Source organism: Hippocampus bargibanti, linkage group LG02, assembly GCF_051943395.1.
Source record: "Hippocampus bargibanti isolate YZ-2025 linkage group LG02, ASM5194339v1, whole genome shotgun sequence".
Classification (NCBI taxonomy): domain Eukaryota; kingdom Metazoa; phylum Chordata; class Actinopteri; order Syngnathiformes; family Syngnathidae; genus Hippocampus; species Hippocampus bargibanti.
In genome coordinates this window covers 36,250,558-36,322,646 of record NC_142735.1, presented here as the reverse complement: position 1 = coordinate 36,322,646, position 72,089 = coordinate 36,250,558, and the positions used below count along the sequence as shown (strand labels likewise).

Genomic DNA, 72,089 nt, shown 5'->3' with positions numbered 1-72,089 from the left:
GCTCTGTTGTACTCCCATGTGTTGCTCCTTTAACTTGGTCTGATAGTTGATTTGGCTTGAGAAGTAAAAGCCATGGGTTTTTAACAAAGCTCACAAACAGTGTGTGGAAAAGGAAGCATACTTTACGCAAGTGCATGTTTTATTTCCATATTTTGACGAAACTGCCATGTGAACGCAACTGGAGTTGCACTTTGGTTAACACTCTTCTGGTTAGTAGTCTAGTAAGCAGCTTTATACGTGTGAACGCTTCACAAAATTTGCACCGCTGTAAGATATAATGCAACAAAAATAAATGGGTGCATCACCAATGCAAATGTGTATCATGTGAACCATCTTCACTACTACCAGGTAAATTTCCGATGGCACGGGGATACCCATGACGATCTTCTTCAGGCAGGAGTTGCAGGGGGCTGCCGGTCGTCCGGTCTGTTGCACTCCGCCAATGCCTACCCCCTTCGACCTGTTTGACCCTGCCAAGAGTACGAGATTAGATATAGGTATAGATTAAGGTGAGAGTGCAGAGTCCTCACTCCCACCATCTTCACTCCGACCAGGTACGTTTCCAGTGGCACGAGAATAGCCCTGACGACCTTCTTCCGGCTGGAGTTCCAGGGGGCTGCCGGTCGTTCGGTCTGTTGCACTCCGCCCATGCCTCTACCCTTTGACCTGTTCGGTTTGGGTGACCCGGCCAGGGATACGAGACTCCGGTCGACATCGCTCTCGGTCGGGGTCATGGAGACGCGCAAAGTGCCTCAGCACCATAAATTGCTGATCCCAGTCGAGGGACAATTGGGAAGCAGAAGCATACAAGACACCAACCCTGTTTTGGGAAGTCATTCAGAGGACAAACAAATTGTCCTCTTAACTACTACCCTTCATGAGGGCCGTGGGCATTCTGGAATTTATGCTACTCGTCATTGGCTGAGAGACAGGGCCCACCCTGAACCAGTCTCCAGCTAATAGGAGCAAACAAATAAACAACCAACTATTTACCGAAGGACAATTTACAGGGTGTTCATAACGTCTGAGTGCATCGGGGATTTTCATGTTTTATTTATTTGTCTTATTTTTGCTGTACAGAATGAAGATGGCTCTGTCGGAAGAACAAATCAATTTCGGACTACCAAGTGGATGGTCTTATCGCAAAATTGCCGAAGCATTTAACCTTTGATGTCCTTATTGGCAACCTATTTGTTTTACTGCTGTTGCTAAATTGGTTAAGAACTTAAGCAAAACAGGAAACTGCTCTTCCATCGAGTTCATCTGATTTTTACAAAGTGAAAATGGTGGAATTCATGTTAAAATTATTATCATTGAACATTCGGCCACTTGGTCACTTTTGCTCGATAATAGAGCAAGAGTTTGTTTGGTTTTTGGCTCAAATCGTTTGGTAGGTTTTTTTTGAGCGATATCCTTCTCCAATTGTATTTTTTATTTTTTGTTGAGCAAGGTTTTTAGGTTATTTTTGGCTTTAATCTTATTTGCCGAGTGAGGCATGAGAGTTGTGACCTTGAGAGTCAGAGCGTTGATTGTTAATCCGATTCTTATCGTTGAGTCGGGTTGACTTTCCTTTGACCTTGAATTTCATCGATTGAATTTCATTTTTGGATAGAGAAGACTTAAAGGACAACCGACACCTGCGGAAGTAACATAAAGTAAAAAAAAAAAAACAAGTACCAACTGTCTTAAAATGTGATTAATCCCCTTTTTTCCACCCAATTGATTACTCAGATTTTTTTTTAATTATTCAAAAACATGACTGTAAATGCTGCTGATACTTTTGTTTATAACTGCTATCCCATAGTTGATCAGCAGATGGCTGTGCTTCATTTTTTCTTGACGTTAAGTTGGGTTTGTTGTCACTTCCGGTACAGTTACTTTCCGCGCTATTTTAAGTTTTATTTTCACTAAGAAGACGGCGAGAATGGACATGCTTTATCGCTGTAGCAAGGAAAAGATAAAAAGGACAAAGATCAAAATTTCCATTTCGGACGGAAAGCAGGCAAAGTGGTTTGTACGATTTTATTGCATTGATGTAAAGTCCAAATGTTTATGTGTAAATAATAGCTATATTTTTAGACTTGTTTGTAGTTCGACGGTGGTGTCTGTGCTGTGAAATCACATGAAAGAATTAACCATCAGTACAAAGAAGCGGAGTGCTCTGTTTGGGAGCACAATGACATTGGCAGTTCACTGAATGATGAAAAGGCATAAAAGGTACACCCTTCTTGTCCAATTTCAGAATCAGAATCAGAATCCGAATCCGAATCAGAATCAGAATCAGAATCATCTTTATTGCCAAGTATGTAGAACACACAAGGAATTTGTTTCCGGTAGGACACGCTGCACTCGTATCGTCGTCAACACAATTTGTCTAAATTGTGTTTATTTCAATAACAGTATCCAACGTAACTTTTTCTAAATGCTGCTAAAACTACGGGGATAGTGTCTCAAACAAAATAAACAGACAAAATGTTTTATAGCACGTCTATGGTTGCAGTACAAAGTAACTACCTACCAGTACACAAATGTACCATATAGTCCGCACTGCAAGATCTACAAATTTCCCAAAAGCCAACAGTGCACCTTATAATTACATGCACCTAACGTATGGTCTCAGTCGACTTATATTCCCCATTCAGTTGTTTCCATGTTTGTGTTATTATGCCATTTTACACATCTTCCATCTGAAAATTGGTTACAGTACAAAAGGGTCACGTCACGACATCATTGGACAGTCCCAAAAACACAACGGCTATACAGGCTAAGCTTTCACAGTAATTACAAAGTTGCAGCGAATTCCCAAGCGAGCAGCGGTGTGTAACAAATCAATTGGCGAATGCTTAGCTTGTAAAGCTTTATTTTTATGTGCGCCTTCTTCCTGATACTTCTCTGAGCTTATCCAGTAGGGCATTTATCACGAGATGTTCTTGGCCTCACTGTTGGAAATGTGTAATTGCAAGGATTGCTACAGGCTGACCCACAAATACACCTTATTGATCCACGGTATCTTCAATAAAGTGCCTCAAGATAAAACCCGCACATCAGCAGGGAGTTGTATTGACTTTATTCACGCTGTTGTTATCTGTATATGTTTATTGAGCGATCAATAATCTCAGAATTTCCCATTTCTTTAAACGGCCAAATATCCTGCATATTCGTCATCTATGATGTGTAAAACGAGTGGGTAGTGGAGGGTTGGCTGATTATCTATCTACCTATTGGTCTGTCTGTCTGTCGGTCACTCTGTCGGTCAGTCTGTCCATCCGTCCGTCAGTCAGTTTGTCTGTCGGTCGGTCTGTCTTTCGGTGTGTCTGTCGGTGTGTCTATCAGTCAGTCTGTCTGTCAGTGTTTCGGTCGGTCTGTCTGTCGGTCTGTCTGTCGGACTGTCTGTCTGTTCGTCCGTCCGTCCGTCTATCTAAGGAAGATGGAGGTGTGAGTCAAATAAAAGTGACTAAAAAGGGTAAAAAGTGTGATGAAGGGGTCATCAGTAAAGAGAAGAGTTAAATGTTGGTAAGCAATCAAGCGGGAAGGCCGTTAGTTTACCTGAACATTATTTGCATGTTAAGTGGTGTCAATCTGCATTGATTCCCAGCTAAATGGAATGCCGTTCTTCAATCGAGCCTCCGCTTTGCAAAGCCCTCCTAGCCGCGACAACCGTTTTATTGGATTCAGATTAACATGTGCAGTATAACCTTCTGAACCACTTATCTTTAATTAAAATCATTTCCTCCACTGGATTGTTGGAACAGATTTTGCCCAAGTGAACCTCCACTGCAGAGGCCATATTGATACTTTCAGGTGTGGTGTGGATACTTCAGTCTCAATTCAAAATAGACCACGTGAAGAGTATAATGAGCGCACGCAGTATTGCGGGCATTTAAAAAAAAATGTTTTACAAGTACAATGACACATTATTGTGATTTAGAGTGAGATGTGTGGTCTGGATCTCCTGCAATGTCTTCATATGAGGAGGTTATCGAAAACTTTCATATCCTTTCTGACTCATGTGCTTTATTTGCTCTTTGACGGCGATGGTATCATCAAGTAGTTGTCACTTTGGCACACAGTGCAGAGGTGCAGGGTTTGATTCCGGCTCCTGCCTTCCTGTATGGAGTCTGAAGGTTTTCCTCATGCCTGTAGAAGCTTATTCTGGGTACTCCGTGTTCTACCAAAGACAAATTCCTTGTGTGTTCTACACACTTGGCCAATAAAGATCATTCTGATTCTGATTTCTTTACGGAGGTTCTCCCGAGTATGTGCACATTGGTCTTAGCCATTATCAACTTCTGGTATTAGTTGGACAACAGTTAAAACTATGCTCACGGTCACCATCCAAAGTGGTCGTTTGAGTGGTCAACTGGTTCTACAATTCCAGAAACTTCACAAGGGTTGGATGTGAAAGAGTATTTCGATTGACCATGTTGCCACCATCAAATACTAAATTAGTCACTGACAGTGAAAATCATGCCTGTGTTTCACACACTGAATCCAAAACGGGAGCATGAAACCATGAAGCATGAACAAATTATACTTTCAGCATTGTAATTACAGTGATACCTCGGTTTACGAACTCCCTGGCTGACGAACTTTTAAGTTTACGAAAGTTAAATTGATGAAAATGTTACCTTGGCATACGAACTATTTTTCAGGATACACACGGAGCGCCACAATGAGTGATGTGTCGTGTCGCGAACGAGCCCGTTCTCCTAACAAGAAAATGGCAGCCGACTGTATTTGTCCTCTATTCCCCGCCCCTCATCGTCGGTTAAAGCCATGTGATTGGACAAGAACGCAGCAGTGAGGGGAGGTGGTTTAAACATTAAAAGGACAGGCAGACGACAGAGAGTGACAAAATGGATAGAAAACTGAAATTTGGACAAATAACCCACACAAGCCATCTGTACAGTTGATGCAAAAAGATATCAACTCAGCTAAACAGAACAAAATTGATGAGGAATAAGGTAAAATTATCGCCGAGAAAAGCACCTCCAAGGGAACATTCCTCCGGATTGGTGATAGAAGGATACGTTCCTCATCAAGTGTTTAATGCACCATCACAAAGGTAAATAAAACGACTTTATTATACAGTACAGTTTATTTCTTTAATTATAATACCATAGAACATTTATTATACATAAAATAATGTATATTTTGTGTAGTTTTAAGGTTTACTTAGTAGACAATTATGTTTTATGTGGACCTGGGAACGGATTATTCTCATTTTAATGGTTTCCTATGGGAAATTAATTTTTGGGAGACACACTCTGTCTGGGAACCAATTAAGTTCACAAGCCAATGTATCACTGTACACTAGTTTGCTGAGCATGCGTGGGGTTCATTCATTGTATTTAATGAAAATACACAGTCAGCCACTTCTCCAAAGATAAAGTTGTCCTGATCTTTATCATAAGTCGGAAGTGACTCCAGCTTGCCTTTTGGAGCCCCTTACTTGAGCTTGGACTTCTCCAACAACAGGATAACTGTTGAAGAAACTGGATAAAGGTACATATATATGAAAATACCTTATCGCGTGGAATCATTTATAAAGAGGATGACTGTATTGCCATGAAATCCAGTTACATACGATGATGCACGAGCACGTCTAATCAAAGTCATCGTGACAATACTATCGGCCGCATCCTCTCGCAGTTCATTTTGGACAGACAAATCCACTTTATCTGCCTGGTAATAGAAGGCTTAAGCCTGATATCTCAAATCACACACACAGGGGTCCCAGTATAGAACTAATTAGCGACTGCTTTAGCTTGAAGAGATGAGGGGGAGGATCCACAAAGGCACAGTGAATTTTAATGTCAACGAAAAATGAAATCAATAAAGGTATAGGGGCAACGAGAAACTGCCCCCCTTTTAACATTAACAATTACAGTGATTAACAGTGACACCCAGAGCTCATTTTTCACGTGCAACGGCAGGAAAGAGGTGAGATAAGCTTGTTTATTGGAGAGGGCCCTTTTCTCAAGGTGCACTCGTTTATCATTTTGCTCCAGGCTCGTGGTGGTAGCGTGTATGTGTCTGTGTGTGTGTGTATATGTGTGTGTATGTGTTTGTGTGTGCGTGCATTTCTGTGTACATATATGTTTTTGTGTGACGGTAACGGGGTGGGGGGCAGTGTGTCTATCACGAAGAGACAATGACCTTGTGGCTGGAAGGGTCCTCAATGAGTCAAGTGGTTGTGTCGACTTAAAACACATTTAGATTTGAGATATATTTAAAAATGCTACACGAAAACAATAAAAAGAACGGAAAATGTTCTCACAAGATTAGGAAAACAAGTATGTGTGTGTTTGTGTGTGTCTTTGCGTGTTTATATACAGTGATACATCGGCTTACAAACTTAATTGGTTCCCACACAGGGTGTGTAAGGCGAAAAGTGTGTCTCCCAAAAATTAATTTCCCATAGGAAACCATTAAAATGAAAATAATCCGTTCCCAGGTCCCCATAAAACATAATTTTCTACTAAATAAGCCTTAAAACTAATTTAACCTTCGTAAGGTGTGTGTGTGCATTTCTGTGTACATGTATGTTTTTGTGTGATGGTAACGGGGTGGGGGGCAGTGTGTCTATCACGTAGAGACAATGACCTTGTGGCTGGAAGGGTCCTCAATGAGTCAAGTGGTTGTGTCGACTTAAAACACATTTATATTTAAGATATATTTAAAAATGTTACATGAAAACAATCAAATGAATGCAAAATGTCTCACAAGATTAGGAAGAAAGTATGTGTGTGTGTGTGTGTGTGTGTGTGTGTGTGTGTGTGTGTGTTTGTGTGTGCGTGTGTCTGTTTTTATATATACAGTGATTGCCACGTGATTGGTCAAGAACGCAGGAGTGGGGGGAGGTGGTTTAAACATTAAAGAGACAGGCAGACGATAGAGAGAAGACATCTATCCCATCAATCATGCTTCACAAATAACCCGCACAAGCCATCTGTACCTTGTTGCAAAAAGCTATCAAGCCAGCTAAACAGAACACAATTGATGAGGAACAAGGTAAAATGATCGCAGAGAAAGCACCTATAAGGGATCATTCCTCAAGATGGTGAAAGAAGTCTACGTTCCTCATCAAGTGTGTTTAATGCTGATGAAACCGCCCACTCCATTCCATCAAGATATCAACGACCATGAGAAAGGTCAATAAAACCACTTTATTATATAGTACAGTTTATTTCTTTAATTATAATACAATAGTACATGTATTATACATAAAATAAGGTATATTTTTGTGTAGTTTTAAGGCTTAGAAAATAGAACATTATGTTTTATGGAGACCTGGGAACGGATTATTCTCATTTTAATGGTTTCCTATGGGAAATGAATTTTTGGGATACACACTTTTTGCCTTACACACTTTTTGCCTTACACACTCTGTCTGGGAACTAATGAAGTTCGTAAGTTGTATTTGCACAACCGTCCATTTCCTTTTTGGGGATTGTGTATTTTGCTACGCTAGCAGCGCATTTTCTTGAAAACGGGAACAATTCTCGGATGTTGATCAGCGCCTACTCGAAATGGGACTGGCGTCGCCGTTTATCTGCTATTTCCTAATTCCTTTTCATTGACTACGACCAAATCAATTGACTAAATGATGCAATTACACTTCACCCTCACATTTTAAATGGAGTGCTTATTTTGGATCAATCAGAGCACTTTGTGTGCAAATGACACGTTTGGATTCTGTGCAGAGACCCGAGGCATCAAAGTGGAATAGATGATGAGTGCGGGTCTTCGTCAAATACGCACTCAAACACATAAAACTTGACAAAATGATGGGCTAAAAAAACAGCCCTTATTTGCTCACTTTCTATTCATAATAATAACATTAGTACATTTCACTTATAAGCGCCTTTCAAAACTCACTTTACAGTGAGAAAAGGTCACTCTACAGTCACAGGATCAGTTTCTCTGCGGGTGAGCAGCGGCAGCCACATGCGCTAGCATTCACTCAACCCAGAAGTAACTCAAATAGATAGAAAGTTAGCTAGCTAGCTAACAGACAGCTAATAGCCAGCTAGACAGCTAGCTAAATAGCTATATAGCCATATAGCTAATAAATAGCCAGCCACATAGCTAATAGATAGCAAATAGCTAGCCAGCTAGGTAGCTAGCTCGTTATCGAATAGATAGCATTTATATATATATATATATATATATATATATATATATATATATATATATATATATATATATATATATATATCGGATATATAGATATCGGATATATCGATAGTCCCGGTTATATCGATACTATTTCTGTGCACGCACGGAGAAAATTGCACGCACGGAGAAAATTACATGCAAACAGGGTCGGATATATCGATAGTCCCGGTTATATCGATATTTTTTCGGACTCCCTTGAATATCGATATAACGAGACTTTACTGTGTATGTATATATATATATATATATATATATATATATATATATATATATATATATATATATATATAAAATACATATATAGTGATACCTCAGCTTACGAACTTAATTGGTTCCCAGAAACTGTGTGTAAGGCGAAAAGTGTGTCTTCCAAACATTAATTTCCCATAGGAAGCCATTAAAATGAGAATAATCCGTTTCCAATCCGCATAAACCATAATTTTCTACTAAATAAGACTTAAAACTACACAAAATAGACCTTATTTTATGTATAATAAATGTGCTATTGTATTGTAATTAAAGAAATAAACTGTACTATATAATCAAGTGGTTTTATTGACCTTTGTGATGGTCGTTGATGTAGATGCCTCTTGATGATATCCGAGTGAAGTTACCGTGCTTTCTCAGCGATAATACCCTCAGTCACACTGTCCCCTGCTAGCTGCTTTTCATTAATCCAAATCAACAGAAGTTTTTCAACCTCTTCTATTGCCTGAGACCGTTGCTTAGACAACACAGAAACACCCTTAGCCACACGTAGCAATGGTCGACTTAGCATACCGGTACTGGGGCGCTAAGTCACACAAAGGCACACTTTGTTGGTGTTTTTCAATGATCTCCTTCTTCTGCTCCACCGTCATTTTCTTTTGTGTCGTCTTTGGCTGAACACTAGCCTGTGGTGGGGTCTTTTTCTGTCCCAAAATAGCAAAAGTATCCACATTCCAAAACTTAATTCATTTTTAACTACAAGTCATACTGAATGAAAACTAAATGTGTTTATTTATGATAGGAGCATTTTTCACAGTTTTTTTTCTCCGTTTTATTCTAAGTCATACATTTCTTTTTTTCGATGGCCTTTTCATTTGCGTCGTACTCAGTCGGGCCTGCCTTATTTTTTCTGTTGGTGTTCGCCGTTGTCCATTTCTCATGCTCTCCCTCCCTCCCTCCCTCCTTCTTTTGCTCTCCATTGCTTGAGCTGTTGGCAGCCTATTTAAATGCTCCATTGGAGAAGGATTAAGGTTTATGCAAGGTCAGTGTGGGATGTGATAATTATAATCACAGCTTTTTTTTTTGCCTGGCCAGTGACTGCCATTTGTTATTCTCAGCTCAGTGGCTTCAGAGGGCCCTGGGGAATGTGTTGACATGTCGCTGGCTGATTTAGTGGTCCTCCTCCTCCCCCCTCCCCCTCCCCCCTTTTGCGCTCAGCATCACGCTGCCTTTGAGTTTGTCATGTATTGTTCCTGCTTAGTTTTCTTCTGAAGTTTTTACACACAGAAGCAGCCATATTTACTTTTTTCAACACCAGCCTTTTGACTCTATTTAATTTCTGATTTCAATGGATCTTTTTATGTTTCACCATTAACATACTTCACTATAAACTAGTGATTGCGTGGTGTTTGCGTGTGTCGAAAAAAAACACACACTTCCCCCCAAAAAAATCAGATGAGGATTTATGAAAATTTTACCTTGGCATACAAACTATTTTCCGGGATACACACGGAGCCGCCACAATCAGTGATGTGTCGTTCGAGAACGAGCCCGTTCTCCTCACAAGAACATGGCAGCCTGCTTGTTTTGGTCCTCTATTCCCCGCCCCCAGTGGTCGGTTAAAACCATGTGATTGGTCAAGAACGCAGCAGTGTGGGGAGGTGGTTTAAACATTAAAGAGACAGGCAGAAGACATCTATTGGATGGGTCCCTTTTTAGTTGCTCATAAGTGTAAGAATTAACCTATTTATTTTGTCTTCATAATCCAATGTGTTGAGAAGCGCTGTGCAAAATAGTAATATTTTTATCTTTTTGTAGAGTAGTTAATGACTTTCTCTCTTCTAATGTTATGTTGGACGGAGGTGGTTTGGCACGTCGAAGAAGGGCTGATATTTTAATGCGAAGATCATCTGCCTCTGCATGCGAACATTTGTTATTTTTAATATCCGATTCAGTAGCTGTGATGTAGTCTATTGTAGGTATTGTTTTAGGAGTTACTGAGAAATTTAAACCTTTGGTTAGTACCGCCTTTTCTGTCTCTGAGAGAGCTCTGTCTGACAAATTCTCAATGAGGTTAAAATCTTAGCGAAAGAACATAGATGGTTTGAAAGGGGAGTAAAAGAAGCGATTTTCATAAAACAACTAAATCCTTCATTAAACCGATATGGTGGGGTGAGGTTCAATTTGGATCGTTCATACAATAGCCTCCTTAGGAAACATAGGATTAGTATAACTGATGAGGTGATACCGGTCGAAGTGGGGCAATCAGGCCAGTCGTTAGTAAAATGATAGGAACTATCAGTGGAGCAGGTGCAGGGAGTACTCATCTGCTCCCCCCAACTTGAGAGCAGGGACCTATCATAGCAGAGTCCGGCACCGCCATGTCTGGACAGTAGGGATATATACATAGGGCCTAAACTACCAGTAAAACTTTAGTTTGCTGACGAAGTTTCTTGGATAAGAAGCGAAACGTCCGACACCTTCAAAGAAGTACAGATGACGGCTGAAGAAACCTTTTCATCAATACAATAGTACATTTATTATACATAAAATAAATATTATAATAAATAATAATTAATTAAATAAATAAACTGTACTGTATACTAAAGTAGTTTTATTGACCTTTGTGATGGTCGTTGATGGCTTTCATCAGCATGAAACACTTGATGAGGAACGTAGGCTTCTTCTTTCACCATCTTGAGGAATGATACCTTGTAGGTGCTTTCTCTGCCATCATTTTACCTAGTTCCTCATCAAGTAGTAGTAGTAGTTTTAAGGCTTATTTAGTAGAACATTATGTTTTATGGGCACCTGGGAACGGATTGTTATAATTTTTAATGGTTTACTATGGGAAATAAATGTTTGGAAGACACACTTTTTTTGCCTTACACACACTTTCTGGGAACCAATTAAGTTTGCGAGCTGAGCTATCACTGTATTCTAGAAACGGCTTGTTTGTCAATCCAATTCATTTGTTGTTTGTTTGTTTTAGCTTAGCCTATGACATTGTCACCATGTCGTCTCTTCTTGTGGATGTTGGACATAAATGATTCAATAATAATCCCAACTATTGGTGGGACTTCAGACTGAAATATGTCCCCCAAAGAAGCAGCTGTGCACTGGCAACAGAGCTATGAAAGAGCCAGCCACCCATATCCTTGTCTGACCCTGGTCATTTGCTCTCTCCTTTATCTTGGTTACATAGCGTTCAGGTTGGAGCACCAGTCATGTAGAAAACACGGTGACTGCATGACTATTCCCTTGGGTTGGCTTATGTGTGGGTGAACTGGACAAATCCTGCAAATTACCCAGTGCCGGTACTATTTTTTTTTTTTTTTAAACATTGCTGGCTGAGTCAGGTGAATGAAAGAATGACAGATCTCAGTTTGCTTCCTCAATGGCTTTAACATCACGAATGTGAATTGCAGGGCTAAACAAATAGAAATGAAAAGTTAAAATACGTTGACGTGATTGAAGGACTTCTACAATGTGTCTTTTTTCGGTCAGGGGGCAGTCCTTTCGTGACGTCACGTAAGGACTCGTCACCAACTCAAAAACAAGACTTCCTGAATATTCAGCGCGAGTCTTAAAAGGTAAAATATAGCTACATGCGGTGGAATCTTACTAAAGTACGCCCAGTAGAAGTCATTTGAAGCCATTTTGGGGCGTTGGTTGTCCTTTAAAGAAAAGAACGATGACTGACAGTGCAGAGAGGTATTCTGAGTCTGTCCAAGCAGAGAAAAATAGAAATAGAGTCATACCTCAGCTTACGAACTTACTTGGTTCCCAGAAAGTGTGTGTTAAGTGGAAAGTTCGTCTTCCAAACATTTATTACCCATAACAAACCATTAAAATGAGAATAATCCATTCCTAAGTCCCCATAAAACATCATTTTCTACTAGGTAAGCCTTAAAACTACACAAATATTCCTTATTTTATGTATAATAAATGTGCTATTGTATTGCCATTAAAAAAATAAACAGTACTATATAATAAAGTCGTTTTATTTACCTTTGTGATGGTTGTTGATGTAGTTGCCTCTTGATGATATCCGAGTGAAGTTGCCGTGCTTTCTCAGCGATAATACCCTCACTCACACAGTCCCCTGCTAGCTGCTTTTCGTTAATCCAAATCAACAGACGTTTTTGAACCTCTTCTATTTTCTGAGACCGTTGCTTAGACAACACAGAAACACCCTTAGCCACTCGTAGCAATGGTCGACTTAGCATACTGGTACTGGGACGCTAAGTCACACAAACATACACCTTGTTCGTGTTTTTCGTTGATCTCCTTCTTCTGCTCAACCGTAATTCTCTTTCGTTTCCTCTTCGGCTTAACGCTAGCCTGTGGTGGGGCCTTTTCCCGTCCGAAACAAGCAAAAGTATCCACTCTATAACAAACCACGTCTGCACTGAGTGCACTCAAAGAAAGTGGGTATGGAAAAGTAATCCGGAAGCTACGGTGGCGCTGTTCGGCCCTGTGGTTTGGTGTTTTTCCGCCGAAAAGTTCGTTAGCTAACGCGTTCGTAAAATGAGGTATCACTGTACATGAAACACACACTTGATTAGCAAAAGAGCTTGTAGTCATCAGAATGTTGACAAAGTAAAGCAGTCGTACTACACGGTCCTATTCGTGAAACGAGTACTTGTTGGCGAGGTTCTCATGTTACATTGTGACAGGGACGAATGTCTAAATCAGCAGACTCCATCGGACTGTCGTCCTGCTCCGCCGCAAATGTCAACTGTTCCCGGCCAGTGATTTGCATAATGCAAAGCCTCTGAGTTGTAACGCTGCGATGAACGTAAGTAAGGGAGTGACATCACCAATTTCGAGGCACCAAGCCATTAACACTTGCTTTTGCTGCTAACAACTGCGGTTTACGAAAATCTGTTCATTTTCGTCATTTGGAGTGGCGGACCATTCCACATAGTATGGTGGGGGTTGATTTTTAAAGAAAATCTCTTTATATAGTAGGATGAAATACATTTTCTTTTGTACGTCTGTGTAAGCTTTCAGTCATACAGGAATGGTCCATCGATGAAAAGGTTTCTTCAGCCGTCATCTTCTTTGAAGGTGTCGGACGTTTCGCTTCCCATCCAAGAAGCTTCGTCAGCAAACTAAAGTCTTACTGGTAGTTTCGGCCCTATATATATATCCCTACTGTCCAGACTCTACTATGATTGGTCCCTGGTCTCAGGTGGGGAGGAGCAGAGGACTAATCCCTGCGGCTCCACTGATAGCTTCTATTGTCCTGTCTGACGACTGGCCTGATTGCCCAATTTGCACTGGTATCACCACATCAACATGACTAATCCTATGTTGCCTAAGCAGTCTATTGTACGAACGTTCCAAATTGAACATCACCCCACCATTACGGAAGGATTTTGCTGTTTTATGAAAATAGCTTCTTTTACTCCCCTTTCAAACCATCTATTTTCTTTTGCTTTTGTACTTGTCCCGCTAAGACTTGCTAAGCAAAAAAGACATACAGTGATACCTTGGCTTACGAACTTAATTGGTTCCCAGACAGAGTGTGTAAGGCGAAAAGTGTGTATCCCAAAAATTAATTTCTCATAGGAAACCATTAAAATGAGAATAATCCGTTCCCAGGTCCCCATAAAACATCATTTTCTACTTTCTAAGCCTTAAGACTACACACAATATACCTTATTTTATGTATAATAAATGCGCTGTGGTATTATAATTAAATAAATACACTTTACTGTATAATAAAGTCATTTTATTGACCTTTGTGATGATCGTTGATGGCTTGATGGAATGGAGAGGCCGAATTCATCAGCATGAAACACTTGATGAGGAACGTAGCCTTCTTCTTTCACCATCTTGAGGAATGATGGTGCTTTCGCTGCAATAATCTTACCTAGTTCCTCATCAATTGTGTTTTCTTTAGCTGGGTTGATAGCTTTTTGCATCAAGTGTACAGATGGCTTGTGCGGGTTACTTGTGGAGCCTGATTGATGGGATATTTGAACCTTATGTATGTATTCTCATTTTTAATGGTTTCTTATGGGAAATAAATGTTTGGCAGACGAACTTTTTGCCTTACACACACTTTCTGGGAACCAATTAAGTTCGAAAGTCGATGTATTATTGTACTTGGTTGTCTCGTTATTTTAAATGCAATTTTGCATGTTAAACCTGATTTTGAAGTCTCCACACCGACAAGCTGCAGTCGGTTTTCATTTCAGAGTTGGACTGGGCTTGTTTTTCCAATCATCATTTTTGTTTTAGAATGAAAGACTTTCTGGATTTTTTTTTTATACAGAGCGATTCTTTTTTTCTGAGATGTATTGCTAGCAAAATAACCTTAGCCCTGAGGCTTGTTTGAAAATTTACTCTTGACACGCGTGTACTACCCAGAGAGTGCACGTGTTCGTAGGAGTCAAGTGTGCTCTGCTCCCCATTCATTTGTGAAGCCACGCTATTAACGGAAAGACTCGCCTCGCCGCTTCCCGTCTTCACAAAGAGAAACCCGACAACCGAAGCACAGACATCAGAACATGAATTGTATTGGAACAAAATGGCTACTTGCTTCTGAACTTTTTGGAAAATGTTTTTAAATTGACATGAATAAATCAGGTGTGGGCAATGTTTTTTTAGCAATTTCTGACAGGGCTATAGCGCCCCCTAGACCTAGTGTAGTGCTGTGCATGGTGGTGGGAACTGCCCAAATTGTTTGTGTGTGCGAGTGTGTGTTTGTATGACTAGTCTTGTGAGTACCATTAACATTTTATACCATACGTAGTGAGGACAATTTTGACAAGTGAGGACCTTTTGGCCGGTCCTTACAAGTTTTTCGTTGTAAAGGCTTCTAGGGGGACTACCAATGCACCTGTTGAAGCAGGGGTGTCCAAAGTGGGTCCTCGAAGGCCGCCGTCCTGCCTGTTTTCCAGCTCTCCCAGGAGCAACGCTCCTGATTCAAATCATCAGGACCATTTTGATGCTGCTTCAGAGCTGGCCGATGAGCTGATCATTTGAATCGGGTGTGTTGCTCCTGGGAGAGCTAGAAAACAGGTAGGACGGCGGCCTTCGAGGACCCACTTTGGACACCCCTGTGTTAAAGTTTCAAAGAGGTCCTCTCAAATTCACCCTAAAGGATTTTTTGGTATGTATTTTAATTTCACTTGGATACACACACATTTTACTCACAGTGTGTGTGGTTAATGAGAGGAAAAAGTTCATACCACAAAAAGTAAAACAATATTTTAACCAAATTCACTACAGGGGTGAGGACTTTGAATGTACCCATTCAGAACCCCCACTCCTGCTGTTATTTCAGTTTCAAGTCCACTTTTTTTTTTTTGTTTTTAAAGAAGTCGAAGTGGGGAAATGGGCTGACATTTAGTCTTCAAATGGAACACTAGTTCTTCACTAAACTTATTAGCAACGGTGGTCCTCACTCCTTATCTGGAGTTATCCGGACCTCACAAAACCATTGGAACAGGAATGTGTGTGTGGGTGTGCGTTTGCGCGCGTGTGTGTGTGTGTGTTAGTGTGTGTGTGTCCACACCGAGACATTATCAGACCATCTGGTAAATCGTTGGGTTTGTGAGGTGCCGTCATGGTAGCAAGTTATCCTGTGGATAAATAATGTCATCCCTCACCGCTACAACATTTAAAGAGATAAGTTCCGGAAAGAGCAAGCCATTTATCAGCAGCTACCAATTTAACACACCAAATCACACACACACTGTGCAAAAACATACAGTACACCCACGTAAAATATGGTTCAACCATTTGATTCCTGGAACATGTGCCAAGGTATTATTTCCAAGGGTTAATTTTGTATACTGTTAAACAAAGAGTCAATGACTTCATCCAGAAGAAAGACTCAGTGACAGATTTTTAATCCGTAAAAGAATCCCATTTTGTCAAGTCAATGATATTTCTTGTTTCAAGTCTCCGCTGATGACTACATACTGCTATATATCGGTAACATACGACTTACGACCGCCGTGACTTACGAACGCAACTGTCAGACGTATTTTTTTAATTCTACGGTATATATTACAAGTACAGGTATACAGTAATAAAAATGACACTAAATTATAACATTTATAAATGAATTAAGTTCGGTATATATAGTATAGTATGTAATAATATTAATCATTTTAATAATAGAAAACGTTAAAAACAACAGATTGACATCGTATACTATCCCAGCAGACAAATCAGCCCATTTCCAACGGAGCTTTGGCGCCATCTTGTGCATTTTCTGGGACGCTACATTGGAGTTCTGATGGCTCGAATTGATACGGAAGGACTCCTTTAATCGATTGCAAATATTTATGCTTTCCTCTTCAGAACTATTTGAATCATATTCATAACTGGATGAGTAACAAGAAAGCATCTTTTAATCTGAAGCAATTGTTTTTGATTCTAGAGCAAGGCAAGACATCCTCCCGTGACGTCACAAACAAGGGGGCGGGGCCTTCTGAAACTGCATCTCCGAGGTCATTTTGAAGTAGTTTTGGGACACTTTCACTCATTTTTATCGGTGTTTTGCATTTGACTAAAAATATCAGCCTTCGTGTTTTGGCTATTTTAGATGCTATAAAACGTTTTTCTGATGTCAGTTAGGAAACAAAAAAATGGTGTCAGTTGTCCTTTAAGGGCATTAATCTGATTGTGATCTCAGTAAATTGAATTGATAATATTGAAAAGTCTTGTGTGTCTGTGTAAACGACAATTAGAAGTTGCCGAAATATTTTGTGTACTGGAATATAAATGCAAGGTCTCATAATCCCCCAAGGCTGTATAATATAAGCCCAATACATTTTCTTCAGACACCCACAGCAAATCCTGAGCTGAATGCCATCCTCCCTCCTTGTCATGTTTGCTTGAGCTAATCAGCCAGCCAGCCGCCGCCTCATCTCACATTAACTTAGTTACAAAAGAGACACCTTGTTAATGATGCTGCTAATTGAATGAAATGACCATCGTAACAAGCATAAAAACCTCCCACTCACACGATGCTAATTTGCAACACATTGGCTTAATTACAAAAGGTAGAAAAACGTGGAAGGTCTCGTCGTTACTGATAATTGCCGGAGCCAAGAGGAATTTATGGTAATTAGCTGTTGAAGCACTGTCGGGAAATGGTTGACACAGATGGGAGGTGAACTGAGCTGTACCAGGGGCTAATTAAAAAGGGAAAGGCTTGAGATCACAATGTCCAGCACCCAATATCATATTTTTACGGGGTGGTAAAAAGTATTGTTTTATAACAACAGCCGTGTCAGGAATGGAATATCACAAATGCAATATTTTGAAGTTCATCAATATCAACAAAAGCAAATGGTTGCATCATCATTGAGTCAAATACGGACATTTTTTTTTCGCCGTCAAGGGGAAAGTGGAGCATATTTACAGTAACTGGAGAACCAGCCCTAAACACGGTACAGTGATACCTCAGCTTACAAACTTAATTGGTTCCCAGAAAGTGTGTGTAAGGCGAAAAGTGTGTCTTCCAAACATTAATTTCCCATAGGGAACCATCAAAAATGAGAATAATCAGTTTCTACTAAATAAGTCTTAACACTACACACAATAGACCTTATTTTATGTATAATAAATGTGCTATTGTATTGTAATTAAAGAAATAAACTGTACTGTGTGATAAAGTGGTTTTATTGACCTTTGTGATGGTCGTTGATGGCTTGATGGGATGGATCGCTTTTTGTCTCAATGAGCTCTGGGTTGTACATCTTGGAAATTGTGATATTGCAACAGCAACAAATGGCAGCAGACACACAAGAAACTTCATAAATAGCTTGTATGTTTTCTTCAAATTGTACAGATGGATTGTGCGGGTTATTTGCGGAGCCTGATTGACGGGATATTTTCACCTTGCAGTCTACACTCTGCCTTTGAACTATCAATAAAGTTGAAACAAATCCAAATGTCACTGTATTCGCTGGGAATTAGTGTCAACTTACACCTTCTTTATGCGTGTTACCGCAATTGGCTGCCACACATAACGATTGACCATCGCGTTAAGCAGTTTTCCTTCTAATTCCGCGATCAGCATGGTGTTTTCAGACGAAAAAAAGGACCCAAAATGCATTGTGTGTTGCTTTCTCGGTCAGGGGCGTTCCCTCCGTGACGTCACGTCCGGCATCGTCATCAGCTCGAAAACAAGACTTCCTGAATATTCAGCGCAAGTCTTAAAATGTAAAATATAGCAGCGATGCGGTGGAATCTTTGTAAAATGCACTCAGTAGAAGTCATTTCACAAATTATGGACGCAACTTGTCCGGAGATGTCGGTTGTCCTTGAAGAGTGTTATTTGGGCAAATCATTAGAAATAAATACATACCGTTAAGTGAAGAAATGCTGAAGCTACAAAACGAGTCCTTAACACCCCGACGACCCCCCCGACCCCTCTCACGCTATATATGCAAGGGGGGGAAAGTTATTAGGTTATTATCTTTCCACCCCATAAAACGGGAATAACTTCAAGCATTTCCGCAATTAATAATCCCCTCATAAATCTAAATATTCCCCATTAATAGGTTTCTATATGCACACACATAAGCGGTGATTGTCAAAGGGGGGTGAAAATGATCAAGCCATCAGAGAATGTTCTGGATGAAGTGATCCAAATGCGAATGTGTCTTTCCAAAACGTGCGTGAGCGGGTGTGTCGGCCCCATCCGACTGTGTTCTGCATGCTAGTTTTATGCATCGGCACACTGATTCTTTCTGCATTTTAATGTCGGCGGACCATATCCAGTTATGCGGCCGCTAAATCAATGCTGTACGCGCTCACCTCTAACAGTCCAAGACACACGAAGGGACGGTCATCTTTTTTTATGCCCTTGCAGCCTGGCACAAAACAAACTCGTAGTCATCCTTCATCTTTCTGTCTTGAGTCGCTTCGGATTTGGCCACATTCACAAACGACTCGGCAGCAATTTGGTGCTGAAATGTTTGCGGATCGGTGATCCACGTTCATACTTGAAACAGCACATCGTCTGCGAACAAACACAAGCCCATCAACGGACGCAATAATGGATCACGTTTTGAAGAAAAAAAAAACCATCAAACCCATACATCGATGAGAAGGTTTCTTCTGTGAAGGTGTCGGACCTTTCGCTTCTTATCCAAGAGGATTCGTCAGCGAACTAAAAGCTTTTGCTGGTAGTTTCGACCCTCTATATATCCCTACTGTCCAGACGTGGCGGGGCCAAACTCTGCTATGATTGTTCCCTGCTCTCAGTTGGGGGGAGCAGAGGACTACTCCCTGCGGCGACACTGATTACTTCTATTGTCCTGACTGCTTACTTCTACTGTCCTGCCTGAGTATGCAGTCGACGACTGGCCTGATTGCCCCATTTGCTCTGGTATCACCTCAGCAGCATAACTAAGCCTACATTGCCTAAAAAGTGAGTTTTAGGAAGGATCCAATTTGAACTTTACCCCACCATGGCGATTTAGTGAAGGGTTTTGCTGTTTTATGAAAATAGCTTCTTTTACTCTCCTTTCAAACCATCTATGTTCTTTCGCTAAGATTTTAACCTCATTGTCGCCAAATGAGTGGTTGCTAGCTTTTAGGTGCAAATGTAGTGCCGATTGAGGCCCACTAGTATTATCCTTGCGATGTTGATCAAGTCTTTTTTTGGGAATTTGTTGAGTCTCCCCAATGTATTGCTCTTTACAATTTTAATTTTTACAATGTATTGAATAAACAACATTACTTTGTTTTTCATTTGGCAGCCTATCTTTTGGATGCACTAATTTTTGGCTTAAAGTGTTTATCGGTTTGAAATAAGAAGGAATTTTGCGTTGCCAAATGACTTGTAGTTTTTCAGAAAGCCTTGCAATGTAAGGTACTGCTACTCCTCTCCTTTTTGTATCTTGAGAATTTTTGGTTTCAGTCCCATACTAAGTTTCAGAAATCACAAATGGGGAGATTTTCATACTCACGACTCTCTATGGTGCGTGTTAAAATAATGTGAGCCTTTACAAAAGTGTAAATTAGAAGTAAATCAAAACCCAAAAAGGCTTTAATTGCTTATTTATACATTCAATTCGTATAAAATTGTTTTTGACATTTTCTTTTGTTTCACCTTACAAATCAACTGTAACTATTGACTGTATTGTGTCAATAGTTGCTTTATAAAGTGAGTATCGTGGTCAAAATTGGCAGTCTCCCGGCCAAATTGTCAGACTTAACATGTATGCAAACCGGATATACAGTAAAGTCTCGTTATATCGATATTCAAGGGAGTCCGAAAAAATATCGATATAACCGGGACTATCGATATATCCGACCCTGTTTGCATGTAATTTTCTCCGTGCGTGCATAGAAATAGTATCGATATAACCGGGACTATCGATATATCCGATATCGATATAACTAGACTTTACTGTAATAATATAATAATAATACATTTAATTTCTAAGCGCCTTTCAAAACTCTCAAGGACACTTTACAGTCACTGGATTTTTCATTCTTTCAATTTCTCACCCTACGCATGCATATACGCGCACACGCTTATTTTTTTGTAAATTGTTGGACAAAATAGGCATGCATCAATCAATAAATAACATGTTTGCTAAGGGTCAAAGAACACTATTCTATAGTCAAAGAACACACCGCCCTAGCCGCTTTCGAGGACTTGCACACTGAAAGAATCAAGACGAAAGAGCGGAAAATCCTATTGGACCCTCCGCACCCTGCCCACCACATTTTCCAGTGACTCCCCTTAGGCAAGCCAGGTGCTACCGATCCATGCACACCAAATCCAGAAGACATTTAAAGGACAAGCGACACCATTTTTTTGGTTCCTAACTGACATCAGAAAAACGTTTTCAAGCATCTAAAATAGCCAAAACACGCAGGCTGATATTTGTAGTCAAATGCAAAACACCAATAAAAATGAGTGAAAGTGACCCAAAACTTCCACAAAATGAGCTCGAAACTGGGGATTCAGAAAGTCCCGCCAGGATACTTCTTCACAAACTGCCTCGCTCCAGAATCAAAACAATGGCTTCAGAGTTCGTGACTCTCGGTGATCTGATTTTTCTAAATATGTTTTTTTTAAATTGAGAAAATACACATTTGCAGTGTATCATATCCGAGTGCTACAGAGCATCCACCTTTGCTCCTTTAATCCTCTCAGACTATCTCCTGCTTTGTCTTTCTCGATTTATCAGCTCACTCATCAGTTCATCTCTCAGTAGGTCACAAGCTCCGTGTTTCAAAACGATCACTATTGATCAGCTGATAACCGACGTCCTTCACAAAGATACGTTCCGAGTTTGAAGGACCCCAAATGCAATCTTTTAATTAAAGCTTCCAATCACGTTGAGTCATCCTCAATTGTTTCATTGAAGACAACGAATCGGACATTCAATGAGAAATGAGGCTACAAGGATGATGGCTAGAATATTATCTAAGAAGCAAAAGTGTTGGTCATCCTTCAGTATTTTTTTTGCGTCTTTATCGTTGTTGTTGTCAATTTGGTCCTGATAAGATCAGGTGATCTCCTCCCCAAATGAACACCATGTTTGTGACCTTCAATGACACGCAGTGGCGACCGGATATGACTGAGCTGTTGTTTCATGGAGGTCTGATAGAGATGAGACAGAATAGAAGTTATCATATTTTAACGTTTCGTGTTATATGCTTAGTTAACATGTGTGACTCGAGTACACAATGAAAGCACAGAAACCATGGGTCAATCTGAATTGAACAGGCGCAGGCTGTTAACCTGTCATTTTCATCTCGGAGATCTGGCCTTGGACAGAATTTAGGACTTGGGAAACTCCTTTATCACCGAAGCAATTTACGACTTGAAACACCCTCACAGGAAGAGCTCATAGCCAGGTTACAAATCTATCAGTTCATGGAAAAGACAACCAATTAAAATATCCATGTTTTATTGCTTACAGCTGTTGGTGCTTAGAACGTGCAGGGGCGTGGTATTCTAATAAAGAAAACTATGTTTTACTAATGTTTCACTTAAATTTGCATATACTCTCAATCTTGGCAGAGGGCTGCGGAATTTGGGCGTCTGTCTTGAATGGCTACGTCCCCTGCCGGCAGTAAAAGACAATCTTCCTGTGTTCAAGCCTTCGTCCACAGTGTCAGTGGTCAAGCTCAAGCAACTTTTCGAATGTATTCCGATCCTAATCCATTCAAAGCATTCGCCACAGTTTTAACTCATTCACCGTCATTCCCCAATGGATTCGGGAATTGAAAATATAACGTGGAGCGCCATTCCCGAATTTGTTCGGGTTTTGGTTGGACCTGGCAATGTTTTTTCCCTTCCACAAGGGGTCAGCATTTGCCTTTTGTACAGCCACCCCCATTTCAAGGTAATATAACTCCAGACCCAAGAGGTTGAAAAACTTTTTTTGTTGATTTGGATTAACGAAAAGTAGCGAGCAGGGGACAGTGCGAGAGAGGGTATTATCGCCAAGAAAGCACGGCAACTTCACTCGTGTATCATCAAGAGGCAACTACATCAACGACCATCACAAAGGTAAATAAAACGACTTTATTATACAATACAGCTTATTTCTTTAATTGCAATACAATTGCACATTTATTATACAGTGATACCTTGGCTTATGAACTTAAATGGGTCCCAGAGAGAGTGTGTAATGCGAAAAGTGTGTATGCCAAAAATTAAAATCCCATAGGAAACCATTAAAATGAGAATAATCCATTCTCAGGTCCCCATAAAACATACTTTTCTATTTTCTAATTTTCTAAGCCTTAAAACTACACACAATACAGTAAAGTCTCGTTATATCGATAGTCCCGCTTATTACGATACTATTTCTATGCACGCACGGAGAAAATTACATGCGTGCAGGGTCGGATATATCGATAGTCCCGGTTATATCGATATTTTTCGGACTCCCTAGAATATCGATATAACGAGACTTTACTGTATATCTTATTTAATGTATTGGATATTGGATATGCCTCTATTAGTCTCACAGTGGAGAAATTTACATTAATACATTAGTTAATGTAATTAATTTACATTAGTATAATAAATGTGCTATGGTATTATAATTAAATAAATAAACTGTACTATATAATAAAGTGGTTTTATTTACCTTTGTGATGGTCGTTGATGGCTTGATGGAATGGAGTAGCCGCTTTCATCAGCATTAAACACTTGCTGAGGAACGTAGCCTTCTTTCACCATCTTGAGGAATGATACCTTGTAGGTGCTTTCTCTGTGATAATTTTACCTAGTTCTTCATCAAATAGTAGTAGTAGTTTTAAGGCTTATTTAGTAGAAAATTATGTATTATGGGGACCTGGGAACGGATTATTCTCATTTTTAATGGTTTACTATGGGAAATTAATTTTTGGGATACACACTTTTCGCCTTACACACACACGAACCAATTAAGTTCGTAAGCTGAGGCATCACTGTCCTGTAAAGTAGTCAGTGGTGTCATTTATGAGTATCCCACTTTTATTTGAATTTCTGAATACCTTGGTCAATGTTATAAACAAACATGGCACTATGTTTTTCTTTATTAGTTTATTCATTGGAGGAATAAAAGTTAAGCTATACAATGAGTTGTTCAATATCACTATACAAGAATGCTTTGAATGTTGGGGTTAAATAAAATGAAATGCTAATTTTAAACATGTCGAAAACATGGCCTCCACCATTCCCTAAAGATGTCAGCATTTGAGGCATTCAATACATGTCGCTAGCAAAATCATTTGTCTTGACCAAAGGGAGATTTCCAAGCTTCATAGCTTCCACCACCTTAACTTCCAAAAGTTAGTGTGCCTTAAAAGCTACTCCTCCACCAAATTTGTTTATTCTGTTTTAGATGCCATTCAGTTTGGAGCCGGCGTACGATCAAATCATTGATCCTGCAAAGGCGCGTGGTCAAATTCTCCAGCCTGCCTACCTTCCAGGTCCCTCATATGCTGGTCTTTCTCAACGTTTTTGCACAAGGATGGTTCTATGCTGCATTTTGACAATAGACTGTCATCAGAAGGGACAAAACGCAAAATGTCTCCCTATTTGGCTCTACCCTGTTTGGCTTGACTCGCTTGAAATGTACAATGTATGCTGAAATGTTCTATAAACAGCCAAAGCATAACAAACATTGCATATTTGACTGATAATGTTCGAGATGTAATCATTTAAAAGTAAAGTCATTATTTGCAGTTGCTATACTGCTTCACATCGAGCGACTATTACTTTTATTTCACTATCTTTGCAATAAAAGCCAACAAACGAATAATATATTTGTGCTGATCATGTGTCCATGTATTGTAAAAGGGCTACTACTGTTGCGTACACTGGGATTCCATACTGTTTTCAGAGCAGACGTGCAGCATTTCCACATTTTGCCTTTTGCCATTTTCTTCGGGCTTGTGCTGGTCCCCCTCTTTACTTGCCTCGGTTTCACCCTGATTTTGGTGGTCCGTCAAAACACTGCGGCGGCTGTGAACAATAAATAAATCAATCAATCAATACAATCCAATGAACGGTTGATTTCTTTGAGGAAAACCCGGAATCCCTAAACCTTGCTCGTGGCACTCAATGAGCAAGTACGGTGATACCTCGGTTTACGAAGCCCTTGGCATACGAACTATTTTTAAAGAGTTAATAAATAAATAAATAATAATAATAAATAATAGCGGCCCGGTAGTCAAGTGGTTAGCACACCGGCTTCACAGTGCAGAGGTCGCCGGTTCGCGTCCCGGTCCGGCCTCCCTGTGTGGAGTTTGCATGTTCTCCCCGGACCTGCGTGGGTTTTCTCCGGGTACTCCGGTTTCCTCCCACACTCCAAAAACATGCATGGCAGGCAGATTGACTACTCCAAATTGTCCCTAGGTGTGAGTGTGAGAGTGACTGTTGTACGTCTTTGTGTGCCCTGCGATTGGCTGGCAACCAATTCAGGGTGTCCCCCGCCTCGTGCCCGAAGACAGCTGAGATAGGCTCCAGCAACCCCCGCGACCCTAATGAGGAATAAGCGGTACGGAAAATGAGATGAGAGATGAGATAAATAAATAAAAAAGTCATAAGTCAAAAAAGTAAAATAATGCATTCCTTTAAACACAATGTGACATCATTGAGTTAACTAAAACATACTATAAATAGTAACAGTCTATAAAAAGTAAAATACAATATTTGAACAGAATAATAATAATAATAATAATAATAATAATAACAATAATAATAATAATAATATATTTCATTTATAAGCGCCTTTCAATACTCTCAAGGACACTCGACAGTCACAGGATCAGTTTTTTTTCTGTGGGTGAGAAGCGGCAGCCACAAGCGCCAGTGTTCTCTCAAACCCGAATTAACTCAAATAGATTGAAAGCTAATAGATAGCTAGCCAGATAGCCAGCTAGCCAGTCACAGGATATTTTTTCTGCGGTGAGCAGCGAGAGCCACGCGCACCAGAATGACAGCAAATAATGATGTGAAGTGGATAGATTGGTGCGTCTGTACAAGAAAGTTCCTTTTCCTACTGTTCACACTACTAACCTGGGATTGGGGATCAATACAGGTTCACCGCTATCGATCTTGACACGCTTGGCTGATTTCGGCTCCATGTCAAATCCTAAAAAAATAAAATAAATAATAATAATAATCAACAATAATGTACTGCAATACAGCTACATATATCAATACAGTAAAGTCTCGTTATATCGATATCGGATATATCGATAGTCCCGGTTATATCGATACTATTTCTATGCACGCACGGAGAAAATTACATGCAAACAGGGTTGGATATATCGATAGTCCCGGTTATATCGATGTTTTTTCGGACTCCCTTGAATATCGATATAACGAGACTTTACTGTATATCTTTTCTTGATACTTGCACTATGTAATTTTTTATTAAATGGTTGTGCACATTTACAGTATACATCTCAGTGTGCTGACATGTTTTACTATGCTTAGAATATCTTGTTTTTCTATCCTTTCACCACCTCCACCCCATCCCCTTTCCAATTGCTGCTGTGGACTGCAAATTTCCCCATTGTGGGACGAATAAAGGTTTTCTGATTCTGGTTTGTTGGATTGGATAGTTTTATTCGTCTCGCAGTGGAGAAACATACATTTCACAGTGGCAAAGTTGAAAGGAAAGAAAGAAGTAGAAACTACTTGAAAATACTTGAGTACAAAAAGACAATATAACAACACAAAGACAGCGAGTCATTCATTTTTAAGCATTTCCTGTAGCCTCTTTGTTACATGAAGCAGTTCTAGATGGAAGAGGAGACGATCAAAGCATCCTTTTCACCAGTACATCGTGGACGTGATGTTGCAATGACAGTACAGAAATACACACCTGGTCTTTGGAATGTCTCGCCAGGGGGGAGCGTCTTAGTAGTGCTGTCTGTTTCCTTTGAAATCGGCTTCACCTTATTAGTTGGACTTCTTCCATCTGTTGCTTCACTATCGACAGGTAATTTCTCTTTCTTGGTCGTCTGGGGAAAATTAGCTTCCTCTGCAGAAATTACAGAAAGCAGCAATGTTTAAGACAATCATATAATCAAGGATCACATTTGAAATACAGATGGCGAATACAGGTAACATCCGAGTTACGACCGGGTTGCGTTCCGACAAAACGGTCCTAAGTCAAAATCCATTCCAAATGGCTGACGTGACGTTGACACGACAGGATAGTGTACAATGTCAATCTGTTGTTTTTAAATAATCATCCATTTCATTTCTCAGCGCCTGTCAAAACTCTCAAGGCCACTTTACAGTCACAAAATCGTTTTTTTTTCTGTGGGTGAGCAGCGGCAGCCACATGCGCCAGTGTTCACTCAAGCCGGAAGTAACTTAAATAGATAGAACGCTAGCTAGCTAGCTAACAGAGAGCTAATAGATAGCCAGATAGACATTTAGCTAACTAGCTAGATAGCCATATAGCTAATAAATAGCCAGCTACATAGCTAGCTAGCTAGCTAGACGTAAGCAACGTTTTCTATTGAATACTATTATATACCAAACTGTTTACACTTCATAGATACATTTTATAACTTTTAGTGTCATTTTTATCATTTTATATTTCGTATTATCGATTTTTGTGACTGTATAACTGTACCTGTAATGTATACAAAACTGTTTACTGCTCTCCCTGCTAATGGCCAGAAGAGGTCGACGACGCACACACTCTGACTCAGGCGGACGCCAAAGGAAAAAAGCTGTGCACAGTATTACAGGAGATGTTGCTGAGATGGTATCTGCACTGTATAACTACGGTATTGAGTGTAGTCACGCAGTAGATTGCTGTGCGAGTGTGTGACATGCTAGCTGGCCAAAATTGTAATACGCGTTGCCGGCTGCTTGCGCATTACGGTGCCATTCAGGTGTAGAATTTTTTAAAAAGGGTCTGGCGGTCGTGGTCGTAAGTACGGGTGGTCGCAACTAGCACCGGTTGTAACTTGGATGTTAGCTGTATGCTTTTTTCATCTCCCCACTTACCTTTATGTTCATATTTGTCTTGTAGATCTTCCACTTGCAGCTGTAGTCTGATTTTATCACACTGGCTCTAGAAGATGCAAACGGAAATGTTGAATCAGGCAAAAACAGAAATAATTTGTTAGCATTTTCAGTGTGTGTGCGTGTAAGTTGAATGCCAGAAATCGAGTTATAAATGTAGCATCAACGTACACCATATTTGTCTCTATAGACCGGGAAGAAAGAAAATTCAGTGTCGTCCAACCTTTAGTGGTGTCTGAGAAACCAAACGGTAATTTATCCCCTAAGAGCTCAGGTGTCAAAGTCAAGGCCCGGGGGGCCAAATCCGGACCGTAACATCTTTTATTCGGCCCGCGAAAGCAAATCTAACTTGTGAAATTCCATGATGCTTGTTAAAGTCCAAACCAAAATTTCAAATTGTCCCAAGAAACCACAAAAACAGTCATTATTTTTTACAAAATTGAAAACTAGTTATTCATTATTTTGTTGTGTGCTGTGTATATAATACAGTGATACCTCGCTTTACGAACCCCTGGGCTTACAAACTTTTCGGTTTACGAACGTTACATTTATGAACATTTTACCTTGGCATACGAACTATTTTTCGGGATACACACGGAGCTTCCACAACGAGTGATGTCTCATTCGCGAACGAGCACGTTCCCCTAACAAGAAAATGGCAGCCGGCTTGTTTTGGTCCTCTATTCCCTGCCCCCAGTCTTCGGTTAAAGCCACGTGATTGGTCAAGAATGCAGCACTGAGGGGAGGTGGTTAAAATATTGAAGAGACAGGCAGACGACAGAGAGAGAGTGATAATATGGATAGAAGACAGTGAAATTTGGACTCGTTTCACCTTTGATAGTTCAAAGGCAGGGTGTAGACTGCAAGGTTAAAATATCCCATCAATCAGGCTTCACAAATAACCCGCACAAGCCATCTGTACACGTGATGCAAAAGGCTATCAACCCAGCTAAACAGAACACAATTGATGAGGAACTAAGTAAAATTATCGCAGAGAAAGCACCTACAAAGGATTATTCCTCAAGATGGTGAAAGAAGAAGGTTACGTTCCTCATCAAGTGTTTCATGCTGATGAAACCAGTCACTCCATTCCATCAAGCCATCAACGACCTGGGAACGGATTATTCTCATTTTAATGGTTTCCTATGGGAAATTAATTTTTGGCATACACACTTTTGGATGATGAAACATGCGTATGGTTTCCCAAAATTCATGACGGCCCTCCAAGCGAATTGCGGTGTGGCCCGTGACAAATATGAGTTTAACACTACAGCCTAAGAGTGAAGCCTTGTACCTGTTTGAGAAGACGTTCGCCCGTGAAGAGTTTTCTCTCGAGGTCCAAAGCTTTCTGGCTTTCTAATAAACACTTCATCCTTTGCTGGGAAAGTTCATCTCCTAAACGTCCCAAATCTTTCCTGTACGTGGAAAAAGAATGTTTGATGCACTTACAGATACACTCGAAGCATTAAAGGACAACCGACGTCTCCGGACAAGTTGTGTCCATAATTTGAAAAATGGCTCCAAATGACATCTACTGAGCGTATTTTACAAAGATTCCACCGCATATAGCTATATTTTACGTTTTAAGACTCGCGCTGAATATTCCGGAATTCTTGTTTTTGAGTTGGTGACAAGTCCTACGTCACTGAAGGAACGCCCCTGACCGAAAAAAGGACACATTGTAGCAGTCCTTCCATCACGTCAATGCATTTTGCTGTACGTGTTTGGCCTGAAAACTTGTTGCACCAACGTGATGCACCAAAAAGAGGCAGAAGAGGGCGACAAAGCTCTGTGTAAGGAATTAATCAGCCCGTATTAATTTCTTACACGGAGCTTTGTTGCCATTTTCTGCCTCTTTTTTAGTGCTAGATTCCCCCCGTTGCCTCAAAATGGCACGGAATAAATTATTTAATCGATTGCAAACATGTATGCTTTCCTCTTCAGAACTATTTGAATCATATTCATAATTGGATGAGTAACAAGAAAGCATCTTCTCTGAATCTGAACTCCGTGAGCCCATTGTTTTGATTCTAGAGCAAGGCAAGACGTCTTGGGGTGACGCCACGAACAAGGGGGCTGGACCTTCTGAAACTCGCCATTTCCGGGGTCATTTTGAAGTAGTTTTGGGACACGAGATGTCATTTTTATTGGTGTTTTGCATTTGACTAAAAATATCATCCTGCGTGTTTTGGGTATTTTAGATGTTATAAAACGTTTTTCTGATGTCAGTCAGGAAACTAAAAAATGGTCTCGGTTGTCCTTTAAACAGCCTTCTTTAGCGAACTGTTTTCAATGTGACATTGTACGACAAACGTGCCATTGTGAATGAACTGCACATGCGAGATGAAATGACATTTGAGATCCATCGCCAACTGTTGGCACGAGTTGGCTTCATACATGTCTCGTTTACATCCCTCCAAAAAAGAAAACATCAACTCACATTGCATTGTCAAGCTTCATTTTGAGCAGGTCAGTATAAAACGTTTCATCGTGGCCATCGGCAATTTCTGATGAAGCGATATTGCTCTCCTTGGTCTTAAACAACACCTGCATACAAACATACAGTACCTGTTTGATTTTCCATCTGAACACTATACAAGCAGTTTTGCATTTCACTGATAATAAGGAATAAAGAAGCCGTCTCTGGACTTTGAATAATAATCATACATTTCATTTCTAAGCGCCTTTCAAAACTCTCTAGGTCATTTTACAGTCACAGGATCAGTTTTTCTGTGGGTGAGCAGTGGCAGCCACAAGCGCCAGCGTTCACTCAACCCCGAATAACTCAAATAGATTGAAAGCTTGCTAGCTAGATAGATAGCTAATAGACAGCTAGCCAGATAGCACATCACCAAATAAAGATACTTTTTTCCTCTGCGTTCATGTTTTTGTTTTTTTTTTTTTTTTTGTGCAATTCCCACGACGATGAAACAATGCCATGGCAGCATATGCACAATTTCTACGTTGATCGAACCTCACCTCAATCTTCTCGAGTCTCTCGACTTTTGCATTCAAATGCTCGATCTCGTGATTCTTCTCTAATAAAATAGAATGCAGTCTGTCCATTTGAGAGAGGTCAGACCTCGAGCATTGGAGCTGCGTAAGAGTCGCAATGTGGACCTGAAAAACATACGGAGAATTAAATTATGCTTCGTCCTAGTTGTGATATTTAGTCACCAATATTTTTCAGAAAAAGAGTTTTTCCACCCATTACTTAACTGTAACACACAAATGTGCAAATTGAGTGTTAATCCACTGTGAGACTAATAAAGGCAAATCCAATCCACTTCTGAGTACACAGGTAACATCCGAGTTACGACACCCGTACTTACGACCACAAGACCCTTTTTTTATTCTACGCCTGGCACCGCAACGCGCAAGCAGCCGGCAACGCGTACTACAATTTTGGCCCGCCAGCATGTCACACACTCGCACAACAATCTACTGCGTGACTACACTCAATGCAGTAGTTATACAGTGCAGGTACCGTCTGGGCAACATTTCCTGTAGTACTCTACACTGCTTTTTTTCCTTCGGCGTCCGCCTGAGTCCGAGCGTGTGTGTCGGGCGACCTCTTCTGGCCGTTACACTGTACTGTACAGTAAACAGTTTTGTATACATTACAGATACAGTTATACAGTAATAAAAATCGATAATATGAAATATAAAATGATTAAAAACGACACAAAAAGGTAAGTCTAACATTTATAAATGAACTGTACAGTGAACAGTTTTGTATACATTACAGGTACAGTTATACAGTAATAAAAAATGTATAATATGAAATATAAAATGATAAAAATGACACTAAAAGTGATACAATTTATAAATGAACTGTAAACAGTTTGGGATATAATAGTATTCAATAAAAAAAACATTGCTTAAAAACAACAGATTGAAGTCGTATAACTATCCTGCCGTGCAAACGTCACGTCGGCCAATTTTGACTTACAACCGTTTGACTTACGACCGTTTTGTCGGAACGGAACCCAGTCGCAACTCGGATGTTACCTGTAGTTTCACGGGTCTTGGTGTATTTTTTAGTATGACTGCCCAACGCTTTTAGTGCATCAAATGACACAACCATTCACTCATTTAACCACTCCATTGTGTATATTTTCTCACATTTGCAAAAATTACGTTTGTTTCATTTGTTCACTTCATTTGTACGTTGTTTATTTGTTTGTGGTCTAAACGTTCGGTTGTCAAGAAATAAATACATGAATCCACAGAGCTTATCGGATATAATAGCATCGGTGTCAATGGGTGACATTAAAGATGGTACAATACCTTCATACGCTGAGATTGGTGTTTGTTAAAGACATATTGCGCTTGAAGTGACTCGTACTGGACCTTCATGCTGATAAGCTTTTTCTCCATTTCAGCACGCTTATCCTCCAACTGAAACAACAAGCCAAAAGATGAGAAGGTTTCGTCAGCCGTCATCTGTACAAAAGTGAAGGTTTCGGACGTTTCGCCTCCTATCCAAGAGGCTTCGTCAGCGAACTAAAGTCTGACTGGTCGTATCGGCCCCAGGTCAGGGTCAGGGTCCCCTGACCCCCCCAACCTGAGAGTAGGGACCTATCATAGCTGTGTCCGGCGCCACCATGTCTGGACATTAGGGATATATAAATGGGGCCGATACGACCAGTCAGACTTTAGTTCGCTGACGAAGCCTCTTGGATAGGAGGCGAAACGTCCGAAACCTTCACTTTTGTACAGATGACGGCTGAAGAAACCTTCTCATCGATGGACCACTCCTGTACGACTGAGAGCTTACACAGACGAACAAGCCAAAAGATATCAAGACACTTAGACATATGATACATTGTAAGATTTATTAGAACATCAAATATTTGATGACATTATTTCCTGGCACAACACTGAAGTCCTGACGGCTTGAATTGATCCAGAAGGACTTCTTTAATCGATTGCAAACATGTATGCTTTCCTCTTCAGAACTATTTGAATCATATTCATAACTGGAGAAGTAACAAGAAAGCATCTTCTCCGAATCTGAAGCCATTGTTTTGATTCTCGGGCAAAGCAAGACTGTCGCAGCTTGGAATTGAAGTGGATTGACGTGGAACAGGAGATGTGAGACAGTCTCTTTTCGGCAATAGGTGCTACAGCTTTGTGTTTTCTTTCCCATTTAGCCGAACTGTGCAGTTTAGTGTCAATGATCATCTCCAGCACCCCTCCCCCCGCCAATCTCCGCGACAATATGCGGATCAGAAAATGGACGGATGTCCAAATGATACATACAGTAAAGTCTCGTTATATCGATATCGGATATATCGATAGTCCCGGTTATATCGATACTATTTCTATGCACGCACGGAGAAAATTACATGCAAACAGGGTCGGATATATCGATAGTCCCGGTTATATCGATATTTTTTCGGACTCCCTTGAATATCGATATAACGAGACTTTACTGTACTTTGAAAAGTCAGTCATGATAGAATATCTGCAAAATCAAAAACAGTTTTTTTTTACCTCAGCAAAAAGAGAATTGCCTTTGCTTTTTGGATCATGGGCTTGTTGTAGAACCGTTTCCAAGTGAGCCTGGAGTTCGCGGTTCACCTCACGAGATTTCTGTTTCACGGAAGAGAGGCAAACGAATGAGATACTCTGTTTAGACATTAACTTGCGGATGAGAGAACATTTCAATGTTACCAACATATCTGCAGGAGTCTGTTTGAAATGCGCATTTGGCCATCAATGACCACTGATCGTCATTGCACGTCTTAAGAGTTTGGCCCGATGTGACATGAACGGAATTCAACATCGTGGCTCAAAATAAGTGAATTTGAATTGTACCTTGTAAGTCAAAATTGACATTTTGGACCTTGATCTAACACATTGAAAACCTCAACAGAGCGGGAGTTGCTGTAACTAGCATGCAAAAAGTAACTCCAATAGATAGAAAGCTAGCTAGCTAGCTAATAAATAGCTAATAGATAGCTACTTAGATAACAGACCAATAAATAGCTAGCTAGATAGTTACCCAGCTAGCCATATAGCTAATATATAGCTAAAAGATAACTACCATGATAGCTAGCCAATAGATAGCGAGCTAGATTGCTATCCAGCCAGTCAGCCAGATAGCTAATATATCATCAGTGTTTGACACAGCGTCTGCCCGGTGGCCCGGGGCGCACAACTTTTACGTCGGGCGTACAACTTTCAAAACGTCTCGGCCGGGCTGGCCGACAACTTCTTCAAGAAAAAAAACTAATGTACAAACAGATGCACTACAATCGTCACAGCAGTTGGCAACTCAATTATTATAATGACTTCTTATTCACCTCTAATGCCGCGTACCACGTAGCAGCTTCTTGATTTCTCTCTTCGGTGGTTTGCTTGAGATTGTTGTGAAGGGTGCTATTTGCCAGTTGGAGCTGCTGCTCTCTGTCCTGCGTTTCCTTCTGTGCCAGTTCCAACTCCACCTGCAAGACAACGATCTCTGAAATAGCGTCGTTATACGATTTTACATTCACTGCCAGACATGTGGAAAGATGTGTCCACTCCAGTGCCAGGGTGTTTGTCATTGTCACTTGAATTCCAAGACCGACAGAATTTAGAGTTTTAGGACGACATCAACATTCACTGCAGCGTGACAAACCTTAGACTCTCTTCTTTCATCAGAAAAAAGAGTTAATTCCTAAATGATATGGGTCAGGAGTTATATGAGCTTGAAATGAGGGCGGCCCTCCAAAATATAATGCGATACATACATATTGGTGTATACAGTGATAGCTCAGCTTACGAACGCTTTAGCTTACAAACTTTTCGCCTTACGGACATTAAATTCGCGAGAATATAATCTTGGCATACGAACTAGTTTTCGGGAAACACACGGAGCGCCACAATGGCGCCACAGACTAGTTTTCGGAGGAAGAACACCAATCCACACGGTCGAACAGCGCCATGTTTGCTGGCGGACTAGTTTTCCACACTACCTTTCTTTGAGTGCAGATGTGGTTTGTCGAGTGGAGTACTTTAGCTTTTTTTTAACTTCACTCGGATCAAAAGGCAACTACATTAATGACCATCACAAAGGTAAATAAAACGACTTTATTATACAGTACAGTTTATTTCTTTCGTTACAATACAATAGCACATTTATTATACATAAAACAAGATCTATTTTGTGTAGTTTTAAGGCTTATTTAGTAGAAAAGTATGTTGGAAACGGATTATTCTCATTTTTAATGGTTTCTTATGGGAAATAAATGTTTGGCAGACGAACTTTTCGCCGTACGCACACTTTCTGGGAACCAATTAAGTTTGTAAGCTGAGGTATCACTGTAAAGCGCTTGAACAACAACTGAAGCTGGAACAAAGCGCTAACATCAAAAAAACGGAAATGGAAGGCACAAAAAAAAAAACACATTGCCAGAGGTCTGATCAGTGCTTTATCGGAAGTCCCAGCAATAAAAATAAAAACCAGAATAAATTCTGGAAAGGTGTTCCATGTCATATTTTCAATTCTTGAAAAAAATTGCGAATGGCTGTGAATGATTGAATGGGTATCCGTATTTAGGACATTAGATTCAAAGAAAAATAAAAGGGACAAAAACGGGACAAACAACCCCTTCATACACACAAGACAATGACCGTATAAGAAAGGCAGTAGATTCCCCCCAAAAAATGTATGAATGTCTCCTTTACCTTGATGTTTTCCAACTCCCGAACTTTTTTCTGTAGATCCAATACCTCGGAGGTTGAGGAACTTTGCGTGTCTTCGTTCAGAATTCGGAGCTCATCCATCTTATTTTTCAGGACCCCGCTCTGTAAGTCAAGTTTTTCTCTCAGCTGTTTCTCAATCAGCTGTGACTCGTCCAAAGAAGACTGCAAATGCATGATCTAAAAGAAACACAAAGTCATTTGTGAGAATCAAAAACGATTACATTAAGCAAAATACATTCGTTGGAGCATTATATTTCTAAATTGCAAATGAAAAAAACAACAACAATTTTTCTAATATACTGTACAGTGATACCTTGGCTTACAAACTTAATCGGTTCCCAGAAAGTGTGTGTAAGGCAAAAAGTTTGTCTGCCAAACATTTATTTACCATAGGAAACCATTAAAAAAGAGAATAATCCGTTCCCAGGTCCCCATAAAACATAATTTTCTACTAAATAAGCCTTAAAACTACACAAAATGTACCATATTTTTTGTATAATAAATGTGCTATTTTATTGTAATTAAGGAAATAAACTGTACCGTATAATAAAGTCGTTTCATTGACCTTTGTGATGGTCATTGATGTAGTTGCCTCTTGATGATAGCTTGTCTGTGACTGTCAAGTGTCCTTGAGAGCACTTTATTTGCTATCTATTAGCTATGTAGCTCGCTATCTATCTATTAGATATCTGGCTGGCTAGCAAGCTATCTATTAGCTATCTATTAGCAGGCTAGTTAGCTTTCTATGAGTGGGTTGAGTGAATGCTGGCGCGTGTGGCTGCCGCTGCTCACCCGCAGAAAAACTGATCTTGTGACTGTAAAGTGACCTTGAGAGTTTTGAAAGGTGCTTTTATATATATATATATATATATATATATATATATATAAAGTAAGTGGTTTTATTGACCTTTGTGATGGTCCTTGATGTAGTTGCCTCTTGATGATATCCGAGTGAAGTTGCCGTGCTTTCTCGGCGATAATATCCTCGCTCACACTGTCCCCTGCTCGCTGCTAATCCAAATCAACAGAAGTTTTTCAACCTCTTCGGTTGCCTGAGACCGTTTCTTAGACAACACAGAAATACCTATTAGCCACACGTAGCAATGGCACACCTCCTTGGTGTTTTTCCAACCTTCTTCTGCTCGACCGTAATTTTCTTTTGTGTCCTCTCCGGCTTGACACTAGCCTGTGGTGGGGTCTTTTTTGCTCCCATAATAGCAAAAGTACTCCACTCGATAACAAACCATGTCTGCACTCAAAGAAAGGAGTGTGGCAAACTAGGCCACTGTGGCGCTGTTCGACCATGTGGTTTGCCGAAAACTAGTTTGTATGCCAAGATTATATTCGCACAAATTTCATGTTCGTGAGCGAAAGCGTTCGTAAGGTGAGGTATCACTGTACAACGATTTCAAATGACGAGTTTACCTTGTTGTTGAGTTGATGAAGAGTCGTGCGGTGGCTTCTGTCCAGATTTTCCTTTTCATCGTCAATGCTCTGTCGATGCTCTTTCTTCAAACTGTCGACATCTGACTGCAATGACTCAATGAGCCGGGTCTTTAGTGCCGCTTCGTTTTGGAGCCTATACTTGTCTTGCTTAAGCTCCTTGGACGTACATCGGAGAGACAGAAGAACATCACGTTTCAGGAAAAACAAAAGTTGAGATTTCTTATTTAGTTTTTCTTTTCGGTTCTTTTGACTTCGAGATGGCACCGCAAGAGTAGCTGTCTTTCCAGCAGCTCCAATATTTTGTTTTTCTACGTCTCCGGACAAGTTGTGTCCATAATTTGCAAAATGATTTCAAATGACGTCTACTGAGCGTATTTTAATAAGATTCCACCGCATATAGCTACATTTTACCTTTTAAGACTCGCGCTGAATATTCCGGAAGTCTTGTTTTCGAGTTGGTGACGATGCCTGACGTGATGTCACAGAGGGAACACCCGTGACCGACAAAGCGACACACAATGCATTTTGGGTACTTTGTTTGGTCTGAAAACTGCGTGTTGATGGCAAAATTAGAAGGAAAATACACAAATAACGCGATGGTGAATTGTTGTGTTGCACCAATACTACTATTTGATACTAGTTGACACAAATTCCCAGCAGACAAATCAGCCCATTTCCAAAGGAGCTTGTGCGCCATCTTGTGCATTATCTCGAATGCTCAATTGGAGTCCTGACGGCTCGAATTGATACGGAAGGACTCCTTGAATCGATTGCAAACATTTATGCTTTTATGCTTTCCTCTTCAGAACTATCGGAATCATATTCATAACAAGTAACAAGAAAGCATCTTTTTCCGAACTCTCTGAAGCTATTGTTTTGATTCTGGAGCAAGGCAGTTTGTAAAGGAGTACCCTGGCGTGATGTCACGAATAAGGGGGCGGGACTTTCTGAATCTGCGCAGTTTCCAGGCTCATTTTGTGGCAGTTTCGGGACACTTTTCGTCATTTTTATTGGTGTTTTGCATTTGACTAACAATATCAGCCTGCGTATTTTGGCTATTTTAGATGCTATCAAACTTTTTTCTGATGTCAGTTAGGAAACAAAAAAAAAGGTGTCGGTTGTCCTTTCAACAGTCGAAAATGAATTGGCGGATTTAGAACGTCATACCTCCAGAGCACTTGTCATATTTATTCTCTGTTCCTCAAGGCGAGTTTGCATTTCTGTTAGCTGATTAAGCAGATCCAAGCCAGCACGTGCAGCCTGTTGGACTTGCTCCTCCTTTTGCTGCAGTAGGCCTCGCAGATGGTGCGCCTCATCTTCTGTTGCCGGGTCGGACATCTAATGAGACAAACATTTGGGGTTGACCTAAAAAAAAAGTGATCCGCACTCAGCTGCGGGTGGAAAGCCAGGGTTGGAGTCTATATTTTTTTGACTATTAAAAATTATTTGGCAAATTGGACTGTTTGCAACATTGCAGAAATAATGGGAGAGATCAAATCAACAACCTGACTGAGATTTGTGCTTCTGTCTGTGAATGTATTTCGAGCTGTAAGCTGCTTCAGGAAAAAATATGAAAAGTATTGCGGGACAGACAGTGAGTTTGAAGCACTGATTTAAAGGATTGGAGGTCGGGACAGTTGCAGATGCGTTGTGTCATGAAAATTTACCAATATGCGTTATGGTTCGCTACATCGCGGTTTTTCGTTTATCGCGGGTGGTCCCAGTCCGCATTGCGGCGATAAACGAGGGATTACTCTACAGATGACGGTATAACGCGGCCATAAAATGTAATGGCGATCGCCGGTCATTTCATATTTTTTTAGGGTTCTGGGTTGTTGTTGTTGTTCCACCGGTGCGTTTATTCATTTATTGATAATTCTGTCGAAATCCGTAGCTTTTTTTTTCGAGTTAACGCGTTTTGCGTCGCCCGTGAAGCACTGTCTGTTCTATTGACAAAAAAACATTAACGGATAACGTTTGACGCGTTTGGAGTGAATACTTGTCAGTTGGTCTTCGCAACGTCCGAGTTTGCATATTAGACAGTCGTCACACGCGAGTAGCCACGAAGATGTCTGCGATATAATAATAATAAATTTGATTTTAAGCGTTGCAACCATATCGATTCAGTCTACTTTGCTCCGATGGAATGCAGAAAACAAGTGAAACTTTAACTCACAGTAACATCAAGACGATCGCGCTTTTTTTTGGGTTTCTTCTTCGTCTTTTCGGTTTTATTCTTCTTCTACTATTTCTTCTTCTTCTACTATTTCTTCTTCCTCTATTTGTTTCTTCCGCCCCTCTCCACTTGCCCCTCCTCGTCATCCTCCTCCTCGTTTTTTTAAAGAAATATTTATTGAATAAACGAATTACAAATCACAGAAAATAAAACGAATAAGTTATTAAAATACGTATAGAATATAGAATGAAAAAGGACACCAGAGTCTTAATCGATTTCTTGTCTTTGGAATCCATAATAGAATTCAAGTACAGTACACCGACAGTGTACAGCTTGGTTTCTGCTTCAAAATTTAAAGGACAACCGACACCAGTTTTTGTTTCCTAACTGACACCAGAAAAACGTTTTATAGCATCTAAAATACCCAAAACACGCAGGCTGATATTTTTAGTCTAATGCAAAACACCAATAAAAATGAGTTAAAATGTCCAAAAACTACTTCACTTGAACTTGAATAATCATTACATTTAAAATAAAGACAATCAAGAATAAATTCCGGTGACAGTTTCCTCAGAGCGAGTTGCTGGGAAATGTTCGTATGTTCGAAGTAACATACGACACCACTCAGAGGTCATTCCCGAGTTGGGTTGCGGCTGCGTCACACGAGCGTCATCTTATGGTGGGAAAGTGTAACAACGAAAGCCATACGCGAGTTTCCGGTCATTGCGCGTCCTGCAGGGGCGTCCAAACGTTTTTGCAAATACGCTCAGTAGAAGTCATTTCAAGCCATTTTACAAATTATGGACACAACTTGTCCGGAGACGTCGGTTGTCCTTTAAATGCTTTTTTAAAACATTTTTCTTATTTTTTTCTTTTTTCTTTTTACTTGTTTTACATAAAATACATTTCAGCAAGCCGTTCTGTATTTCCCAGTAGATTTTGTTTTTTTCTTATTTTTTATGTATTTGCTATATTTTCTCATTTTTTTCTTAATTTATTTCTATTGCTTTTTTATTAATTTTATACAATATACATTTCAGCGAGCAATTCTGTATTTGAAATTGTTGTTTTTATTTTTTCTTGATATTTCTCTTAATTTTAAAATTATTTTTTTATTGTTTTTTAAAATCTTCTTAATTCTTTTTTTCCTTAAAACGCGTTTGTCATACCACAACAAATACTTTGGTTGTATATTTGTCTTCTTTTGAATCGGATTGAACGAAACTAAAACTCATACTCCACATCAGTTCGTGGCGCTAATGTGCCACCAAGCTCTTTGCCAACCGCCAAGACAAATTAAAAACCAAAGAAGAAGTCTACGTCAAGGGAGAAGTAATGTGAATTCCGGCTCTTTTCAGATAACAGGTTGTTTTGGCTCGGCTCTCTAAAAAAGATCCTCCTAATTTGCTCCCAAACGGCTGTTGTTTAAATTAACTAACGACCAAAAACCATCTAAAATTATCTGAAAACCAAATTACTTATGTAAAAAATACACTATATCAAATATTTTTATTCATGCGGCTTGATTTGTATGTTTATATTTTTACATGAGGACGAAAAAAGTCGGCTCCCATTTACGGCTCCTTGTTAGGAAACGGCTCTCTTGTTCATTTCAAAGATCCGACTTGAAATACTGGCTCGTTCGCGAACGAAACATCACGACAAGACAAAATAAAAACCAAAGAAGAAGGACACGTCAAGGGAGAGACAACATCCGTCTTCCGCTTTTTTCAGATTGGGAAGAAAATGTTTTTCTTCTGTCAATACCTTGCGATCAATAACATTATATTATTATTATTATTATTATTCTCGTTTGGTACTTTTCGTATGTAACGAATCATTGACCGCCAGTTATCTGGGTGATTTTTTTTCTGCCCAAATGTATGTATGCTAATATACTAGTGAACGATTCGATCTGTCAACTCGTATTTTCTTCCATGGGCGTATTGTATTGTATTGTAATTGACGTGCTTTTTTTCGACGGACAATCAAAAAAAAAGGTTCTAATCCAAATTGGAATCGATTGTTGCCGCTGTTTAAATTAGAGAAATGGCAGGTCTGCAGTGGGACCTTCCCAGCGAACTGTGCTGTCGACCGATGGCTTTTGTCGCTCTTACTGGTTTGGACGTGGTGTACAATGCTGTGCACCGTGCCATTTGGGATGTGTTCAGTGCCAATCGGCGAGCTGACAGAGTGCCAATATCTTTTAAAATCCTTCCTGGAGATCACGAGTACCCCAAGTGTCGAACTAAGGTTTGTGCTGGAAGTTATTTCACAATTTCATTCATGGTTGACGAGTCATCACATTTTGTTCATTTGATGACGAGAATTGCCACAGGCCACACAAATACAGTGATACCTTGGCTTACGAACTTAATTGGTTCCCAGACAGAGTGTGTAAGGTGAAAAGTGTGTATCCCATAAATTAATTTCTCATAGGAAACCATTAAAATGAGAATAATCCGTTTCCAGGTCCCCATAAAACATAATTGTCTACTTTCTAAGCGTTAAAACTACACAAAATATACCTTATTTTATGTATAATAAATGTGCGATGGTATTATAATTAAATAAAAAATTGTACTGTGTAATAAAGGCGTTTTATTTACCTTCATCAGCTTTAAACACTTGATGTGGAACGTAACCTTCTTTCACCATCTTGAGGAATGATCGCTTGTAGGTGCTTTCTCTGCGATAATTTACCCAGTTCCTCATCAAACGTGTCATGTTTAGCTGGGTTGATAGCGTTTTGCATCAAGTGTACAGATGGCTTGTGCGGGTTATTTGTGGATCCCAATTGATGTGAATTTTAACCTTGCAGTCTACACTCTGTCTTTGAACTATCAATGTTGAAACAAGTCCAAATTTCACTGTTTTCTCTCCATTTTGTCACTCTCTCTGTCGTCTGCCTGTCTCTTTAATGTTTAAATCACCTCCCCTCACTGCTGCGTTCTTGACCAATCACGTGGCTTTAACTGAAGACTGGGGGCGGGGAATAGAGGACAAAAAATGTCGACAGCCATTTTTTTTTGGGAGAATGGCTTCACTCTCTCTCTGTCTGTAACCCCCACGCCCTCACTGCTTCGTTCTTGACCAATCACGTGGCTTCAAACGACGACTGGGGGCGGGGAATAGAGGACAAAAAATGTCGACAGCCATTTTCTTTTTTCGCGAATGACACATCACTCATTGTGGCAGCTCCGTGTGTATCCCGAAAAATAGTTCGTACGCCATGGTAAAATTTTCATCAATTTAACGTTCGTAAACCGAAAAGTTGGTAAGCCAAATAGTTCGTAAACCGAGGTATGACTGCGAGCTGCAAAGTTGTCAATTCACGGTTATTTTCTTCTCCTTCTTCCAGCGGACATCCTACGAATGGTATATCCCGAAAGGAATTTTGAAAACCTCCTGGATGAACAAGCATCTAAACCAAGTCGCATCATTGGTCGTTGTCTTCTATGAATTGGATTGGGATGACCCACAGTGGAAAGAGAAACAATCTGAATGTGCGACTAAAGTTGAAATTGTCAGGTATGTCTTTTTGAAATTTACACGCATCTAAAAATGTCATTTTTCATTCGTGCCACTCGACAATTTGGCATCCCTTCAAATTGTATTGCATTTCTTAATAGTACGTCAGCGGTCATGTATAATGCAAATAATATACCACAATAATTACTGCACTGTAGTCTGTTTTTCAAGTCTGTAACATCTTCATGATACTTTTATAATAATAATAATATAATAATAATATAATAATAATAATAACAATACAATAATAATAATAATAATACAATTTATAATAATAATAATAATAATAAATAATAATGAGGATGATGATGATAATAATAATAATACAGTAATAATAATAATAATAATAATAATAATAATAATAATGATGATAATAATAATAATAATTAATACATTTCATTTCTAAGCGTCTTTCAAAACTCTCAAGGTCACTTTTACAGTCACAGGATCAGTTTTTCCGTGGGTGAGCTGCGGCAGCCACACGCGCTAGCGTTCACTCAACCCGGAAGTAACTCAAATGGATAGAAAGCTAGCTAGCTAAGATATTAGTGTGGCTAAGATTGTTGACTGGTTTTTTTCTAGAATAGGCTACTAATGGTGTAGAATACTTGAGATGGAGGTCACTATCTTTGGCTCAACTAGCTAGCTAGCCAGCTAATAGATAGCTAGCAAGGTAGCCAGCTAGGTAACTACATACATTTCGTTTCTAAGCGCCTTTCAAAACTCTCAAGGTCACTTTTACAGTCACAGGATCAGTTTGCTCACCCACAGAAAAAAAAAACTTCTCCTTTGACTGTAAAGTGACCTTGAGAGTTTTGAAAGGCGCTTATGAATGAAATGGATGATGATGATGATGATTATTATTAAAACTCAATATTCTGTGGGTCCTGGAATTCAAGTGACAATGACAAAAACCCTGGCACTGGAGTGTACACACATTTTTGCACATCGTCCTGCAGTGAATGAGTTAAAGATTGCAAATTGTGGGACTATTAAAGGCTTTCCGATTGTGATTGTCAAAGGACCTCAAAGGACCTTGTCATTGATGCCAAATCTGATATTTTAGATCCAGTCTTCAGAGCAGGAATACAAAAGTGGCTGTGGTTTTAATTCAAAGGAAAACACCGATGCCTCCAGGTAAGGATCCTCCTAAGTTATGAAGTGTGTATGTATGACAAACTGCCATTTGATTTTCATATTTTCCGGGGCGCTTGTCTCACTGCAATATGTGATATCTCGGTTTACGAAGCCATTGGCTTACGAACTTTTCGGTTTACGACCGTTTAAATTTATGACTTTTTCACCTTGGCATCCGAACTATTTTTCGGGATACACATGGAGCTGCCACAACGAGTAATGTGTCGTTCGCAAATGGCCCGTCCTCCTAAAAGCAAATGGCAGCCGGCTTGTTTTGGTCCTCTATTCCCCGCCCCCAGTCGTCGCTTAAAGCTATGTGATTGGTCAAGAACGCAGCAGTGAGGGGAAGTGGTTTAAACATTAAAGAGACAGGAAGTCGACGGAAAGAGAGCGACAAAATGGATAGAAAACAGTGACATTTGGACTAGTTTAAACTTTGATAGTTCAAAGGCAGAGTGAAGACTGCAAGGTTAAAATTCCCATCTATCAAGCTCCACAAATAGCCCGCACCAGCCATCTGTACACTTGATGCAAAAAGCTATCAACGCAGCTAAACAGAACACAATTGATGAGGAACTAGGTAAAATGATCGCACAGAAAGCACCTCCAAGGGATCATTCCTCAAGATGGTGAAGGAAGAAGGCTACGTTCCTCATCAAGTGTTTCATGTAGAGGAAACCTGCCACTCCATTCCATCAAGCCATCAACGACCATCACAAAGGTCAATAAAATGACTTTATTATCCAGTACAGTTTATTTCTTTAATTCTAATACCATATCACATTTATTATACATAAAGTAAGGTATATTTTGTGTAGTTTTAAGGCTTAGAAAATGATGTTTTATGGGGACCTGGGAACGGATTATTCTCATTTTAATGGTTTCCTATGGGAAATAAATTTTTGGGATACACACTTTTCGCCTTACACACTCTGTCTGGGAAGCAACTAAGTTCGTAATCCAAGGTATCACTGTCCAAACAAACAAACAAACAAAGCCGAGCTAAAATAGGTGAATATTGTCGCTGGATGTATAATAGTGTCATTTAACTATTTTTTTTCTCCAAGGAGAAGACTTTGTGGCATCTGAAAGAGCTGCAGCTATTTGCCATGCCTGTGATCTTTCTGGGAAAAGTCTCTTTTTTCTGCCACACACTGACCATCTTGTTGGTTACATCATAAGGTAAGATTAACAGCAATGTTTGAAATAACGTCTGCCCGGAAGCCCGGGACGTGCAACTTTTACATCGGGCGTACAACTTTCAAAACGTCTCGGCCCGGGTGGCCGACAACCTCTTCAAGAAAAAAAAAAAAGATTTTTTTTCAAATCAAACGTTTGTTTTATCCAATAAAGCAAAAGCTACAAGCAAACCGCTGCAAGCCACGTGGACTCCTATTTCTAAGCGCCTTTCAAAACTCTCAAATACACCTTACAGTCCCGGTGTAGTCCGAAGCACGAAACAGGCTTCTGATTGGCTGCCGGTGCAGAGTATGCCAATTGCCAAACGAACGTTCGTTAGTCGTCCTATTGTGTTTCCAGTTGTGAAAAATGGGGCAGGCAACTTTTCAGAGTTGTCTGCCCGGGTGTCCGCAAACTTTTTGCCATGAGTTTCAGACACTGATAACAGCAATGCATATGATTTATGTTGTACGTTTTTGTATTTATAGAATTAACTCAATAATCATGGTCATTAAGAATGGGTATTATTTGTACCCTGATTAAAACCGATTTATAACCTAACCGAAATTTGGTTCTCAACCAAACTGAGTGCATTTGAATGCATCACTCGACTACCCTGTGCTTCCTTATATGTCACGTCTTCCTCATTGTCTCATTGTGACCGACGCATTAATATTGTTGTTGTTTTATTTTTGCGAAAATGCAGACATATTTGGTTTGAAAAGTTAGTGTGCCCTGTGTTTGCCCAAAGACAGCTGCGATAGGTGTCAACACGCCCCGTGGCAGAAAGAAAATTGGTAAAAAAAAAAAGTTTGTTTTTATAGAATTTTACACATGACCTGCTCTATTATTAAGTTTTTATCCGGTTCATGCGATGAAATAGTTAAAAAGTTATTTTCTAGACTTTGAACGGATTAAGATTTTTTATATTGATTTTAATGGAAAGTGCTGTTTCGGTTTTTGAACAAATCGGTTTTCGAACAGGTTTCGAAAACCGAGGTATCACTGTATATTTAATGCCTTATCCCTTCCAGGAGGGGGCAGCATTTCCACGGCTATTCTCTATAGTCGATCTTTGTTCCACCTCCAGCTGTTGTTAATTCAGTTTTCTTCATATTTTAATTGATATACATTACATTTTCAATAAATGATTTTTATCATGGACGCATTTGTTGTTACTTTCAATGCTTGGTCTGAGCCGAGAAAAAGTGAAACAAAATTTTATATCGATTTTTATCTGAAAATAAGGGGTGCGCGTTATACACCTGTGCGTGTTATACTCGGATAAATACGGTATATTGAATTGTTTTGTGAAATTATTTTTGTCTGACTTTCCAGGTTGGAGAATGCCTTTTATGAACATGCTCAGACTTACTATTACAATGAAATTCGCCGAGTTAAATCGCATAAGGAGTTTCTAAACAAGACAACACATCAGGTATGGAAAAAAGTCATGTGAATGAAAAGCGGATTTTCAGTGGACCCCCCCCCCCCCCTTCGCTCAGATGTTAGGTTCTTGTATCAATTTGACGTGTCTTCAGTGAGTGACAGGTGTACAACCAATCACGTAATACGATGTCATCAAGCTATGCAGTAAATCACTGCATTGACAGATCTTGCGGATGTTTTCTATTCCGTAACAATGGGACAGCGATACGTGCTAATCCTTCATCGTAAACAAAAGTAAATGTGATTTGTCGACTCCTCAAATCAAAATATGAATGAACTGCGGTTCTATTGATTTGGAAAAGGCTGTCACAGTATGTGCAAATATTGTAAAAAATGTTCTTTAAAATTGAAATTCAAAATTGTCATTTCGGTCAATGTCTATTTAGCACTCAGAAAACTTTGTTGATTGATGAGAACAAAAAGAAATAAAAGGAAATTTAGAATAAATATAAACCTGCAATTAAGCTCCATTAATGGTGAATGTATAAATGTTATCCAGATTAAATATTGTAATACAGGTAACATCCGAGTTACGATTGGGTTCCATTCGGAGAAAACGGTCGTAAGTCAAACGGTCGTAAGTCGAAATCCATTCAAAATGGCCGACGTGACGTTTACGCGACAGGATAGTATACAACGTCAATCTGTTGTTTTTAAGCAACATTTTCTATTGAATAGTATTATATACCACACAGTTTACAGTTCATTTATGAATTTAATAACTTTTAGGGTCATTTTTATCATTTTATATTTTGTATTATCAATTTGTATTACTGTATAACTGCACCCGTAATGTATACAAAACTGTTTACTGTACTGTTTCAATTATACATTTTATACTTATCTTTTAGTGTCATTTTAATCATTTTATATTTCATATTATCGATTTTTATTACTGTATAACTGTACCTGTAATGTATGCAAAACTCGGACTCAGGCGGACCCCGAAGGAAAAAAGCAGTGTACAGTACTACTGGAGACGGTATCTGCACTGTATAACTACTGTATTGAGTGTAGTCACGCAGTAGATTGCTGTGCAAGTGTGTGACATGCTGGCTGGCCCAAATTGTAGGACGCGTTGCCGGCTGCTTGCGCGTTGCGGTGCCAGGCGTACAATAATAAAAAAAGGGGGGGGGGCGTCTGGCGGTTGTGGTCATAAGTACGGGTGGTCGTAACTTACGCCGGTCGTAACTCGGATGTTACCTTTAGTTTGACAGCACTGTCAGTGATTGCAGTGTTCAAGTTGTTCGAATAAAGCAATGAAAAATATGCTCGCTCCCATTTAACTTGAGCGCTATTGTTATTTGATGAATTGGAACCTAATGTATGCATAAACACATTGCCTCACTTGTTTGTTTTTACTTAACCTTTCAACATTCATATTTTTCCATTGAATCATACACAAAAGGGTATAATAAAGGTGGAAATACATTTAAAGGACAACCGACGTCACTTTTTTTGTTTCCTAACTGACATCAGAAAAACGTTTTATAGCATCTAAAATAGCCAAAACACGCAGTATGATATTTTTATTCAAATGCAAAACACCAATAAAAAAGAGTTCAAGTGTCCAAAATCTGCAAAAAAATGAGCTGCGAATTGGGCATTTTCAGAAAGTCTCGCCCCCAGTTCGTGACGTCACGCCAAGACGTCTTGCACTGCTGGAGAATCAAAACAATGGCTTCAGATTCGGAGAAGATGCTTTCTTGTTACTCATCCAGTTATGAATATGATTCAAATAGTTCTGAAGAAGAAAGCATACATGTTTGCAATCGAGTAAATAATTTATTCCGTGTCATTTTGAGGGATCAGGGGCGTTCCTTCAGTGACGTCACGTACGGACTCGTCACCAACCACCGTGAATATTCAGCGCGAGTCTTAAAAGGTAAACTATAGCTATACGCGGTGGAATCTTTGTAAAATACGCTCAGTAGAAGTCATTTGAAGCCATTTTACAAATTATGGACACACCTTGTCTGGAGACGTCGGTTGTCCTTTAAAATCATATTGGTGTCATTATTTTTTTCTCACTAAAATATGCCATTACAGGGATGAGATGACTTCTTATTGCAATTGTAATTTTACTTTATAACATTGAAATATTTGCAATAAACCATTGATTGTCCTTTTTCTGATATATTTCACTTCCTTCTTCCAGTTGCTGTTCGTCCGACACCAGTTCAAAACCGCTTTCTTCAGTGAGCTTAAGCAAGACACCCAGAATGCATTAAAGTGAGTTATGACTGAGTAACTGTCACAGATGTTCGATCGGACACTGTGGACAAAGACTCGAACACAGAAAGATTGTCTTTACTGCCGGCAGGAGACGCAGCCATTTATGACCGAGGCCCAACGTCTGCCGCCCTCTGTCAAGCTATTTATTGAGAGTATGTGCAAATTTAAGTGAGACATTAGTAAAACATAGTTTTCTTGATTAGAATACCACGCCCAAAATAACCATGTGACTGTAAAGTGTCCTGGAAATGAACAATAAACAGTTTGGTCTATTTTTAAAAACAAAAGATTGACATCGTATACGATCCTGTCGTGTAAACGTCACGTCGGCCATTTTGAATGGATTTCGACTTACGACCGTTTTGTCGGAACGGAACCCGGTCATAACTTGGATGTTACCTGTATAAGGCGCCACCGGAATATAAGGCATAATGCCTTGAATGAATGAAAAAGGTTTTCCAAATACTGTATAATATATATTTATACAAAAGTTTTCCAAATATAAGGCGCTACAGTAGAGGCTGGGGTTACGCACGACTTCTTCTACAGGGGGAAATGAAGTCAGTGGCTGCTGACAGTCGTCGCGAGACCTGTTGTGGCTCAATATGACTTCACGTATAAGGCGCACTACACCGCGTATAAGGCGCAGGGTCATCTTTTGAAGAAAATCAAGGCTTTTGGGTGCGCCTTATACAGTACCTTAATATTTTGTCTTTGCCTACAGGCACTACAGAACCGCCTACAGTCTTGTCCATGAACTGAGAGCTCATGAGTCAAATATGTTGGAGATCAAAACTTTGGCAGGATTCATTAACTACAAGGTTTGTATCTTTGTGGTTGACATTATTTCGCCCAAAAAAAACACCCCATTCACACATGCATTGAGGACTGTTATCCCAAAACACAGTGATACCTTGGCTTACAAACTTAATTGGTTCCCAGACAGAGTGTGTAAGGCGAAAAGTGTGTCTCCCAAAAATTGATTTCCCATAGGAAACCATTAACATGAGAATAATCCGTTCCCAGGTCTCCATAAAAAATCATTTTCTACTTTCTAATTTTCTTAGCCTTCAAACTACACAAAATAGACCTTATTTTATGTATAATAAATGTCCTATGGTATTATAATTAAAGAAATAAACGGTACTGTATATTAAAGTCGTTTTGTTTACCTTTGTGATGGTCGTTGATGGCTTGATGGAATGGATCGCTTTTTGCATCAAGTGTCTCAAGGAGCTCTGGCTTGTACATCTTGGAAATTGTCATATTACAACAGCAACAGATGCAAGCAGACACACTAGAAACTTTATTAATAGCTGGTTCCCTTGCTTGTCTTTTAATTTCAAATTGAACTGATAGCTAGTGCGGGTTATTTGTGGAGCCTGATCAATGGGAATTTTAACCTTGCAGTCTACACTCTGCCTTTGAACTATCAAAGTTGAAACAAGTCCAAATTTCACTATTCTTGACCAATCATGTGGCTTCAACCGACGACTGTGGGCGGGGCATAGAGGACCAAAACAAGCTGGCTGCCATTTTCTTTTAGGAGAACAGGTGCGTTCGCGAACGACACATTACTCATTGTGGCAGCTCCGTGTTTATCCCGAAAAATAGTTCGTAGCCAAGGTAAAATGTTCATCAATTTAACGTTCGTAATCCAAAAAGTTCATAAGCCAAGGGGTTCGTAAACCGAGGTACCACTGTAGTTGCAGCCAATGATCCGTCATCGCGAGGCCTTCCGTGGTGCTCCATCTCAATCAATCCAGACTGACAAAAGTGTGGTGTGATTTACTACAAGTCCACTAGAGGGTGCAAGTTGACTGAACAGAAAATGCTATTTTCAGAGGTGAATTCCAAAGCCAAAATAGCCAGGAAATAACTGACCGACCTTTCTACAATAACATGGGAAAAAAAGGGAAATGCTTCCCCCTTGTGGAAGGGACAAAAAACATTGTCAGGGGCCATGGCCAGCGCTTGATAGGCACCCAAGCATGTAAAAAACAAAACCTGAATCAATTCCCGAATAGATTCAGGGATGGCGGTGAATGACTTAGTGGTCCCCAACCTTTTTTGAGCCACGGACCGGTTTAATGTCAGACAATATTTTCACGGACCGGCGGATAAATACAACAAAATAAGACGTTGGTTTTTTACTCATTTTGCTAGCTTACGGTGGGCTAATTTTAGGGGCATGTATCACGTGACTTGGACAAGCGTTTTGACATGCATCAAGAGTAAGTCATAGACGGATGTAATCAGGTAATTTTTCATTTTGCATTTTATGTAAATTATTTATTCTTTCTGCACGGCCCGGTACCAAATGACCCACGGACCCGTACCGGTCCGCAGCCCGGGGGTTGGGGACCTCTGAGTTAAAGGACAACCGCCACCATTTTTTTGTTTTCTAACTGTCATCAGAAAAACGTTTTATAACATCTAAAATACTCAAAAACACGCAGGATGATATTTATATTTGTAGTGAAATGCAAAACACCAATAAAAATGACTTCAAGTGCCACAAAATGAGATCAGAACTAGGGGAGGTTCATAAGGTTCCGCCCCCTTGTTCATGACGTCACACCAGTATACTCCTTCACAAACTGCCTTGCTCCAGAATCAGATTCAGAGAAGATGCTTTCTTGTTACTCATTCAGTTATGGATATGATTCAAATAGTTCTGAAGAGGAAAGCATACATGTTTGCAATCCATTAAAGAAGTCCCTCCGTATCAATTCGAGCCGTTTGGACTCCAATGTATCGCCCAGAAAATGCACAAGATGGCGCCCAAGCTCCGTTGGAAATGGGCTGATTTGTCTGCTGGAAATTTGTGTCAACTAGTATCAAATAGTAGTCTTGGTGCAACACACAACGATTCACCATAGCGTTATTTATGTAGTTTTCCTTCTAATTTTGTGAGCAACACAGTGTTTTCAGATGAAAAAAGTACCCAAAATGCATTGTGTGTCGCTTTCTCGGTCAGGGGCGTTCCTGACGTGACGTCACTTAGGGCATTATCATCATCATCAACTTGAAAATGAGACTTCCTGGATATTCAGCGCGAGTCTTAAAATGTAAAATAGAGCTATATGCGCTGGAATCTTTGTCAAATGAGCTCAGTAGAAGTCATTCTAAGTGGCTTTACACATTATGGACGCAACTTGTCCGGAGGTGTCGGTTGTCCTTTAATGTGCTGCTGTAAACCAAATGTGTGATATTTTTCTTTGTCTTCAGGTGTGCCGTTTATGTTTCCTGCACAATACTCCACTTGATGCTATTTCCCAGTTCAGAAAACACATTGATCTTTGCAAGAAGAAGATTGGGAGTGCTGAACTGGCTTTTGAGCATGCTGCGTGGATGGCCAAACAGTGAGTTGGACAAATACAGTAAAGTCTCGTTATATCGATATTCAAAGGAGTCCGAAAAAATATCGATATAACCGGGACTATCGATATATCCGATATCGATATAACGAGACTTTACTGTACACGCACACACACACACACACACACACACACACACACACACACACACACACACACACACACACACACACACACACACACACACACACACACACACACACACACACACACTGTTTTCATGTTTTCTGGGGACCAAATTTTCATCACTTACGGAGACTACCCTTTCCAAATGACTTGGATCTCTAAAAAAAAATCATGCATGCACACGGTGGCTTTGTTAGCTTATAGACACCTTCAAATTATAAGACTTTATATGATGTCATGTTTGGACCGTCCGTGTCTTTTGGGGACTTCAGAAAAAAACGATTTTACATGCGTCGGACAAAATTTTAATACTGGTATATTTAAATGTACAGTGACACCTCGGTTTACGAACCCCTTGGCTTACGAAGTTTTCGGTTTACGAACGTTAAATTTATGAAAATTTTACCTTGGCATATGAACTATTTTTCGGGATACACACGGAGTTGCCACAATGAGTGATGTGTCGTTCGCAAACGAGCCCGTTCTCCTAAAGGAAAATGGCAGCCGGCTTGTTTTGGTCCTCTATTCCCCGCCCCCAGTCGTCGGTTAAAGCCACGTGATTGGTCAAGAACGCAGCAGTGAGGAGAGGTTGTTTAAACATTAAAGAGACAGGCAGACGATAGAGAGACAGTGAGAAAATGGATAGAAAACAGTGAAATTTCGACTTGTTTCAACTTTGGTAGTTGAAAGGCAGAGTGTAGACTGCAAGGTTAAAATAAATAAATAATTACATAAAACGCAGCAGTGAAGGGGGAAGGGGGTTTACAGACAGAGAGCGAGTGAAGCCATTCTCCCAAAAAAGAAAATGGCAGCCAACATTTTTTTGTCCTCTATTCCCCGCCCCCAGTCTTCGGTTAAAGCCACGAGATTGGTCAAGAACGTAGCAGTGAGGGGAGGTGGTTTAAACATTAAAGAGACAGGCAGACGACAGAGTGAGAAAATGGATAGAAAACAGTGAAATTTGGACTTGTTTCGACTTTGATAGTTCAAAGGCAGAGTGTAGACTGCCTACCACGTCGTTATGGTATATATAAAAAGGTGGATGAAATCATTCTGACTGAAGGTGGAAGTGGCTGCTTCTGTTGTCCATGAGTTTGCGTCATTCATCTGAGCTCGACAAAATCATCAAGTGTTAGCAGGCTTTGGTGACTTATTTGGTTTTGTGTCTCCTTAGATTCCAGTCTTTTGGTGAGCTGTTTGATGATGCAATAAAACTGGGCTTGGCCGCGATCCAGACACAGAACCCTGGTTTCTACTACCAGCAGGCTGCTTATTACAGCCAGGAAAGGAAACGACTTGCGCTTCAGATCAGTCAGGTGAATTTTATAAGTTACGAATGAGCTATAAAGGAGGAATAGCTTCCTTGAACTTTTTTACCCCCCGTTTAATTCCCATTTTCTTCTCTGAAATTAGGATTAAACTCTGCCCCTTTCCAGATAAAAATTGGCAAGAGTCTCAGAAGATATGTGTTTTTTACTGATCTATCTGTCGGTCGGTCGGTCTGTCCGTCTGTCCATCCATTGGTCTGTCCATCGGGCAGTCCGTCCGGCAGTCCGTTGGTCGGTTCGTCGGTCGGTTCGTCGGTCTGTGTGTCCCTTGGTCGGTCGGTCGGTCGGTCCGTCGATTGATCCATCCATCCATCCATCCATCCATCCATCCACCCACCTTCCTACCGACTGTGTCTTTCTGTGTGTGTGTGTGTGTAGATATATGTATGTATGTACTGTATGTCAATATTTAATTTTAATATACTGATTCTTGGGTTTAGGTTGGAGCAATACACCCTTCACCTGACGCATTGGACATACTGGATGGAGCACTGGACTACTATGGCCAGAGATCATGGAGACAAGGACACCAGAGTAGGTCCCCTCCAAAAGTACTGTTGAGGCCAAGTCCATTCCTGAGTTTCGGTTACATACTGAAGACATTTGAGTTTCAGATCAAAAGATGAATATCAGACATTTCAGTACATTAGCTTTATTTCATAAAATCTCGTCTTTATTTGTTGATCAACGTAGAACAGAGAGCCCTTGGTTTGAACCCAACCACTTGAACAAGTGAGCCAAAGAATTAGAACCTGTGACTGATCTGTGTTTCTCGTTGTCCAGGTGTTGCCTGGCAGTGAATGATCCACCATTTTTAGGAATGCTTCTGTAACGGCAATTGCATTTTTAGGTATTGATCCTCCTGACCAAGACAAAGAAAAAAGGGGAATTCTGGCGTTACAGATGAACGAAAGGAATGTCCCTCATTCAGTGAGTATGCAAACATCACTGTCACCTCATTTACTGTAGACCAGGGGTCTCAAACTCCGGTCCTCGAGGGCCGTTGTCCTACATGTTGTCCAAGTCTCCTTGTTGCAACACACGGGGAAACTTGGAAAAGATGTAGGAGTGCCGCTCTCGAGGACCGGAGTTTGAGACCCCTGCTGTAGACCATCTAGGTCAAGGAAGTTGTTGTTGCTCATGGTCTTTATTGGTGTCAGGAGCTGATCATAACTCTTCTCAGCAACGCCGTTGCCCAGTTTAAGAAGTACAAATGCCCGCGAATGAAAAGTCATCTCAGTAAGTAACGTTCGCAATGTCGTGATGAAAGCTCACAAATGCAACTTGTACAGACGCTCCCCAACTTACAAACATTACAGTTAGACAGTACATACTAACATTTTTGCTGGTACAGTTTATGAATAAGAACAAAATGTTTTCTGTGGGTGAGCAGCAGCAGCAGCAGCTACACGCGCCAGCGTTCACTCAACCCGGAATAACTCATATAGACAGAAGGCTAGCTAGTTAACTAATAGCTAGCTTACTTCACCCCTCCTTGACTTCACTACTTCCACCAACATTTGTGTTTTTTTTTTTTTTCCAAAACGACGCTGTAAGTTCAATTTTGGATTGCGCGCCTTTTTCCAGCCGAGCTCGCTTGCGATTGGCTGCGTATTGTGCTTCACGCACGCACAGACACATTGGAGTTTTCAAGGGCCGGATGTTGACGCGACGGACACCAAGGCTTGACCAATCAGCGCCCGGCTATCCGGAAATGTTGCCAACCAGTTCAGTCCCCGAGCCGCCGAGCTCACTTACGATTGGCTGCGTAGAGTGTGTGGGTGGGGAAAAATCCCTCTTCCCAGTTGACCCTCCGGGAGGACGCGATGCATAACAAAAACTAATGGCTGCTGGCACATCATTAGCAGCTGGTACGACGTACACTCGGTGTGAATTTATTTGACGACTGTTAGAGCGTCTGTGTTTTCTACTTCCCCGTTCAGTGTTTGACTTCAACATATGTACATTCAATACAAAATATAGCACGGAAGCAACTTACGACCAAATTCACCTTACAAACGACCACTCGGAATGTATCGCGTTCGGAAGGTGGGGAGCGTCTGTAGAGTGATCTAGAGCAGGGGTCGGGAACCACTGAGGGAATGACGGAATATTAGGTCAGCTAGGTATTTGGGGGCAAGATTTATCCCATAATTAATGTTTTGATTGTCCTCAGTGGTACAAATGGGAGAAGAATACTACCATGCTCAAGATTATGCCAAAGCCCTCAAGTATGTCAACAAGTTTACGCCGAGAATCCGATTTTAATTTGATACTTACAATTGTGACGAATGAGCTAACCGCTAATCTCAATTTTCTTTTGTATTTTTAGACTATTAGACTATGTGATGTGTGACTATCGTGCCGAGCGTTGGTGCGGAATCCAGACGGCAATATTAACCACAGCTCTTCATTGTGCCTATTTGATGGCCAGTGTGAAAGATTACATCATATTCTGCGTGGAGCTACTGGGTAGAGGTAAGCACCGTTTTTAATCGTCAGAACGGACCCTATCGTTTCTAGCATTCAATTGTGTTATTTCTGTGGAGGCTGTCAGTCGTACAGGAGTGGTATAGTACCAGACCTAATGAGGCAATCAAAGCCAGGGATAGAACATTAGAGGTAATCAGATTGGCGAATGAGGTGAAATCAGAGCCAGGGATAGAACAGTAGAAGTAACCAAATTGGCTTCAGGGAATGGTCCACTGCCCCCCCCCCCCCAACCTTAGAGAAGGTACCTATCAGAGCAAAGGTCTGGAGAGGCCACCTCTATCCATTAGGGATATAGGGCCAGAGTTACCAGCACAACTTTAGCTCGCTGACGAAGCTCTTCGGATGAAGAGCAAAACGTCCCACATTTTCAAAGAAGTACAGATGATGGCTGGAGAAACATTTTCCTCGATAAATTGTCTTATTTTATGGGGCCAAACAAAATGCTGAAAAACGATCCACCTCCGGTCCGCACGACGCAACAACACAGTGACAAAGTGGGTGAGCAGCGGCAGCCACACGCGCCCGCGTTCACTCAACACAGAAGTAACTCGAATTGATCGCAAGCTAGCTAGCTAGCGAATAGAAAGATTTGATATACATTAATTTTCTTCTCTTTCAGCTTCAACTCTGAAGAAGGACCAAAAATTGAGGATTGAGCAGAATCTCATCCAAGTTCTAGAGGTTTGTCTCATAAACATCATATTCGGTCATTTATTTCGGGGATTGAAAATTAAACAGTGAAAAGTGAATTGGAACCTTTTATCTTTATTAAAATGAACATACACCCAAAATGGGCACCTTCATAAAAGTACCATAAAATGTAACTGTTTTATATATAATAATAATAATACATGTCATATCTCAGCACCTTTCAAAAATCTGATAGCTAGCGGGCCAGCTACATAGCTAATAGATACATGGCATTTCTAAGTGCCTTTCAAAACTCTCAAGGTCACTTTAGTCACAGGATCAGTTTGTGGGTGAGCAGCGGCAGCCACACGCGCCATGTTCACTCAACCCACTCATAGAAAGCTAACTAGCCAGCTAATAGATAGCTAATAGCTAGATTGCTAGCCAACCAGATATCTAATAGATAGCTCGCTAGATAGCTAGTGAGCCAGCTGCACAGCTAATAGATAATAATAATAATTCTGTGGGTGAGCAGCGGCAGCCACACGCCAACGTTCACTCAACCCGGAAGTAACTCAAATAGATGAAAAGCTAACTAGCTAGCTAAGAGTTAGCTAATAATCACTCAACCCAGAAATAACTCAAATAGATAGAAAGCTAGCTAAGAGTTAGATAATAATCACTCAACCCAGAAGTAACTCAAATAGATAGAAAGCTAGCTAGCTTAGAGTTAGCTAATAATCACTCTACCCGGAAGTAACTCAAATAGATAGAAAGCTAGCTAAGAGTTAGCGAATAATGACTCAACCCCGTAGTAACTCAAATAGATAGAAAGCTAGCTAAGAGTTAGCTAATAACCATTCAACCCGGAAGTAACTCAAATAGATAGCAAGTTAACTAAGAGTTAGGTAATAATCACTTAAACCGGAAGTAACACAAAAAGATAGAAAGCTGCCTAGTAAGAGTTAGCGAATAATCACTCCACCCGGAAGTAACACAAAAAGATAGAAAGCTGGCTAGCTAAGAATTAGCTAATAATCACTCCACCCGGAAGTAACACAAAAAGATAGAAAGCTAGCTAGTAAGAGTTAGCGAATAATCACTCAACCCGTAAATATTTCTTAGCTAGCTAGCTAGCTAAGAGTTGTCTCTTAGCTAGCTAGCTAAGAGACAACGATTGAGGTTTCGTCACGCACCTCCGAGGGGCGGTAGCGGTGCGTTCAGGCACTCACTATGGGGAGGCATGTCCAAACTGGTGTCTTTTTTAATATGGCGATCAAACTCCTATGGCAATCTTACTTCTATTAGAACAAGATACCCGATGCAGAGCCTCAGTGCGATCAGGTTTCGGCTCAAGCCGGACGCTCACTGTGGAATGAATGCATGAACTCTGCTGAATCCAATGAAGTCGTCATTGATGTGCAAGGCTACATACCATTCAGTAAGTCCAAACTCACTATATATATATATATATATATATATATATATATATATATATATATATATATATATATATATATATATATATATATATATATATATATATATATATATATATATATATATATATATACAGTAAAGTCTCGTTATATCGATATTCAAGGGAGTCCGAAAAAATATCGATATAACCGGGACTATCGCTATATCAGACCCTGTTTGCATGTAATTTTCTCCGTGCGTACATAGAAATAGTATCGATATAACCGGGACTATCGATATATCCGATATCGATATAACGAGACTTTACTGTATATATATATACTCAACCCAGAAATAACTCAAATAGATAGAAAGCTAGCTAAGAGTTAGATAATAATCGCTCAACCCAGAAGTAACTCAAATAGATAGAAAGCTAGCTAGCTTAGAGTTAGCTAATAATCACTCTCCCCGGAAGTAACTAAAATGGATAGAAAGCTAGCTATATATATATATATATATATATATATATATATATATATATATATATATTCCTATTGTCCAGACGTGGTGGTCCCCCAGACCTGCTCTCAGGTCTGGGGGAGCAGAAAACTACTCCCTGCGGCTACACTGATTACTTCTATTGTCCTGCCTGAGTATGAGGTCTACGACTGTCCTGATTGCCCCATTTGAGCTGGTATCACCTCATCAGCATAACTAAGCCTATGTTGCCTGAGGTGTCTGTTGCACGAACGATCCAAATTGAACCTCACCCCACCATGGCGATTTAGTGAAGGATTTTACTGTTTTATGAAAATAGCTTCTTTTACTCTCCTTTCAAACCATCTATTTTCTTTCGCTAATATTTTAACCTCATTGCCGTCAAACGAGAAAAAGACTTGAGTTCGCTGACGACACCTTTGAAGAAGTACAGATGACGGCTGAAGAAACCTTTTCATCGATGTCCGATATGCAATTTGTGACGCCATTTCTTTGTCTCCTTCAATCTTTGATCCCAGTTCAATGTAAAGCCAAATTCCGCTCTCCCAGTTTCCATGTGGATGAAATGGTTCAACTCCAGGTGTTGCTGAGAGCCGACTGTCCTGAACCCATATCCTTCACCAAACTGGCTGTCACCCTGAGTAATCAGGTACTCGGATGAAATCTAAAAGAAAAAAAAAATATTTACACGTAACAAACGCACGCTACATATGTAACAAATGCTGGCTATCTAGCTAGCAATCTATTAGCTATATAGCTGTCTAGCTCGATGGCTATTTGGCTTGATATCTATTAGCTATGTATTAACTCGCGAAGTAGCTTTCTATCTATTTTAGTTACTTCCGCGGTGAGTGAACCCTGGCGCATGTGGCTGCCGCTGCTCACCCAAATAAAAAGTTATCCTGTGACTGTAAAGTTACCTTTTGAAAGGAGCTTATAAATTAATACAGTTGAGTTGTGTTGAGAAGATTTAAGGTTGTGGACACTGATCAGATTGTATTGTATTGGATTAGCCTTTGTTAGTCTTGCAGTGGAGAAATTGACATTTCACAGCAGCAGAGTGATGAAAGGAAAAGGAAAGGAAGAAGTAGAAAAACTCTCATGGCGCAATCTTGAAGTCAAACCAACAACAAAAAAACTAACAAGTAATGCAACACAACATAAAAGACACATTCACTCTTCAGAACTTTGTGCACCCTCTTTGTCGTATGAAGCAGTTCGAGATGATCAAAGCGTCCCTTTCCCCAGTGGATCAGGGATGTCAAGGTGGAATGTCCATGTCTGCTACTAGCCAAATGTTTAAAGCAAACACGACGAAGCTGTAGCTTCCATTGACCCCCCAAAAAATCTCCTGTCCCACGTCAATCCGCTTCAATTCCAAGCCGCGACCGTTCCACATCCGCATCTGGGGCAGCATTTCCCTTTGTTTTCCCGTGTTAGCGCTTTGTTCCAGCTTCAATTGTTGCTAAAGCGCTATATAACTCAATATGTATGTCTTGCATTGTATTTTGGACAGCCGCCCCCATTTCAAGATCAGATAACACCAGAACCATATAATTTAGGAATTAACTTTTTTTTTTTTTTTACAAATTATGGACACAACTTTTCCGGAGGTGTCGGTTGTCCTTTAACTCTGAAATGTTGACTAAACATGGCATCATTTGAAAGGGAAAATCTACCTATTGAATATAATGACCTAAAGACTGGTTTGTTTGTGTGTTTATAGGAGTACAATAAATGGTGTGTTCTGGAGACGTCAAGTCAGGAGTGCAAAAAACTTCTGCCGGGGAAAACCAAATGTTACAACTTCAGTTTTGTGGCAAAAACCAAAGACATCGGGAAAAAAATTGAGGTGAGTAAAATGATCTCATGGCGTCGTCATTTTAGATTCTCTCAAACACCAAAAATAACAAACAAGATAACACAACACAAAGACAACAGAGGGTCATTCATTCTTAAACACTTTCGGTACCTTCTTTGTTACATGAAACAGTTCTAGATGAAAGAGGAGAGGATCAAAGCGTCCTTTTCACCAGTGGATCAGGCCTCTCTGATAAGATTATCAGTCATGGAGTACAAAAACGGTCTGATTTTGGGCTCATGCGGACCAGACTTGGGCTCAGCTTAGTTTATACTATACTTTCAGCATGCCAAGGTTATTTTTTATGTCTTCAACTTGAACGGATTAAATTCAAGTTACGCTTACGCACTTAATTGATTCCCAGAAAGTGTGTGGAAGGCGTAAAGTTTTTTTCTGCCAAACATTTATTTCCCATAAGAAACCATTAAAAATGAGAATAATCCGTTCCTAGGTCCACATAAAACACAATGTTTTACTAAATAAGCCTTTAAAACTACACAAAATTTGCAGTGATACCTTGGTTTACGGATTTAATTGGTTCCCTCCCAAAAAAGTGTGCGAAAAGTGTGTATCCCAAAAAAATATTTTCCCATAGGAAACCATTAAAATGAGAATAATTTGTTCCCAGGTCCCCATAAAACATAATTTTCTACTTTTTAATTTGCTAAGTCTTAAAACTACACTAAATACCTTATTTTATGTATAATAAATGTGCTATATAAATGTGCTATTGTATGTACTGTATAATAAACATGTTTTATTGACCTTCGTGATGGTCATTAATGTAGATGCCTCTTGATGATATACGAGTGACGTTGCTGTGCTTTCTCAGCAATAATACCCTCACTCACACTTTCCCCTGCTAGCTGCTTTTCGTGAATCCAAATCAACGGAAGTTTTTCAACCTCTCCTATAGTCTGAGACTGTTGCTTAGACAACACAGAAACACCCTTAGCCACACGTAGCAATGGTCCACTTTGCGTACTGGTAGTGGGACGCTAAGTCACTAAAACGCACACCTGGTTCGTGTTTTTCGATGATCTCCTCCTTCCGCACGACCGTAATTTTCTTTTGTGTCCTCTTCGGCTTAGCACTAGCCTGTGGTGGGGTCTTTTTCGGTTCCATAATAGCAAAAGTACTCCACTCGATAACAAACCACGTCTGCACTGAGTGCACTGAAACAAAGTGGGTGTGGAAAACTAGTCCGCCAGCCACGTTGGCGCTGTTCGACCGTGTGGTTTGGTGTTCTTCCGTGGAAAACTACTCCGCCAGCCATTGTGGTGCTTTGTATGTTTCCTGAAAACTAGTTTGTATGCCAAGATTATATTCCCGCAAATGTTATGTTCGTAAGGCGAAATGTCCGTAAACTAAAGTGTTCGTAACCCGAGGTATCACTGCATTCATAAGTATGCAAGTCAGATGCAATATTGACATTTTTATGTGTCAGATGACAGGTATAGAAATCATGCTTGGGAGCGGCAGCGGTCGCTGTGTTTTTCTGCGATGGCGAGGAGCAGGTGGAGACGCTGCGACAGCACACGAGTTCCTGCAGTCCGACAAGTCGTCGTCTTGGCCTGATGCCGAGGAAAACGTTGAATGGGATAACATGACCGTTCTACAAAATACAATGTGAGACTGAAAAAAGGCATCGCTCCACATTGTGTGTCCGCATTCCAAATAACTCCATTGATTTGTATTTGATTGGCTGTCATTTTGTTATCCAGGATCTTGTCACGAGTTCCAAAGATCTCTGTCCAGCTGAGTCATCAGCCTCCCGCTCTCAGCAATGAAATGTATTCTATTCACTGCACCGTCCAATCCCTGGAGGAGGGTGTCGCCAGGGATGTGAAACTGACTGCGGGACTCAAACCTGGTAATATTTCTAAATTAAAAAAAAATGGTTTGAACAGTAAATCTGCCACCAAATCCATTTCTTCTCCTCCTTCAGCCATTTTGGCTTGACAAAACCGCGAATAAATCAACACAACAATGTATTTGCGAATGCAGCTCGCGACTGATAGAGTGTGCTAGCTCTGGCCAGTATGCGCTCATCACTAGCGGCTCGTGATACTATGATTGGCTAGTGCCTTGCCAATCATATGACGATCCAATCAGAGTTTGTGAAAACGCTGACGTTGCCAGTGCCTTCAAGCAGGCCTTGGGTTGCCGACTCGAACTCTGATTGGTTAAAGGACAACGCACACCATTTTTTTTGCTATAAAACGTTTTTCTGATGTCAGTTAGGAAACAAAAATGTGATGTCGGTTGTCCTTTAAACAGACACAGACTTTACTCTCATAGTTAATACTGATATTTCAGTTTCATCCAAATTATTTGTATTGAAGCGAATGTGTTGTTGTTGATTTGACTGATTCATAACTATTATTCTCCTAATTATTATTATGATGATTATTTTTTTAATTATTATTTGATGTTGTTTTTAGGCCAAGATGCCAATTTAAGTCAGACAACACGTGTGACCCTTGACAACTCCAAGGCCTGTGATAATACGACCCCTTCTCTGCTTCCTGACATACCTCTGGGGAATCTGAAACCCGGCAAAAAGGTTCCAATACTTTCACTTTTTTGCTTTTGGAAGTTCACTTTTTTTATGTTTCCCTTAGATACAGTACCGTATATTTGTACCGTATATATGTGTGAATATAGTATATGTTGATTTTACATTTCCTTATGACTTCAATCAATTTTGTCTCTAGCTTGAAAAATGTGTCTATGTGTCATCTGTGACAACTGGACCGAGGCTGTTCCTGTTCCACATCGCTTACAGCATCGATGTCAGTGTGGATGGACAACAGATACTTTGCAAATGTCAGAAGGTAACATTTATGTCTTTATTATTATTATTATTATTATTATTATTATTATTATTAGCTAGAATGTGCCCCATATCTTCTGATCCTTTATTCTGCCACGTTCCAGGATGAATTGATTACCATCGAGACATTGGTCCCATTTGAGGTTTCTGCCAACTTTTTCTCCACCAAGGTGTGTCATTTTATTTCGATCCAGTGTGTCAGTGATATTGTTCATAGAAATCTATGTGTTCATGGAAAAGCCACTCGTTAAAATGTCTACGTTCAGTTAGTTTATGGATGTTGGTGCTTGTACCAGGGGATGACTTGGTGGGGTGTCCATGGCACGTTAGACCTCTTCAAAATTGACCTTTTTCTTCAAACATATGGAAACTGACATTATTCCCATTCTCCAAGGTCTAAATGAGCTACATATGCCAGTTATTGTGATCTTGGACCTTGGCTATGGCTGCCTCAAGAGCCATGTCATTTTATTGTTGACGTTTTTCAAAAACGCTGCAAATTTTGGGATATTATGTCCTTATTTTCATTGTAGCTTTCCAGAGGTTGATGCTATAGCATTAAAAGTGGTACCAAATGCAGGCTAATAAAATTTTCTTGCATATGATAGTAAACACATGAACACCTGTGTTAATTTTAATTAATTTTAATTTCTTAGCGAATTAGAGAATGGGAATAATATCAGTTTCCATATGTTTGAAGAAAAAGGTCTAATGGGACGTCCAAGGGCGTGGTATTCAAATCAAGAAAGTAGCAGCCTCTATCTTCTATTCCAGCTTTTGTTTCACAGTTTACAGGGCTCAACACACGTTATTTTGTACTAGTAGCTCTGGCAACACAAACGTTTTCAGTTGATCACATGAGCGCATGATTTAGTCGAAACTATTACAAGAACTTTAGTTACAACAAGCTACAAAATGAAGCATATTGGTCACAGTGTTGAGCGTTGCTATATAACAAAAAACAACATCATTGAATTGTTGTCATTTGTTGGATGATTTAGTGTAATTTAACCCAAAAAAAAAAAATGTTTTGTACAGTTTGAGCCCCTGGAGCAGGTTGCTGTGGACCTTCCCTTCTTGATGTTAACTGAGATCAGATCATCATCCCCTTGGCCCCTGCTCTTAGCTTCCACGTCCCTCCAGAACACAGAAATAACAAACACACACCATAACTCCCAGCTTCAAGATGGTATATATATTTTTTTTTTAATTATTATTTATATACAGGAATACCTCACCTTATGGACTTAATTGGTTCCCATAAAGTGTGCGGAAGGTGGAAAGTTTGTCTTCCAAACATTAATTTCCCATAAAAAAAAACATTACAATAAGAATAATCTGTTCCCAGGTCCCCTAAAAACATAATTTCCTACGAAATAAGCCTTAAAACGACACAAAATAGACCTTATTTTATGTATAATAAATATACTATTGTATTGTAATGAAAGAAATAAACTGGACTGTATCATAAAGTCGTTTTATTTACCTTTGTGATGGTAGTTGATGGCTTGATGGAATGGAGCGGGAGGAAGTGGGAGGGAGGGAATTACAGTTTGGAAGGAGAGTCACATTCCATAAGGACTGCAATTAAAGAAATAAGCTATACTTTATCATAAAGGCGTTTTATTTACCTTTGTGATGGTAGTTTGCTAGGTTGCCTCTTGATGATATCCGTGTAAAGTTGCTGTGCTTTCTCTGCGATAATACCCTGACTCACACTGTCCCTTGCGAGCTGCTTTTCATGAATCCAAATCAACAGAAGTTTTTCAACCTCTTCTATTGCCTGAGAGCCTTGCTTAGACAACACAGAAACACCCTTAATAGCTTCCTTCTTCTTAAGGATGGTAGCAATGGTCGACTTAGCGTAATGCTACCTGGACGCCAAGTCACACAAACGCACACGTTGTTTGTGTTTTTTGATTGTCTTCTTCTGCTCGACCGTAATGTCTTTTTAGGATTAACACTAGCCTGTGGTGGGGTCTTTTTCAGTCACATAAGAGCAAACGTACTCCACTTGATAACAAACCACGTCTGCACTCAAAGGAAAGGGTTGATTAAAAACTAGCCTGCCAGCCACCATGGCGCTTTGGTTGGTCCGTCCGCCGAAAACTAGTTCGTATGCCAAGATTATATCCTCGCGAAAATAATGTTCGTAAGGTGAAAAGTTCCTTCGCAAAAGTGGTTGTAGGCTGAGGTATCACTATATTGTGTTCTATTATCATTTTGCTCTTGTGTTCAGTGATCCTGCGGAAAGATGAGTGCGCAAGTGAATGCTTGTGTCTTCGCTGTCCACCGCTGGCTGACAACAAAAACGATGTGGCTACTGGACCGTATGTCATACGGTGGAGAAGGTATCATTCATTCTTCACACCCTACCTAAAACAAAGATAAATGCAGAAAAGAGTACAGGAAAAGGTTCTTCAGCCGTCATCTGTACTTCTTTGAAGGTGTCGGACGTTTTGCTTCTCATCCGGAAAGCTTCGTCAGAGAACTAAAGTTGTGCTGGCAACTCTGCCCCTATATATATATATATATATATATATATATATATATATATATATATATATATATATATATACAGTAAAGTCTCGTTATATAGATATTCAAGGGAGTCCGAAAAAATATCGATATAACCGGGACTATCGATATATCCGACCCTGTTTGCATGTAATTTTCTCCGTGTGTGCATAGAAATAGTATCGATATAACCGGGACTATCGATATATCGATATAACCAGACTTTACTGTATATATATATCTCCCTAATGGACAGAGGTGGCCTCTCGAGACCTTTGCTCCAATAGGTCCCTTCTCTAAGGTTGGGGGAGCAGTGGACCACTCCCTGAAGCCTATTCGATTACCATTGTTATTTCACCTCATGAGCCAATCTGATTACCTCTAATGTACTATCCATCAGGGATATAAGGCCAGGGTTAGCAGCACAACTTTAGTTTGCTGACGAAGCTCTTCGGATGAGGAGCGAAACGTCCAATTTTTAAAATTGCAATGTAAACAATGTGCAGCTTGTTCAACTGCGTAAATTTACAAGACCCGAAACATCCTGTTAACCCGAAAGACGACCATGAATTGTAGTCTTCTACCAGCAAATTTGACTTCGCTGACGAGGCCTCTCGGATGAGAAGCGTGACATCCGACACCTTTAAAGAAGTACAGATGACAGCTGAAGAAACCTTTTCCTCGATGGACATCTCCCGTACGACTGAGAGCCTACACAGACGTTTTCCTCTTCTGTATTTCAATTGAAGCATGACGTCTCATAAAACTATTGATAATATTGATGACTGAAAAAGTTGTTCCGTTGTTCTTGTGATTCTCTTCAGACATTCCTCCAGTCCAGATAGTCCTCTTATCAGCACCACCGTCACTCTGCAACATGCCTCTCTGGAGCGCGTACCACTGTATATCCATGCTGGTTCGTATACTTTGCTAATACTGTCTTAAAGGACAACCGACACCATTTTTTTTGTTTCCTAACTGACATCAGGAAAACGTTTTCTAGCATCTAAAATTCCCAAAACACACAAGCTGGTATTTTTAGTCAAATGCAAAACACCAAGAAAAATGACTGATAAAAAAACTGCCACAAAATGAGCTTGAAATTGGGGAGATTCAGAAAGTCCCGCCCCCTTGTTCGTGACATCACGCCGGGATTCTCCTTCGCAAACTGCCTTGCTCCAGAATCAAAACAATGGCTTCAGAGAGTTCAGATTCGGAGAGAAGATGCTTTCCTGCTACTCATCCAGTTCTGAATATGATTGAAATAGTTCTGAAGAGGAAAGCATACATGTTTGCCATCGATGAAAGAAGTCCTTCCGTATCAATTCGAGCCGTCTGGATTCCAATGCAGCGCCCAGAAAATGCACACAAATTCTCCCAATCTGAACTCTCTGAAGCCATTGTTTTGATTCTGGAGCACGGCAGTTTGTGAAGGAGTGATGTCACGAACAGAGGGGCGGCACTTTCTAAATCTCACCCGTTCCGAGCTCATTTTGTGGCAGTTTTGGCACACTCGAAGTCATTTTTATTGGTGTTTTGCATTTGACGAAAAATATCAGCTTGCGTCTTTTGGCTATTTTAGATGCGATCAAACGTTTTTCTGATGTCAGTTAGGAAACGAAAAAAAAAAAAATGGTGTCGCTTGTCCTTTAAGTTTCATACCTGTCAACCTAATAGTTGCTGGTATAAATGATGACAATTGCCATATAAAACTTGCAGTATGCCGCATATTATTTGAAATGAGAAAATAATGCTAAATGAAGACATGCACAGTAACCTGGACCCCGGCGTATTACAAGCTTTTCTGCTTTCAGAAGTTAGCAGGTATGAGCTAATCTTTTCAAATCTAAAGAGTCAATGCCTTTCTTTCTTTTTTTTCCAGGCCATGTTGTTAGAATTAGCTGTGGGACAATCACGGGTTGAAAATATTTCAGTGTACTCATCTAATGAATGCATCTCCTCTCTTTTCTCCCTATCGACGTAGACATCCCTCCCTTTGGAAGAGTCCGAGAGTCTCTTCCGGTTTGTTTCCATATCGAGAATAGAACGCCTCTGGTCCAAGAGGTGCAGATATCTGTCGAACCATCTGAATCATTCATGTTTTCTGGACTAAAACAGGTAAAAAATGTTGATGTTCTGTCACCTGAAGGAGCTCATTTAAAGGACAAGCGACACCGGTTTTTTAGCATCTAAAATAGCCAAAACACGCAGTATGATAGTTTTAGTCAAGTGTCCCAAAATGACCTCGGAGATGCCGAGTTTCAGATCACATCTGCACTCAAAGACAAGGGGTGACAAAAACTCAGTGTGGTTTGGTTCGTCAACCAAGACTATATGCTCACGAATTTGATGTTCGTCAAGTGAAAAGTTCGTAAGCTAAAGCTCCTCCTACTTTTCTGTCTTTTTTTCAGGTTCGTATGCGTATACTTCCTGGTTCAAAACAACAGATGCTTTATAACTATTATCCACTGATTGCCGGTTATCAAACATTGCCACAAATGAGCATCAGTGTGGACCGTTGTACAAGCAATGCAGACAACCTCAGACGTTTCCTGCCTCATCGCATCTTTGTCAAGGTAAAAACATTCATTTAAGGAATCGGCCTGTCATGTTTTATGTATGTGTTATGTATGTATATATATATATATATTTAAACTCCTTCATTGCCATTCATGAATTTGTTTGGGAATTGAAAATATGCCGTAGAGTGCAATTTCTTTTCCACAAGGGGGCAACATTTCCCTTTTTGTTCATGTTAGCGCTTTGTTCCAGCGTCAGCTGTTGCTAATGCGCCATATAAATCAATATGTATGTATTGTATTTTGTACAGCCGCCCTCATTTCAAGCTCATATAACTCCAGACCCATATCATTTGGGAATTAACTCTTTTTTTTTTCGGATGAAAAAAGAGAGTCTAAGGTTTCTTACGCTGTATTGACTGTTTATATAGTCCTAAAACTCAATATTGTGTAGTGACAATGACAATAACCCTGGCACTGGAGTGGACACATTTTCACACATCATCTAGCAGTCAATGAGTAAAGTGTCCTTGAGAGTTTTGAAGGGCGCTTAGAAACATTCTTCTTCTTCTTCTTGTTATTATTATTATTATTATTGTGATTTTATTGTTATAATCATAACTATTATTTTTGTTATTATTAGTAATAATATTAATAATATGCTTTATTTACTGAAATGTGTTGTGATTTTTATGAAAGATAACAAGGAAAAGACGTTACTTTTGGACATTGCCTCAATCTACTGTTTCTTAGTATAACAGGCTAATGACTTTTGAGCCCCATTCATCCTGTTTTGGCTGAAAACTGAGCAAAAGAGTCCACCCATATATTTTATTGCTGTTTGATGTTCCATGACATATTTTTCATGATCACCCTTTTGTATTGAATTGCAGCCGCAGGGCAAAGAGCTTGACAACGACTCCATTGCTGCAGCTTGATTGAGCATTTAGTTTGATCTACATCGGGGAAAAGGCTGATGGATATCCGTCGTATGACTTTTCTCAAATGACAGTAAGACTCAGATGCTTTACTTTCGCGATTGTGCTTGTAATGTCAAGGTAGAAGTCAAAGTTAATCAGATTGTCACCTTCATGCTAAAATCTAACATTCTATCTGTATTTGAAATTGCAATCATGTTATGTCATGCCTTTCATTAAAATCATGTCAATGCTAAATGGATGTTAAAATATTTCATTTGCACTCATAACATTTGGAAATAAACATGAAGAGCGACAAATATCAAACTTTTTACAAACAAATTCATGGTTGTGCTCTGGGCTCAGCAGTTTCACCCATCGTGGCTAATCTGTATACATGGAAAAGATGGAGAAACAGGCCCTCGCATCCTTCCCGGGGACAAAACCTAGACACTGGTTTAGATATGTGGACGATACTTTTGTCATAATTAATAAACAAGAAACTCAATCCTTCACAGATCATCTCAACTCTGTAGACGTCAACATGAAATTTACTCGTGAGGACATTAAAGAGAACCAACTCGCCTTCTTGGATTGTAAAGTAATTATAAAAGAGGACAGAGCGCTAAAAACAGAAGTCTTTAGGAAGGCTACGCACACTGACCAATACTTACTTTTTGACTCTAACCACCCTTTACAACATAAACTAGGAGTTATCAGAACCCTCCAGCATAGGGCTAAACTAATACCAACTAGCACTGAAGGTAGAGAAAAGGAGTCAAAACATATCAGGAGAGCACTCACTAACTGTGGGTACCCTCAGTGGTCATTCAACAAATGTCAGAAAGAAAGAATAGCGAACGAAACCAAAAATTCTCAAGATACAAAAAGGAGAGGAGTAGCAGTACCGTACATTGCAGGAGTTTCTGAAAAATTACAAAGAGTCCTTTGGCAACATAAAATTCCTACTTATTTCAAACCGATAAACACGTTAAGGCAAAAATTAGTGCACCCAAAAGATAGGCTACCAAATGAAAAACAAAGTAACGTAGTTTATTCCATACATTGTAAGAATGAAAATTGTAAAGAGCAGTACATTGGAGAGATGAAACAAATTCTCAAAAAAAGACTTTATCAACATGGCAGGGATAATACTAGTGGGCCTCAATCGGCAGTACATGTGCACCTAAAAGCTAGCAACCACTCATTTGACGACAATGAGGTTAAAATCTTAGCGAAAGAACATAGATGGTTTGAAAGGGGAGTAAAAGAAGCGATTCTTATAAAACAACAAAATCCTTCATTAAAGCGGTCTGGTGGGGTGAGGTTCAATTTGGATCGTTCATACACTAGCCTGCTGAGGCAAAACAGCTTAGGCAACATTCGTTATGCTGAAGAGGTGATACCGGAGGGAGTGGGGCAAACAGGCCAGTCGTTAGTCAGGAATGTAGGAACAATCAGTGGGGCCACAGGGGGGGGGGGTCCCGCGCCCCCCCCCAACCTGAGAGTAGGGACCTATCATAGCTGTGTCCGGCGCCGCCATGTCTAGACATTAGGGATATATAAATAGGGCCGATACGACCAGTCAGACTTGAGTTCGCTGACGAAGCCTCTTGGATAGGAGGCGAAACGTCCGAAACCTTCAAAATTGTACAGATGACGGCTGAAGAAACCTTTTCATCGATGGACCACTACTGTACCACTCAGAGCTTACACAGACAAAGTGGGTTCATTGTTACAATCAAGGCGGTTGTGAATGACAGTTTGTTTGAATGCAAAGCCTGGAAATAAAAAAAAAAATGGAAGAAATAAGGATGAGAATTTGGAGGGAGGAAGGAAATGAAAGGAAGCGTGGAAGGAGATGTCAGAGTGGCAAAATATATGAGAGTTGTCATGCATGAAATTGAAATAGAGCATCCAAAACACTTTTCATTGTGATAACTTGACCAAGGCTCTCTCTCTCTCACTCTGGCTTGCTAGCTACCTATCGAGCTAGCTAGCTTTTCTCTCTCTCTCTCACTCTCTCACTCTCACTCTCACTCTCTCTCTCTGTCTCTCTCTCTTTATCTCCCTCACTCTGGCTAGCTAGCTAGCCAGCTTATTATTATTATTATTATTATTATTATTAATAATAATAATATACATATCCTTTATAAGCACCTTTCAAAACTCTCAAGGTCACTTTACAGTCACAGGATAAGTTTTTCTGTGGGTGAGTAGTGGCAGTCACACTCGCCAGCGTTCACTCAACCCACTCATAGAAAGCTAACTAGCCAGCTAATATATACCTACTAGCTAGCTTGCTAGCCAGCCAGATATTTGATAGATAGCTAGCGAGCCAGCTACATTGCTAATAGATAGCAAATAGCTAGCGAATAAAGTGCTCTCAAGGACACTTTACAGTCACAGACAAGCTATCAACTCCGTCAATGACCATCACAAAGGTAAATAAAACGACTTTATTATACGGTAGAGTTTATTTCTTTAATTACAATACAATAGCACATTTATTATACATAAAATAGGGTACATTTTGTATAGTTTTAAGGCTTATTTAGTAGGAAATGATGTTTTATGGGGACCTGGGAACGGATTATTCTCATTTTTAATGGTTTCTTATGGGAAATAAATGTTTGGAAGACAGACTTTTAGCCTTACAGACACTTTCTGGGATCCGATTAAGTTCGTACAACCAAGGTATCACTGTAATTAGCATTTAACCTCGGTTGCGACAAATAATTAGGTGACAAACAGCTTATGACATCAAAATTAAGAAAAAAAAGCAATTTTCTATATTTAGACAAAAAACGGAAAATAAGGGGTTTATTTTTACTGCAAAT

At 40.0% G+C, this 72,089-nt stretch overlaps 2 protein-coding genes across 4 annotated transcripts; one reads left to right on the top strand and one right to left on the bottom strand.

Moving 5' to 3' along the window:
• Window positions 1-23,382: 23,382 nt before the first annotated feature.
• spdl1 (spindle apparatus coiled-coil protein 1) lies at window positions 23,383-39,232 on the bottom strand. 2 transcript variants are annotated; one of them, XM_089018726.1, is made up of 14 exons: window positions 39,195-39,222; window positions 38,186-38,383; window positions 36,998-37,174; window positions 35,555-35,749; window positions 34,189-34,329; window positions 33,377-33,475; window positions 32,168-32,278; window positions 30,857-30,997; window positions 30,318-30,424; window positions 29,172-29,292; window positions 27,860-27,926; window positions 26,718-26,876; window positions 25,904-25,979; window positions 23,383-24,847 (listed from the first exon to the last, which is right to left on the bottom strand). In XM_089018726.1, exons 2-14 carry the CDS (start codon window positions 38,354-38,356, stop codon window positions 24,688-24,690), a joined length of 1,725 nt encoding a protein of 574 aa, XP_088874852.1. In that variant the 5' UTR covers window positions 38,357-38,383; window positions 39,195-39,222; the 3' UTR covers window positions 23,383-24,687. The 2 variants fall into 2 exon arrangements, with proteins under 2 accessions (XP_088874852.1, XP_088874844.1); XM_089018718.1 differs by having other exon boundaries at window positions 23,384-24,847; window positions 38,186-38,356; window positions 39,195-39,232.
• A 1,657-nt stretch (window positions 39,233-40,889) lies between these two features.
• On the top strand, window positions 40,890-69,573 carry trappc11 (trafficking protein particle complex subunit 11). Of its 2 annotated transcripts, none has more exons than XM_088991201.1 (29): window positions 40,890-41,447; window positions 42,556-42,725; window positions 43,792-43,862; window positions 44,933-45,044; window positions 46,380-46,479; window positions 48,649-48,722; window positions 49,450-49,546; window positions 51,957-52,090; window positions 53,406-53,547; window positions 54,000-54,093; window positions 54,410-54,489; window positions 54,720-54,798; window positions 55,736-55,790; window positions 55,892-56,037; window positions 56,672-56,733; window positions 57,991-58,123; window positions 59,118-59,248; window positions 60,326-60,451; window positions 61,908-62,089; window positions 62,185-62,333; window positions 62,905-63,026; window positions 63,178-63,297; window positions 63,401-63,466; window positions 64,335-64,485; window positions 65,536-65,647; window positions 66,638-66,729; window positions 67,798-67,931; window positions 68,225-68,389; window positions 69,226-69,573. In XM_088991201.1, exons 1-29 carry the CDS (start codon window positions 41,244-41,246, stop codon window positions 69,268-69,270), a joined length of 3,348 nt encoding a protein of 1,115 aa, XP_088847327.1. In that variant the 5' UTR covers window positions 40,890-41,243; the 3' UTR covers window positions 69,271-69,573. The 2 variants fall into 2 exon arrangements, with proteins under 2 accessions (XP_088847327.1, XP_088847326.1); XM_088991200.1 differs by having other exon boundaries at window positions 44,930-45,044.
• The last annotated feature ends 2,516 nt before the right edge of the window (window positions 69,574-72,089 follow it).

What these genes read in the sequence shown, in the direction of transcription:
- trappc11 (XM_088991200.1), top strand. Translation starts at nt 41,244, where the DNA reads ATGGCAGGTCTGCAGTGGGACCTTCCCAGCGAACTGTGCTGTCGACCG. An exon ending in ACTAAAGTTGAAATTGTCAG is followed by an intron (nt 42,726 to 43,791) that starts GTATGTCTTTTT and finishes CTGATATTTTAG; the next exon opens with ATCCAGTCTTCAGAGCAGGA. An exon ending in CAGGATTCATTAACTACAAG is followed by an intron (nt 49,547 to 51,956) that starts GTTTGTATCTTT and finishes CTTTGTCTTCAG; the next exon opens with GTGTGCCGTTTATGTTTCCT.
- spdl1 (XM_089018718.1), bottom strand. Translation starts at nt 38,356, where the DNA reads ATGTCCGACCCGGCAACAGAAGATGAGGCGCACCATCTGCGAGGCCTA. An exon ending in ATGAAGCTTGACAATGCAAT is followed by an intron (nt 29,293 to 30,317) that starts GTGAGTTGATGT and finishes TTCCACGTACAG; the next exon opens with GAAAGATTTGGGACGTTTAG. An exon ending in GTATTGATCCCCAATCCCAG is followed by an intron (nt 24,848 to 25,903) that starts GTTAGTAGTGTG and finishes TATTGTTCACAG; the next exon opens with CCGCCGCAGTGTTTTGACGG.